The 70221-nt window shown below is 32.3% G+C and overlaps 3 protein-coding genes across 6 annotated transcripts; 2 read left to right on the top strand and 1 right to left on the bottom strand.

Annotated features, from left to right (window-relative positions):
- Positions 1 to 36002: 36002 nt before the first annotated feature.
- On the bottom strand, positions 36003 to 40227 carry LOC120074380. Of its 2 annotated transcripts, XM_039027484.1 has the most exons (5): positions 37645 to 40227; positions 37256 to 37420; positions 36863 to 36902; positions 36646 to 36766; positions 36003 to 36408 (listed from the first exon to the last, which is right to left on the bottom strand). In XM_039027484.1, the coding sequence occupies exons 2-5, from the start codon at positions 37365 to 37367 to the stop codon at positions 36148 to 36150; spliced, it is 534 nt and encodes a 177-aa protein (XP_038883412.1). In that variant the 5' UTR covers positions 37368 to 37420; positions 37645 to 40227; the 3' UTR covers positions 36003 to 36147. The 2 variants fall into 2 exon arrangements, with proteins under 2 accessions (XP_038883412.1, XP_038883410.1); XM_039027482.1 differs by having other exon boundaries at positions 36646 to 36902.
- A 2663-nt stretch (positions 40228 to 42890) lies between these two features.
- Positions 42891 to 46041, top strand: LOC120074240 (probable WRKY transcription factor 49). 2 transcript variants are annotated; one of them, XM_039027298.1, is made up of 3 exons: positions 42891 to 43267; positions 43360 to 43509; positions 45428 to 46041. In XM_039027298.1, exons 1-3 carry the CDS (start codon positions 42990 to 42992, stop codon positions 45804 to 45806), a joined length of 807 nt encoding a protein of 268 aa, XP_038883226.1. In that variant the 5' UTR covers positions 42891 to 42989; the 3' UTR covers positions 45807 to 46041. The 2 variants fall into 2 exon arrangements, with proteins under 2 accessions (XP_038883226.1, XP_038883224.1); XM_039027296.1 differs by having other exon boundaries at positions 45395 to 46041.
- Positions 46042 to 48195: 2154 nt separating this feature from the next.
- On the top strand, positions 48196 to 55587 carry LOC120073176 (ATP-dependent zinc metalloprotease FTSH 10, mitochondrial-like). Of its 2 annotated transcripts, XM_039025842.1 has the most exons (8): positions 48196 to 48517; positions 48614 to 48866; positions 48987 to 49055; positions 50053 to 50183; positions 51341 to 51826; positions 51979 to 52746; positions 54108 to 54335; positions 54774 to 55587. In XM_039025842.1, the coding sequence occupies exons 1-8, from the start codon at positions 48437 to 48439 to the stop codon at positions 55230 to 55232; spliced, it is 2475 nt and encodes an 824-aa protein (XP_038881770.1). In that variant the 5' UTR covers positions 48196 to 48436; the 3' UTR covers positions 55233 to 55587. The 2 variants fall into 2 exon arrangements, with proteins under 2 accessions (XP_038881770.1, XP_038881771.1); XM_039025843.1 differs by lacking the exon at positions 48987 to 49055.
- The last annotated feature ends 14634 nt before the right edge of the window (positions 55588 to 70221 follow it).

Raw genomic sequence — 70221 nt, 5'->3', positions numbered from 1 at the left:
TCTTGTGTTCTTCAAAAATTCCAACATTTGTAACGGTTTTGATCCTAAACCGGTGGAAAGGATCGGGTTTGCTCTTGAAACCCATAAAAGGACGGTGTGTTAACGGTTGGGCTCTAATCCGTGGAAAGAGTCGGAAAGATTTTATTCAAATTCCCAAGAGGCGTTTGGGGAGTGGAGTAAGTCGAGTTTGACCGAACCACTATAAAAATTACGGTGTTTCTTCTCTAACTCTTTCCTTTTATTTTTTGCAATTAATTTAAGCAATTTATTGTATGTTTTAGTTGTTCTTATTTATTTGCTAAAATTTGAATAGAATTAAATTATCACATTTTTTGTCATCTTATTTTTTGCATAATTTGAATTTTTCTTGTTATTTATAAAAAGTATATTAATTAGTTTAATTGGGTTAATTTAGAAAAAAAAAAAAAACCCCTATTCACCCCCTCTAGGGTTGCCATATCGATCAAACAATTGTACCAGAGCGGGTTGCTCTTCTTGAAATATTTATTTCTTGATAAACTTAATTGTTTTTTAGCTTATGGCAACTTTAGGTTTTTCTCTTTTACCGATAGTCAATCTATTACAAAGCCTCATTTCTTAAATGATACTAATTATAGTTATTGAAAAAATAGAATGAGATTTTTCTTGCTTTCTATTAATTATGATTTATGGGATATTGTTGAGGAAGGTTTTAAAATTCCAACAAAAGATGTTGATGGTGTTTAGCACTATAAAACCTAAGGAAGAATGGTCAATAAATGAAAAGAAAGTATGCTATTTAAATGCCAAAGCTATTAATTGCTTATTTTGCGCTTTGAATGAAGTTGAGTATAATAGAGTGTCTATTTGCAAAACCACTAAAGAGATATGGGATAGATTAGAAATTACTCATGAAGGAACTAGTCAAGTAAAAGAAACAAAGATTGACATGTTAGTTCATCAATATGAAATGTTTTAAAATTGATGAAAAATGAAGCTATTTCCGATATGCTTATTAGATTTACTAACATTGTCAATGCTTTAGAAGGACTTGGAAAAAAGTACTCAAATCTTAAGAAGATAAAGAAGCTATTGTGGTATTTGCCTAAACAATGGGAGCCTAAAGTCATCGCCATTCAAGAGGCAAAGGATCTCAAAATCTCTCTCCATTGATGAACTCATGGGCTCGTTGTTGACGCATGAGATAAAGATCAAGAAAAACATGGAGGACGAGGAAAAAAAAGAAAGAAATAGTATATCTTTAAAGACCATCTATTTAGAAGTTGACTCCCAAGATGAAGATGACTTTGATGAAGATGATATTGCCTGTCTTTCACGTAAGTATAAGAACTTCATCAAGAGAAAGAATTAATTCAAGAAGCATCTCTCCAACCAAAAAGAGTCAAAAGGTGAAAAGAGCAAAAAGGATGAGGTAATATGCTATTAATGCAAGAAGTCGGGTCATATTAGAATCAATTGTCCCTTTCTTCAAATCATCCAAGAAATCCAAGAAGAAAGCAATGAAAGCTACTTGGGATGATAGCGATGAAAGCGAAAGTGGGAGTGATAATGAAGAAGTGACCAATTTTTGCTTCATGGCTCATAGTGACAAAGAGGATGAACAAAATGATGAGGTAACTCTAGAACTCTTTCTTATTATAAATTGTTCGAAGCTTTTGAAAATATGCAAAATGATTTAGAAAAACTTAGTTCAAGTATGTTTTGCTTAAAAAGAAATACAATGTTTTATCTAGTAAAAATAAGTCTTTAGTTGAAGAAATTGCTTGCTTAAAAGAGAATGAGCATGATGCTATGCATATTGATGAAATGAATATCTCTTGTGACAAGCATGCTTTTGATTGTGATGAGAAAAATGCTTTGCTTGACAAAGTTAAATTTCTTGAGCATGATAGTTGTGAAAAAGATAATTTGATTAAATTACTCAAAGAAAAGGAATTTAGTGCTTTGCAAGAACTTGATAAGGCTAAAGAATCTATTAAAAAGTTGACAATAGGTGCTCAAAGATTAGACAAGATAATTGAAGTAGGCAAGCCTTGTGGTGATAAAAGAGGTTTAGGCTATATTGATGAATGTTCTACTCCTTCAAGTTTTAAAACTATCTTTGTTAAAATATCTCATAATATGCCTAAGCTTAATATGCCTAGGGTTGTGTCTAAGCATGTTAAATCTAACTTTGTGCCTATATGTCATTATTGTGGTGTTGAAGGCCATATTAGATCTAAGTGTTTTAAATTGAAATATGCTCATACTACTTCTCCAAGAAGAAAATTTTCTCAAAGGGCAAAGTTTCACAATGCTCCAAGGAATAATTTCTCTAAGAAAAGTAGAGTGCATAAATTTGTGTAAGAGATAAATCTTTGCATAATGTTGTTTTGTTTCTCATGTGGAAAGTTGGACATACAACTTATTCTTGTTACTTGTTCTAAATCCAATGCCTTAAATATCTATGCAAAAATGAAATGGATTCCCAAGTTTGTCAATGCTAACCATCTAGGACCCAAACAAGTGTGGGTACCAAAAGAATCAAACTTGAACATTTGTGTTTGTAGGTTTTTGGAAGCCTCTAAGAAAAACAAGTGGTACTTGGATAGTGGTTGCTCGAGGCACATGGAGGGAGACCCATCCAAGTTTGTCTCTCTCTCCAAAAAGGATGGAGGTCATGTAACCTTTGGTGACAACAAGAAGGTAAAATAATTGGTAAAGGTAGTATAGGTAATGAATCTTCTATTTTAATTGAAAATGTAATTTTGGTTGATGGTTTGAAGCATGACTTACTTAGTATTAGTCAATTGTGTTGATAAAGACTTTAGAGTCGTGTTTGTAAAAAGAATTGCATCATTGAAAATGCTAGTGATAGAAAAGTTATATTTATTGGAAATAGAGATGAAAATGTTTAACTATTGTTTTGAATGATTGTCCTATTAATGATAAATGTTTATCGACTGCATAATGATTCTTGGTTATGGCATAGAAGACTAGGACATGCTAGCATGCACTTAATTTCAAATATTTCTTAGAATTCTTTGGTTAGAGGTCTTTCCCAAATTTAAATTTGAAAAAGACAAAGTTTGTGATGCTTGTCAAATGGATAAGCAAAAACAAGTCCTCTTTCAAATCTAAAAATGTAATCTATACAACTAGACCTCTTCAACTATTACACATGGACTTATTTGGCCCTTCTAGAATTGCTAGTTTTGGAGGGAACTATTATGCCTTGGTGATAGTTGATGATTTTTCAAGATTTACTTGGGTTTTGATGCTAAAACATAAGGATGATGCTTTGAAAAGCTTTTCTAGTTTTGCAAAAGAGTTAAAAATGAAAAAGGTTTTTTTTTTTTTTTTTTAATTTCTAAAATTAGGAGTGATCATGGAGAAGAATTTGATAGCAATGCTTTTGAAACTTTTTGTGAAGAAAATGGGTTTTCTCATAATTCCTCCGCTCCAAGAAACTCAACAAAACGGTGTAGTTGAAAGGAAAAATCGTACTTTGCAAGAATTTGCTAGATCAATGTTGCATGAGTATGGTTTACCTACATACTTTTAGGCGGAAGTCGTTAACACCGCTTGTTTATGTTTTAAATTAGAGTTCTAATTAGACCTTCTTTTGATAAACTCCTTATGAACTTTGGCATAACAAAATTCCAAATATTTGGGTATTCAAAGTTTTTGGTTGCAAATATTTTATTTTGAATAACAAAGAAAAACTTGAAAAATTTGATTCTAAGACGGATGTTGGTATTTTCCTTGGCTATTCCTCTACTAGTAAAGCTTATAGAGTTTTCAATAAAAGAACTTAGTAATTGAGGAATTTATGCATGTAGTATTTGATGAATCTTGCAATGTATTTCTAATGAGCCTATTTATAGTGATGTTTTAGAAGGAATTTTGGAGATTTACTTGTTAGTGACAAAGACAAGGAAATTGTTTCAAGTAAGCAAGAGGTGAACTTAATCGAAAAGAACGAAGTTGGTTCTTCATCCATGCCTAAAAGTGGAGGTATGCTCCTTTCCATCCCAAAGAATTAATTCTTGGTGATCCCAAAACAAGATGTGAAAACTCGTTTTCTCTCTAATAGTTTTAATAATCTTGCTTTGTTTCTCAAATTGAACCAAAAAAGTTTTAAAGATGCCGAAAATGATGAATTTTGGATTTTAGCTATGCAAGAAGAATTAAATCAATGTGAAAGGAATAAAGTTTGGGAGTTAGTCCCTAGGCCCTCTCATGCTTCTATAATTGGAACTAAATGGGTCTTTAGAAATAAAATGGATGAAAATGAAAATATCATTAGAAATAAAGCTAGACTTGTAGCTCAAGGCTATTGTCAAAAGGAAGGAATAGATTATGAAGAAAATTTTGCATCCGTTGCTAGATTATAAGCTATTAGAATGTTTCTTGCTTTTGCTTCTTATAAGAATTTCATTTTGTATCAAATGGATGTGAAAAGTGCAATTTTAAAATGGTTATATCATGGAGGAAGTTTATGTAGAACAACCTCCGGGGTTTGAAAGTTTTGATTTTCCTAATCATGTCTATAAGTTGAAAAAGACTCTTTATGGCTTAAACAAAGCTCCAAAAGCTTGGTATGATAGACTTAGTAATTTCTTGCTTGAGAATGGATTTAAAATGGGTAAAATTGATACTACTCTTTTTTATTAAGACTAAAGAAAATGATATACTTTTAGTACAAAATATGTGGATGATATTATTTTTGGTTCTACTAATTCATCTTTGTGTGAAAAATTTTCTAAATGTATGCATATGAATTTGAGATGAGTATGATTGGAGAACTTAGCTCTTCCTTGGACTCCAAATCAAACAACTCATGGGGGTATTTTCATAAGTCAAGAAAAATACACAAGGATTTGCTCAAAAGGTTCAAATTCAATGAAGGTAAAATTTCAAAAACTCCTATGAGCACATCCACTAAGCTTGACAAGGATGAAAAAGGTAAGTGTGTGGATATAAAAACTTATAGAGGTATGATTGGATCTTTACTTTATTTAACCGCTAGTAGACCCGAATATATGTTTAGTGTATGTCATTGTGCTAGATTTCAATCTTATCCTAAGGAATCACATTTACATGCCGTTAAAAGAATTTTTAAATATTTGCTTGGTACTATTGATTTAGGCTTATGGTATCCTAGAAATGTTGAATTTAATTTGGTAGGATATTCCGATGCGGATTTTGCGGGTAGTTTACTTGACCGTAAGAGTACTAGTGGGACTTGTCAATTTCTTGATAGTTTCTTAGTTCCTTGGTTTAGTAAAAAGAAAAAATTCGGTTGCCTTATCCACTACCGAAGCGGAATATATTGCAGTTGCTAGTTATTGTGCTCCAAATTCTTTGGATGAAACAAACTCTTTGTGATTTTGGATTAAAGTTTGATAATGTGCTTATATTTTGTGATAATACTAGTGCTATTAATTTGACTAAAAATCCTATACATCATTCTAGGACTAAGCATATTGATATTAGGCATCACTTTATTAGAGAGCATGTGTAAAATGATAATATTACTCTTTGAATTTGTAGCTCTAATAATCAATTAGCGGATATTTTTATCAAGCCTTTGAATGAAGAAAACTTTTGCAAAAATAGGCTTGAGCTCGGTATTATTCATTGTGATGCCTCTTGATTTTATAATTTGAATTGTTAAATCTTTTAGAAGGCATTTTGATAGGGGAGTTGTGCTAAATTTGTTCATGTTTTGAAGGGAAACATTTATGTAGTTCTAAATTTTTCTTAATTATTCTTTTAAATGATTCCAAAGGGGGAGAAGTTTAAGAAAAATATGCTATAAATTTGTTATGATTTTGATTGTATTAATTAGGGGAGAATTTATTTTTTTTGAGTGAATTTCAAGAATGATCTTTATGGTGATATGTTGAATTTTATTATGTGCTACATATGGTTTACATGTATTTCAAGCTTTTTTTTTTTAATGGTTTGTTCATCATCAAAAAAGGGGAGATTGTTGGCTTTTTGGCCCTTAATCTCAAATTAATTAATTAATCAATGTTAACAAACTTAATTTTTAATTACTGAAAATCTTAGTGTTTTAATATGTCCATAGAGTAGAGCTTGGAACAACGATTCCAACACTTTCTGAATCACTCAAATCGGAGCTAAAACGAAGACGATATGACCGAAACAAATCTATAGAGAAAATACCGTGCTGGATGACGTAACATAACCAGACCAATTGCATGTAACATGTGGCAGCATATTAGTTGAATGGTAGATCATTAAGAGATTAACATATGATGGACTTTTGATTTTTTGATTGATTTAAAATATAAAAAAAATTGAAATTAAAAAGAAATTTAACAGAAAAAAAAAATTTAATATTATTTTATGTTTGTGTCTAACGGCTAGTTTTTTACACATAGTATGTTTTTTATTTTTGGATTGACTTTAAAAAGAATGAATTTAAAAAGAAAATGAATTAAAAGAAAAATGAATTTAATATTATTTTATGTTTTGTGTTTAACGGCTAGTTTTTGACACATGGTATGTTTTGGATTAATTTTAAAAAGAAAATGAATTTCAAAAGAAAAGGAATTTAATATTATATTTTGTTTGTATCTAACGACTAGTTTAGTTTAAAATCTCTTTACCATTGATTTTTCTTTTCCAAAATCCAATGGTCCAAATTAATTGTGGTTTCTAAAAATTTTCCATCTCTATATAAACCATCTTCCTCTCCAAATTTTAAACTAACAAATTTTACATTTCATAATTCTCTAAAACTCAAAAGTTCCGTTGTTGCTTTCTTTAAGTTCCCAATTTTTTTTTCTTTTCATCTTATTCTTGAGAGAGTTTTATTATATTGTGAGGATAAATTTGTTGAGTGCTTAAACTTGTAAATCCACTCTAATGAGAGTTGTATTGTGTTCTTAAAAAATTCCAACATTTGTAACGGTTTGATCCTAAGCTATGGAAAGGATCGGGTTTGCTCTTGAACCCGTAAAAGGAGCGGTGGTGTAATGGTTGGGCTATAATCCGTGGAAAGAGTCGGAAAGATTTTATTCAAATTCCCAAGAAGTGTTTGGGGAGTGGAGTAGGTCGAGTTTGACCGAACCACTATAAAAATTACGGTGTCTTTTTCTTTAACTCTTTCCTTTTTATTTTTGCAATTAATTTAAGCAATTTATTGTATGTTTTAGTTTGTTCTTATTTATTTGTTGAAATTTGATAGAATTAAATTATCACATTTTTTGTCATCTTATTTGTTGCATAGTTTGAATTTTTCTTATTATTTATAAAAAGTGTATTAATTAGTTTAATTGGGTTAATTTAGAAAAAAAAAGTTTAATTAAACCCTATTCACCTCCTCTCTAGGGTTGCCATATCGATCCAACAGGACCTACAAATCATGAGTTCCAACGATTTGAGATTAATTGGCTAAACTCTTTTAACGCAGATTAATCAATATTCGTTAACTACGGGATACTCCACTAAAGCCCAATAGTTGCACCTGCATCACTATAGATATATTTCTATCCACTTATATAACCATGATCAGTAAGTCAATCCTTCACCAGTTGTTTGTATTTATAGTTGGGTTGGGTCAAAATTACCGTTTTACTCCTATAATATTTCTTGCTGCTTAAGTCTCCACTAATTCACTAATGAACAATTGGTTTACGGTCCTATCAATAAACTGAGTCCCTCTCCGTCATAGAGAAGGCGAAGCCCCTTGTTCAAAACTAGATGTCAGTACTTAAGGGAACAACCTATCTGCTAACCCTAAGATTGGGTAAGAGTGAATTTCATCTTGCAAGACTATGCTCCCAGATATTTACCCGATCTTACCCCTAAAATGAGAGGTTTATTCAGCGGCGATGTTAAGCCTCTCACCTATGCAGAGTAAAGGATAATCCGAAATAAACAGAAGTTCACAGTTAGCTCAGGATTAAGATCGAATTACCTTAGGTTACTGAATTGAAATAGTCAGTTTTAACAGTAAATGGCGTTATAAAAAAAAAGTGACCATTTTGTGGTCCGGTCTTGTGAAAACATCTTTTGCACAGGAAGCCTCCACCCGTATGTCTCTACATAAACAGCTTTTGGGATCACATTGTTTTTATTAAATACAAAGTAGGCTGCATCCATAGTATTCTAAGGATAAGGTACCCAACTTTATCCTTATACTTATAGACCGTTTTGACTATATATTTAAATCTGATCCACTTTTATGTCTCTGCATAAAATTCAAGTATTCATGCTATAGCTAGGGGTTCGTTAGTTTATTGGATTTAGGCTATTACAAGTGCAATTTATATGTTCAATAACAACTTTTATTGAATAAACATCAATAACATCTTTATTGCAAATGGAATATGTTTAAAGTTTACAAACTGCGAGTTTTAGGACATACAACCCAACAAACTCCCACTTGGGCTAAAACTCTAGCGGGTTTATTTGTATACAATGCTGAGTAAGGGAGAAATAAATATAATGAACTAGAGCATCTAATACCCATGAATTCTTCCACTTGTCCCGTAGATTTATGAAGCTCGTAGTCCTAGTCCAACTAGGTGACCTCGAACACTTTAGCCGTGAGGGCATTTGTAAATGGATTAGCTAAATTTCCTTCTGAGGCTATCTGCGTGACGATCATGTCTCCTCGATGTACTATCTCCCTGATGATATGGTACTTGTGCTCGATGTGTTGGGAATGTTCTAGAACTCACAGTTCGTAAATTTTGTGTTAAACATTTTATTTATCAATAAAAGATTATTGAGTATTTTATTCAATAAAGTTGATGATATTGCATTCTATTATGAAAATCTAATAAACATATCCACGACTATAGTATGAATACTTTAACTTTGTGTAGTGACATAAATAGAATCAAGTTAATAGTATATAGCCTAAATGGTCTATAAGTATATTGATGAAATTGGGTATCTCATCCTAGTAATACTATTGGATGCGGTCCATTTTTTGTAAAGGCAATAGAAATGATGTGATCCAGCGATTATTTATGTAGAGACATGTGAGTGGGGGCATCCTATGCAATGAGTTTGCATAAAGGCTGGACCACAAAATAGTCACTTTTCTTTATAACGACCATTTACTGTTAAAATTGACTATTTCATACTAAAGTAACCTAGGATAACTCGATTTTAATCCTAAGCTAGCTATGAACTTCTGTTTATTCGGTATTGTCCTTTAATCTGCATGGGTGAGAGTAGTCCAATAGCACTGCTCAATAAGCCTTTTATTTTGGGGATAAGACCGGATAGATAGCTGGAGACATAACCCTGCAAGATGGAATCTACTCCTACCCATTTTAGGGTTAGCAGATAGGTTGTTCTCTTAAGTGTTGATTCCAGGTCTTGAATAATCGAGACCCTGTCTTCTCATAATAAAGAAGGACATGATTCATAAGTAGTATTATAAATCAATTATTCTTTAGAGGGTCAGCGAGGACTTAAGAAACACGATGTGTTTATAGGGGTAAAATAGTAATTTCGACCCAGCTATATTTACGAACAACATGTAAAGGATTGACTTACTGATTATGGTTTACATGGACAAAAACACATCTACAGTGAGGAGAGTGCAACTATCGAGCTATAATGGTGTGCCTTGATAGTTAACAAATAATAATTAATTCGGTTTAAAGAGTTTAACAAATTAATTACAAATCATTGGAGCTCATGATTTGTAGGTTTATTAGATCCCTCTACTAGCTCATAAATTGGAATAAAAAATTGAGTATTGATGTATGAAATTATGGTTATGAATTTGAAATGTTCAAATTCAATTTTAGGGTTTTCAATCGTTTGTATATGATACAATTAAAAATGTTTAATTTAGTTGAAATTAAACGAAATTTTTGAATCAACTAATATTGAAATTATGATTTAAATATGAAATTGAATCATATTGGTGGAATTGGTGTTTTATTAATTTGATATTAAGATATTAAATTAATTTTTCATTAATTAAAAGGTTTAATTAAAAATAAAATTAGTTTTATATAAATTAAATAAAATAGTTTTATTTAAAATAAAAATCAAAAATCAATTTTGGGAAAGTTGATTTTAAAACTAAAGTCAAAAGAGAAAGTGGATTTTTCCACATTTTGGAAAATCCACTATCTCCTTAAAGTGGTAAAGCACCAAAATCCATCTAAATTTTCATTAATTCTCCAAGTAGGAGCTGCCCACCATGCAGCCCTACTTTTTACATGATTTCTATCTATATATAGAATTTTCATGCAAAAAATTTAGATAGAATTCCGAGTTTACTTATTGAAGTGTTAAGAAAATTGAAAACCCTACTCCACCCTCACTAGTTCATCCTCAATTCAGCTTGATTTGAGTGTTTCCACTACACAGTCCTTCTTAAGCGTAGTGGAGAAGATCTTGGTGGTGGTCTTCTTGAAGATTCAAACTCAATCTTGGTGAAATTCTGCTGAATTCGTGGAAGAAATCATCAAAAGTAATATTTGTTTCAAATCCTCTTATGAATGTCATATGAATAGCATGTTTAAAACTCATATTAAATGTAGTTTAAGTGCTTATTGATTATGAATTCTTTTGTTGCATGTTATATTACTCCTTCACGATGTACATCCCGCGCTTATGGATTTTCGGTTCTTTTTAGTTTGTATTTGCTCCACTGTTATCATAATAGAGGGTGATAGGCATATGCATATTTGGAACCACTTCCAAATCTTTCAATAACTTCATAATCCATAATGCTTCTTTTCTTGCTTCACATGTAACTACATACTCCGCTTCCATGGTGGAGTCAGCAATACAACTTTGCTTTATACTCCTCTATACTGTAGCTCCTCCGTTTAGAGTAAATACTGATCCCAAAGTAGATTTCCTGGAATCTACATTGGTTCGAAAATCAAAATCAGTGTATCCAATAAGGACTAGATCCTTAGCACCATACACGGGCACATAGTCCCTCGTTTTCCGAAGATACTTGAAGAAGCTTTTAACGACAATCCAATGATTATATCCAGGATTGGGTTGAAACCTGCTGACTATCCAAATGTATAGTAAATATCTGGACATGTACAAAACATTGCATACATCAAACTCCCAACTGCTAATGCATAAGGAATTCGTTTCATGCCTTCAACTTCTTGAGCTGTCTTAGGACTTTGTTCCTTGGATAGATGAATGTCATATCCGAAAGGTAACAAACTTTTCTTGGAATTTTGCATCTTATATCTAGACAACATTTTGTCATATAAGATGCTTAAGATAATGCTAGCGTTTTGTTCTTACAATTTCGAACTATTTGGATTCCAAGAACATACTGCACATCTCTCAAATCTTTCATTTAAAATTGCGATGCTAGCCATCTCTTAACGTCAGCAAGAAATCCTACCTCATTCCCAATGAGTAGAATATCATCAACATACGGTACTAGAAAAGCTACAGTTTTGTTGATAACTTTCTTGTAAACACAAGGTTCGTCAACATTTTGTTCAAAGCCATAAGATTTGATTATAATGTCAAATCTTACATTCCAGGATCGAGATGCTTGTTTTAACCCATAAATGGATCTTTTAAGCTTGGAAACTTTTTGCTCTTGACTTTGTTTAATGAATCATTCTGGTTGAGACATATTGATACTCTCGTTAGGATAGTCATTTAGAAAGCTGTCTTGACATCCATTTTCCATATTTCATAATCATAAAAGGCGGCAATGGATAAAAGTATTCTAATTGACTTGATCATGGCAACTGGAGAGGAGGTTGCTTCATAGTCCACCCTCTTCTCTTAGGGTAAATCGTTTTGCCACGAGTCTTACTTTGTAGGTCTGTATCTTACCAGCTTGGTCTCATTTTCTCTTGTATATCCATTTGTAGCTAATAGGTAAATTTGTTGATCTATAAGTTCCTAGATTGAATTGAAGTATATAGACTCCATTTTAAAGTCCATGACTTTTAACCACTGGTCTTGATCCATATCTTCCATGCATGTTTAAAGGTCAATGGATCCTTCAAGCCATCATAAGGTATGATGAACTGAGTTTTTGTCAAACCCATGTAACGTACAGGCTGTTGAACAACCCTTCCACTATGTCAAGGCATTCTCAACTTTTGAGAAGGATGTGAAGGACTAGTTTCATAAACAACTCTTATTAAATGACCAACCTGATCAACAACTCTTGCTGATTTATCGTTAGTTTCTTTAGACATCTCATTCAATACTAGTTTACTGCGAGGTTGATGATTTCTTATATGGTTTTTCTCTAAGAATTTATTATTTGTCGATACAAACACTTTATCATCTTGAGGATCATAAAACAGACCATCTTTTATTTCTTTTGGGTATCCTACAAATAGGCATACTTTAGAACGGCGTTCCAATTTCTTTGGATTTTGCACCAATGCATATGGCGGGCATCCTCAAATCTTGAAGTGACGTAATCTACTTTTACGTCCTCTCCATAACTCGTATGGTGTTTCTATAATACTTTTTTAGGGAACCATGTTCAAAATATATGTTGCAGTCTGTACTGCATATCCTCAAAATGAATCGGGTAAATGAGTGTAACTCATCATTGAGCGAACCATGTCTAACAGGGTTCTATTTCTCATTTCCACTACACCATTTTGTTGTGGTGTATCGGCCGCTATGAGCTGAGACTGAATTCCATGTTCTATCAAATAGTCCTGGAATTTCAAGTCCATATACTTATCACCGTGATCTGGTCGAAGTGTTTTAATATTTTTATTTAACAGGTTCTCAACCTCTATCTTATACTCCTTGAACTTTTCAAGAGTTTCATCTGTGATGCATTAGGTAAACATGGTCATATCTAGAATAATCATCAATAAAACTGATGAAATATTCAGATCTTCCTCGTGCTTTAACATTCATCGGACCATAGAGGTTTGAATGTATAAGCTCTAGAGGTACTTTGGCTCTTGGACCCTTTCCAGAAAAAGATCTTTTTGTCATTTTACCCTCAAGGTATAATTCACATGGAGGTAAAGAGTTGTCTTCTAACTAATTTAAGAGTCCGCTTTTTATTAATCTTCCAATCCTATTGGGATTTATGCATCCAAGTCTTAAGTGCCAAAGATAGGCATTAGGAGAAATTTTTCGTTTTTTGTTTTGAATTTTTGTTGTTTTAAACATCTTTATATTTAAAAACAACTTTTGTCTCAATTGGTTTTAACACATACAAGTTTTCTGTAGTGCGAAGAGTACAACTATCAGTCTTTAATGGAGTACCCGACAATTAATGGATCTTGAATAATTTAATTAAATAGTTTAATTAATTATTCAAGTATCATTGGAGCTTCAATCAAAAGTCCATGTAGTCCCCTCTGTAGCTTAATAGGGATTAAATGAGAATTAATTTTAGATTAATTTGAATTATTCAACTTAATTGAGAGAATTAATTATATGTGATATAATTAATTTTACTTAATTATATATGATATAATTACTATAATGTATTTGAAACATTATTTGAGAGGAAATAAATATTTGAATTTGATTCAAATATTAATTATGTGAATTGAATTCATATAATTAAGTTTAATATAAATAGGATTTATATTAAATATCATGCATTGTTGAAAGAATGAAAATTATAGGTTATATTGTATTTGAAACAATATTAAACTATAGATTATGTGTTATATTAGATATAACATATAATTTAATATATATATTATATGATAGGGTAATTGCATATATTTATATATTAAATTATTTTAATATATTTTGAAAATGGTGTTCGGAGAGAGTTGCAACCCCCTCCCCCCTATTTCTCTCTATTTTAGTGCATGTGTGGATAGAGTGCTTACACAATTCCAAAAAGAGAAAGAAGTTTTTTATTTAGAAAAACAGTTTACCCTCTTAATCACTTCCTCTCTTCCAAAAACCTAAGAGCCCACAACTCCTTAGTGATTCTCATCCCGTTAGAGAATACAGTAGGCTCTTTTCGTGGTGGAGACCATTTGGATCGAGTTTGTTCGTGATAGATCCAGAGCAAGAAAATACGAAAAAGGGTTCTTCAAGGGTAAGTTTTCTCACCCTAATTCTCTCATTTTTTTTTTCTTTTTGTATGCTGTAAATTTATGATTATGTATAACAATGTACTCTGTAATTTTGATTTTGTGAAAATAACTTTTAGACTGATCTCCACGCTTCCGCTCAAGGACCTTCAAAGGTCTCTTCACCTCATTCAGTCAGGAATTGTAAACTATTTGAGAGTATCATGCCGAATAGATGTGGACGGTTGTCTAAACAACATCTGTAATGATTCCCTGATCTCCTCAGCGGTGACCATGCTCTCATGATTTTTAGTCAACACATCAGATATGTTGGTTAAAATATAGGCTCGAGCTTTCTCATTTACCTGAACCCATTTTTCATATGTATCCTGAACGTTTCAGTTTACAATTGAACTGGGAATTGAAGGACATTCCTCCATTAAAACGAACCTCGAATCATTTTCTACTAGTATCGTATTGATATTTGATTTCTAAGTTGAATAACCTTCACTTTAAATTTATCGGAAGCTAAAAGTTGGATAATTGAATTGGACATGCTAAAAATATAAACAAATTCTATTAGAAAACTGCATCTAAATCCAATTTTATTTTAGCAAAAGTAATAATGTACCCAAGTTTCATTATTAATTGCAACGATACTTTAGTGAGTCAGAATAGATGCTACCGAGGTGCAGTCAAATACTCCTTCACTAAAGCAAGTCATTCTTGACTAAATACTAATATCAGAATAACTCTTTATTCCTATAGTTTTTTTAGTTATCGTTTTCAGTCAAGAATTTACTAAAACTTAGTGACTTTTGTAAGTATGACCTTCCATTTTTAGATTTTAGAGAAGGTATCGACAAGCTTTCGAATTGGAAGACAATGTTGAAGACGGAATCAAAACACCCTATTCATTTATGAAGTTTGAGTTGTTCTAAATCTCATGTTACTACCCTCCGAGGGGATAGTCGCTGAAAAGACGACTAGCTAATGTCGCGTAAAAACAACAGCAGGTGCAACATAGGAATCTCACCGTTCAAACTAATGAAAGAGACTGCAGGATATATTGACACATTTCCTTCACCCAATTACTTTGAACTACTTCTCTTATTCACCTTGTTATTGACCCATGTAAATACTTTTCGAATGGAGTAGTCGCGGTAAAAGTGACCTGAAACCAAGTATGGATCTTACGATGTGAACTCTTAAGGACACAAGAGCTAATAATAATATATCATATACATTATTAATCTCCCATTGAAGTGTTCTACCTGTTTTGGGCAATTACTCAGGTATATTCCGACTAAAAACAACCTTAAGTCTAGGTAATTATCCAAGTATAACGTTTATATTTGGATTTAACCTACGATGTCTAAATGATAAACCATTTTATTACCTTACATTGCTCATGCATGCTCATAAAACCGCGTTAACAACACTCAATAATTGGTTAAAATCCCGAGGTAGCGGATGTTCTGTAAACCATTAACATAAGTACCTCCAACCTTAGATAGGATTATAGACCGGGTGAGTTTGTAACCATACTTTTACAAGATAACGACCTATTTAACTAATTAAAACAAGTTGTTATTTGTTAATGTTTGAGCATGCATCTTATCTTTGTTATAGATTTTAATGTCTAATTCATTTTATAACACTTTATAGAAAATAGACGTGTTATCAATCCATAACATACACAAAGCATTTCATTGTTTATAACACATGAAACCCTAAATTATGCATACTATATATTATAACAAATTATAATATACTTTCAATGCATGATATATACTTTTAATGGTAAAATTTTAAATCTACATGGCATACATTATGCACATACAAGATTCATTTAACTATAACATACATTCATAATGCATAAATAATCAAACATACACTGATATGAACTAGTTTTGGCATTATAAGCAAGCAAAAGCCTATATTATTACAATAATAATTTAAAACCAAGTATGGACTGTTTGAACCGACCCAAACCAGCTCCAAATCGCCCAAAAAGGACCTCCATGGCTTAAAAAAGATTGAATCGGACCAAATTTAGCTAAACCAGACCATTTGGAGTCGAACTGGACCAACCAAAACCACCCGAATCGGATACACTTCGTGCGTGCATTTTTGGGCTGTTGATGAACAACATTGCAACGCTTCAAGAATAGCGTTGCAACACCGCGAGGCAGAAGCCTTTCCTGTTGGGCTGCCTGAAGAATAGTGTTGCAACACTTCTGCGAGGCAGAAGCTTTTACTACTTCATTTTCAGCTACTGCATGATTCATTTCTCATCCAAATACAACCTAATTTTCCACTCTATTGACTCTAATAAATTTATGGACCCTTAATCACACATTAAACCCATAAACAAGGAGCCGCTTACAACAATTACCACATAAATTAAAGGGAAAGCTAATGCCAAAACTGTAGTACATCCATATCAACACCCATTTCATACACCTTATGAAACACACCCACCAAGCTAAAATTAATGTAAATTCAATGCTTAAAACATGATTTGATACCAATGGACGGTGTTGACATTCAACATGTGGAAGTAATTTGAATCCTAAGCACTCTAACTACACTAATTTTAGTGATTAAGCATGCATGTTCATAGTTTTCCAGAATTTAAGATTTATAGAAATAACTTTTGAAGAATTCTTGAATTGCTCCAAATTCCAGCTGAAAAATTCTCACTAGCATGTTATAGACTACCACAAAAATCTTTCCTACTATCCTCTGGCCTTAGATTGGATTGTGGAATCCAAAATGAGAAGGGATTGAAGATAATTTTGAACTAGTGAAAGTTTTTGTGCAGAAATCTTACAAGTGAAGGAACCCTAAGGTCCACTATGGAAGCAGGGATCGATCCCATATTAATTTTCACAGAATAAAAATTTTATAAAACCTAAATTATGCATCACAAGATAAATTAATTTATAACACGCATAAAGAAAAATAGAGAGAAGAGTTTCGAGAAAGCTTACCCTTAAAGAAAAATTTCTTCACGGATTCCCTTGAACTAGTCACAAACCTTCTTGAAAACATGATCTCCAAAAACCAGAACAATTACCAAATCAATATTTGGTTGGACACCACCATAAGAGAATCCTTTGTATTCTCTTAGGGTATGAGAAATACAGGAGGTGCGGGCTCTGTGTATTTTAGGAAGAGGAAGATAATTTAAGAGAGGAAGAGACTTTTAGAGAAAAATTATAGAAGCATTTTTCTACGATTGTTTCATCTCTGTGAAGAAGATCGAAAAAAACCAAAAAAAAAAAAAGAAAAGATTATGCGTTAATCACTCTCTCCACACCACACTCTCTACGTGGGATCAAGCGAGAAATTAGGGGAAGGAAGTTATTTCCCTCATTTTAAATTTAAATTAGTTATATATATATATATAATAACCAATACATGACCTATAGTTTTATATTGTATCAAATACAATATTATCTATAGTTTTAATTCTCTCATTAATTTGTGGTACTTAATATAAATCAAATTTATAGTAAATTTAATTATATGAATCCAATCCATATAATTAATATTTGAATCATATTCAAATATTTATTTTCTCTCAAACAAACTTTATATTATAATGTATCAAATACATTATATTAATTATATCACATATAATTAATTCCTTCAATTAATTTGAATAATTTAAATTAATCCAAAATTAATTCTCAATAATCCTTGTTGAGCTAGAGAGGGGACCTTATGTACCGATAGATTGAAGCTCCAATGGTACTTAGATAATTAATTAAAATCTTTAATTGAATTACCCAACATCTATTAACTGCTGGTCACTCCACTAAAGACCGACAGTTGCATTCTTCACACTACAAATATATTTTTTGTCCATTGGATGTAACCAATCAATGGCGCGATGACCCTTCACAAATTTCTCGTAGGTACAGCTCGACAAAAAGGACTGTTTTGCCCTTGTTGTTATATCTAACTCTTTAAGTACCACTGATCCCTCTATTGATCAATAAGTCATAGTCCAACTCTTACCAAACCCCTCTCAAAAGCAATTTATCTACTTACCCAAACATTAGGGAATGAGTGAATTCCGCCTTGTGTAATTGTGCTCCCAACTCCATAATAAGGCGAATCCCCAAAACTGGAGACTCATTGAGTTGGCGATCTGGTCACTCTCACCCATACAAGTCAAAAGACCGCCTTTATGGGCAGGAGTTCACAACTCGTTCAGGATTCATGTCATGTTACATATGATCATCATGGCGAAATGTAAGTCTCTATTATGAACGGTGTTATATAATGAGACTAGTCATTTCATGGTCTGGTCTTATACAAACTTCTTTATATAGAATATCCCTGCTCACATGTCTCTACATGAATGATCAGATTAAACCGTTTGTAGTACTTTACAACAATTGTAACATCTACAAAACAGTCCATATTCGTAGTGTCACCAGGATAAGGTACCCAACCTTATCCATCTACTACAGACCATTTGGATTATCACTTAAACATGATCCACCTGTATGTCTCTACATACATGTTTAAGCTACAGATAATAACCTTGGATGTTATTTTGTTGGTTTGTGGATTAATGCTTCTAAATATTGAATAAAACATCTCATATTTTATTAAATGAATAAAATGTTTGTATATTACAATTACATACTATAAGACTCACGGGATTTAGGACATCAACCCAAACAACAAGAACAAATTTTCCTACAAAATTTCATAATTGCATGAAGATTTAATCACAATAAATCTGTTTCTTTTATATATTGATCACATTCAAGTGGAATCAACCACAAAATGACACTAAATAATGCACTTAAAAGTTTGATTAGGTGTAATAAAATGAAAATTGTGGGAAAACCCCACTTTCCATTTTAATCTTATTTTACTCATTTAATTTAATTTTCAAAAATTAAATGAAATGAAATGAAAATTAATTTTAAATTTGAATTTCTCAAATTTAAGTTTTAATAAAATTAATTTAAATAATTAATTTAATATCAAATATTAACAAAATACCTATAATATTTAAATATTTTCAACTCTCTAATTTGTTTAATTTTATGATTAAACATCTTAATTATATTGCATATAATTAACAATTCTCTTAATCTGAACTTGAACGTTTCAATTTCTCTCATGACACTATTCTAAGGTTTAGTTCATTTATGAGCTAGTAGGGGGACCTAATGGACCTACAAATCATGAGCTCCAATGATTTGAGATTAGGTGTCCCGATAGTTGCACCCTCATCTTGTAGATATATTTCTACCCACTTATTCAACCATGATCAGTAAGTCAATCCTTCACTGGTTGTTCGTATCTACAACTGGCTCAAAATTATCATTTTACCTCAATAATACATCTTGCTATTTAAGTCTCCATTAATCCACTAAAGAACAATTGGTTTACGTCCTACCAATAAATTGAGTCCCTCTTCATCATAGAGAGGGCGAGGCCCCTTGTTCGAGAATTAGAAGTTAGTACTTAAGGGAACAACCTATCTGCTAACCTTGGGATCGGGTAGGAGCGAATTCCATCTTGCAAGACTATGTCCCCAATTATCTATCCGGTTTTACCCCTAAAGTGGGAGGTTTATTGAGCAGCGATTTTGAGACACTCTCACCTATGCAGATTAAAGGATAATCCCGAATAAACAGGAATTTATAGTTAGCTCAAGATAAAGATCGAGTTACCTTAGGTTATCGAATTGTAATAAGTTTTAATAGTAAACGTTGTTATAAAGAAAAATAATTATTTTGTGGTCCGGTCTTATGCAAACATCTTTTGTACAAGATGCCTCCACTTGCATGTCTCCATATGAATGATTTTTGGGATCACGTCATTTATATTAAATACAAAGTGGACCGCATCCATAGTGTCTCCAGGATAAGGTACCCAACCTTGCCCTTATACTTATAGACCGTTTTGGCTATATACTCAAACTTGATCCACTTTTATGTCTCTACATAAAGTTCAAGTATTCATTTTATATCTAGGGGTTCGTTAGTTTATTGGATATAGGCTATTACAACTACAATTTACATGTTCAATAACAACTTTTATTGAATAAACCTCAATAACAACTTTATTGCAAATAGAATATATTTAGAGTTTACAAACTACGAAGTTTAGGACATACAACCTAACACAATCTCCTTGAGCGAGAGTGTAATTGTGGCACCAATCATCCGAGCGGTAGCCCATGCATGAAGCAACGTGTATGGGAGATGTTGTCTGATGCCCATTCTGGTAGCCACGAGAGGGCAGCGCACTTAGTGCACATGTGAGCTTGAAGCGATAAGAGACTTCTCAAGTGCATGAAGACCATATGCCTAGCATGAGATGAAATTACACGTTGAAGAATGCTTCCAATGACAAGCATTCACTTAGTGGGATACTGGCTTCCTATAAAATAGGGTAGTGGTGTCCTAAATTTAGTAAGTGGAATCATCGGAGCTAAAATTGGGGAATTAGCGGGCATGTCCCCTCCCTAAAAGGAAGGAAACATAGGGCATGAGTAGTGTCCCTTAAGTTAAGGGAAGTGGGCGGTTAAACCCCACTTGGGCCACTCCTCCACTACTTCCAAGATTTTAGGCTCCTCCCACCCATATAATAGTGATAGTCTTGGGATTATCAAGGCATCGTATTCACTTTAGACATTTAGTGAATTACACTCTATTTGTAAGCTCTCTAAAGAGTTGGTCTTCTAATTAGTTCCCATTATTTTGCGGTTTCCTTAGCCTTTTAACAATAAAAAGTTATTTCCACAAGTGTTCTCTCTTTATGCCTTCTAAACATTGAGTTAGCCACACAACACACTCTAGGGTTCGTGAGACTTACTAGGTTCCTGTTTGGGAAAAAGCCGAGTCCAAAATCCAAGCTGGTTAAGATTGTCTTGGTGCAACACGGGAAAACTTTTAGACTATACGTATAGTTGTGCTTTAGCCCCGTGACAAGTGGTATCAGAGCCCGCTTTTTGTTACTATCCATAACCTACATTCTTACTCATACCAAGAGAGAGACAGAATCACTTCATCATATCAAAGCCAATAGAGGATCGAGTTAGCCGATTGGAGAAGCATGTCGGTGTTCTTTCTGAGGGATATCCAACGACGTTAGTTGAGATGGAAATTACCCATGAAGTTTGACTTCTAATGGTTGAGAGAATGTTAAGAGACTTCATGACTCAAAGTAGTAAGCATTTGGACGAGGTCATTGCGGAACTGGAAGACATACCCTTCAGACTGTCCTTTAACATCGAGAACCTGAAGAAGGAACTCGAGCTGACAAACAACGAAGTAAGTTTGGTGAAGAAGGCAGTGGTCGATCCTTCACCTAAGGCCGACATCAATTCGAAGATGAAGATATTCAAATCATCTACATTTAGTGGTTCAAGAGATGAAAATGAACTGGAGAACTTCCTTTTGGACATCGAGGAGTATTTCAAGGCTGCCAAGATCACTGAAGAGGCACAAGTTGGCATCGCATGTAACATGCCTTAGATGCCAAATTGTGGTGGCATACCTTAAGGCTCGATGATGAGAGTGTTGAGAGAGCCAAGATTGACACCTTGGTATCATTAAAAGAGGACCTTAGAAACCAATTCCTCCCTAACAACACGGGTTCGGTTGCTAGGGAGGCCCTTAAGAAGCTGAAGATACCGATTCTCTTCGAACATATGTCAAAGAGTTTGGTTTCCTAATCCTTGATGTCCAGCATAAGTTCAAAGAGGATAAATTGTTTAATCTTATCTCAGGACTCTGATCATGGGCTAAGACAGAGCTTAGGAGACAGGCAGTCACCATAGTAGCTACAGATGCCCTACTGGATTTCAAGGCATCAAATTTTTCTAATCCTTCTGAGAAGAAGACAAAGAAGGAAAGGAAGAAATCCAGCCATTAGAAGGGTGGGTCAAAGGGTGAAGGGGACTATAACGACAAGGGGAAGGAAAAACCGATGACCCCTGCTCCTACCTATAGTTGCTTTCTGTGCAAAGGTCCGCATAAAGCACCAGATTTCCTGAGACGATAAAAGTTGAACGCCGTGTTTGAGGAAAGGGAGGGCGAAGATGACACCTACCAGGTCAACACCGTTCAGTTGTTGAACGTCCTGGCATTTGTCTAGAAACCATGTCATTATAACCTGATGCACATGGTCATTAGGATAAACGACATCGAGGTGATGGTCATGCTAGACACCAGGACCATTATTAACTTCATTTCCACAAGGGTGATGGCCAAATTGGGTTTGACGGTGACCGAAAGTGACAGTTGCATCAAGACCATCAACACCGAGGCTCAACCGATATAGGACACTTCGACGACCCAATTGGAATTTGGTTTATGGAGGAACTAATGCAAGTTCTTTGTGATCCCCTTGGACAACTTTGATGTGGTGCTAGGAATAGAATTTCTAGTAGAGACAAAAATCTCCCTAATGACTCACTTAAATGGGGTGATAGTCCACGACGAGACCATCTTGTGTTTCGTTAAAGTAGCATCGATCAATTCGGGTTTGGTAGGGCCTCACTTTGCCCATGTTGGGCTAACCAAGCCATATGAGAGGCTTGAAGAAGCGCTCATGTATCTCTTCCATTATGAGTGAATAGCTTGGACCAAATCTCCAGAGTTCTCAAGAGTTTTACAGGAGAACAACTAAGGAGAAGACGCATACCACCAATCGTCTTGTAGAGTGCAAGCATAAGTAAGTTGGGAATGCCAGCGAGAGTCGACGGTGAGGTGACTAGAAGAGGTTGAACCCAACAAAGACGTTAGCTAGCTCAAATAGGGGAGGTTTATCAGACCGCCAAGACTTGAAGCACATGACATGACAGGTGGGTCGTGTTTGATAGGCAGTGAGCATACCCAAAGATATCGGGAGGTTAGTCGAGATAGACACGTCCAAGGTGTCGGGTGTGCAGGCTGGCACACAGGGCTGACCCAAGAAAGTTAACTAGACACTAGGGGTACAGCGTAGGCAGGTGGCCCATGCCCCGTGCAAGGAGGTTAGTACGGCACATGCGGCAGGCAAATGCAAGCGTGGCACACAGACATACACTTGTCCACAAGAACCATTGGGTGCATGCGCGTAAGGCTCAATGGTAGGGCATGCATGCACATGGCGCACAACATAGACAGACGTGGTGCTGCATATGACGAGGCAACGTTGGGCGCGCACACATGTCAGGCAGACGCATGGGAATCCCAGGCGCGCGGCAAGCATCCAAGCGGCGACACATGCGCGAGGAAACGCGTATGGAAGATGTTGTCCGACGCTCATCCTGGAAACCACAAGCGGGTATTCTATTTAGGGCACACGTGACCTTTCAAATGTTGGAAGACTTCTTAAGTGCGTGAAGTGTTGGGGTTGATATCCTAAATCTTATAGGGTCCTATAGTTTGTAATTGTATTGTATAAATATTTTGTTAATGTAATAAAATATAAGATGCTTTATTTCAAAATTAGTTGCACTAACCACAAACCAATAAACTAACATCCAAGGTTATCTTGTAACTTAAACATGTATGTAGAGACATACAGTGGATCATGTTTCAATGATAACCTAAATGGTCTGTAGTAGATGGATAAGGTTGGATACCTTATCTTGGTGACACTAAGAGTATGGTCCGCTTTGTAGATGTTACAATTGTTGTAAAGTGTTACAAATGATTTGATCCTGATCATTCATATGGAGACATGCGAATGGGAATATTCTATACAAAGGAGTTTGTATAAGACTGGACCACAAAATGTTTAGTCTCATTATATAACGTTGTTCATAATAGAGACTTACATTTCACTAGGATGACCATTGATTACATGACCTGAATTCTGAGTGAGTTGTGAGCTCCTACCTATAAAGGCGGTCTTTTGATTTGTATGGGTGAGAGTGACCAGATCGCCAACTCAACAAGCCTACCATTTTGGTGATTCGTCTGATCGGGGAGCTGGGAACACAGCTACACAAGAAAGAATTTACTCCTTCTCTAATGTTGGAGCAAGTAGATAAATTGCTCCCTTAAGGGCTGATTCTGGGGCTTAAACAATGTGGTGCCACACCCTCTCCTGGCCCGAAAGGGGTTTAATCATAGTTGGACTGTGATTTATTGTTCATTAGAATGATCAGTGGTACTTAAGAAGTTAGATGTAACTACAGGGACAAAACGGTAATTTTGACCAAACTGTACTTACGAGCAATTTGTGAAGGGTTGTTGTATTGTTGATTGGTTATATCCAATGGACATATAAATATATTTATAGTACGAAGAGTGCAGCTGCCCATCTTTAGTGGAGTGTCTGATAGTTAACAGATAGTGAATAATTTAATTAAAGAGTTTAATTAGTTATTCACATAACGTTGGAGCTTCAAGCTACATGTCCATGAGGTCCCTTCTATAGCTCAAAGGGATTTAATGAGAATCAGTTTTTGGATTAATTTGAATTGTTCAAATTAATTGAGAAAATTAATTATATATGATATAATTATTATAATGTATTTGATACATATAATATTAAGTGAGGTCCCATCGATAGCTCAATTTATGATTTAGCCAACAAGAGCGTAGCTCAACTGGCATAGTGCTTGTACTATCGATCTCGAGATTTGAGGTTCGATTCCCCTACCCCACACTTTAATTACAATACCTTTAAAAAGTATATATATATATATTAAGTGATTTAATTAAGAAAAATTAAATATTTGAATATGATTCAATTATTAATTATGTGAATTAGATTCATATAATTAAATTTAATATAAATGTGATTTATATTAAATATCGTTGTTGAGAGAATTAAACCATAAGTTATATTGTATTGGATATAGTATTGAACTATAGATTATATGTTATATTTGATATTACATATAGTTTAATATATATTACATGATAAAGTGTTTATTATATATATATATATTAAAGTTTATTATTAAAATTAATTTTAGTATGCTTTTTAATTAAAAAAAAAAATCTAATTATGGGAGGGAATTGTAACTCTCTCCCCACCTTTTCCTCTCTCCGACGTGAGAATGAGATGGACCCCCTCATTCTGTGCAGTTGTTGCAAAAAGGCTTTCACAGATTCTTTTAATACACAGAAAGGGTTCTATGAAAAACTTCATTCCTCCTCCTCCTCATCTCTCAATCTCCTTTCCCTCTTGAAAATGCAAAATAGTCAGAGCCCCACACCTTCCTGGATTCTCACCTAGAGAATACCGTGGATTCCATCGTGGTAGTGCCCATTTGGAGATCAAGGGGTTTTCTAATTGTAGAAACGTTCTTCAAAGGTAAGGGTTTTTTAACCCATTTTATTTTTTTGTATTTTTATTAATTGCATGCTGTATTTTTTCATGGAATGCATAATTTTCTTTTTTTTGCTGTAAATTTTTGGTTCTGTAAAGTTATGGAAAATTGGGACAATCCATCTCTTCCGTTCAAGGTCCCTTCATAAAATTCCTTCAATTGGTATCAAAGCGACGTTTTAATGGCCCAATTTTTCCAAAATTTTTCAGAATTAATTTTATAGTTTTGGTGGGTTATTGCATTCAAAATATTCATATGATGTACTGTGTTGAATGTGTTTTGTAATTAATGGATTTTTACGAGATTTGGATGTTTAGATTAAGGGAAGTGAGCGGTTAAACCCCACTTAGGTCACTCCCTCACTACTTCCACGATTTTAGGCTCCTCCTACCTGTATAAATAGCGAAAGTCTTGGGATTGTCAAGATATCACATTCAAATTAGGAATTTAGTGAATTACTCTCCATTTGTAAACTCTCTAAAGAGTTGGTATTGTAATTAATGCCCCTTATGTTGTGATTTTCATAGCCCTTTGAGAATAAAAGGTTATTTCCACAAACGTACTCTTTCCATCCATTCTAAATGCAAGTTAGCAACACAACCCACTTAGGGTTCGTGAGAGTTAGTAGTTTCCTATTTAGGGAAAAGTCGGGTCGAAACTCTCGGCTGGTCAAAGTTGCCTTGATGCCGCACGGGAAAAATTTTAAACTATACGCATAGTCGCGCTTCCGCCCCATGACACCTGGCCATATGGGGCATTTTTTTCAGGGCAGTTGCTACCCCTTATGTGATTCTTTTCAATCCTCCCGTGATAGGTATTTTTACGCTATTTACAATAGTATCGATTTGATTTTTCTTTTTTAAAGGAAAATTCTCATAAACAATAAGTGGCTCAAATTTGAAGGTAGATCTCTATGAATAAGAAGATAAAAATAAAAGAAATAAAAAAATATTTCATAAAAGAAGGAACTAAAACAATCTTTATTGTATTATTTATTGAAATTTCTAATACTTTCCATATTCTTAGATATTCTTTTTCAGATTATGCATTCAACAATCAATTTTTTTAAAACAATATGAGGACCTAATACCTTCTTCAATTAAATGTTAATATAAATATAATAACAAGGACAAGATTAAAATTTAAAAAACCTATTTAATAACCAAAATATAATTGTTAAAGATTGAAAAATTATAGTTCACTTGATAAAAATTCTTTTTCTATATGAAAAAAATTAAAAATAATGTTTATTAAATCTTTGACAAATTGTTTTTATAATTTTGACCTTATATTATTTATTTTTATGGTGTTTTTAACCATTTGATTTTTGGTTTTTTGTTTTTGAAAACTAAGCCTACTTTTTTCCAATTTCTTACAATTGTTGTCATGTTTCTTAAGTGAAAAAATAGAATTCTTAACCAAATTTCGAAAAACAAAAACAAGTCTTTAAGAACAATTTTTTAGTTTCAAATTTGACTTGGTTCTTAAAAATATTGATAAAAAATAAATAACAAAGCAAAAAATTTAAAGATGAAAATGAATGTTTCTAGGCTTAGATTTTCAAAACTAGAAAAAAAACCAAATGATTAACAAATGAGATCTAAACAACGAAATAATTAATAAACTAATGAAGTTTTTACATCAAAAAACAATTCAAAAAAATTATTATCCAATAAAATCTTATAAATCAGACGTAATTCAAACATAAAATAATATACATTCATTTGATTTTTTTTAGGAATACTTTATTTTGATTTGGTAATCTTCTTTATAATGTATTGTTATATTATGTTAAAGGTTGAATCTTAGCCAAAATTTAAAGATTTTTTTTTAATTATTCAAAACTTGGCTTGCTTTTTAAAAATATTGGTAAAAAATAGATAATACAACAATAAATTTAGAGGTGAAATGAGTGTTAATAGACCTAATTTTCAAACACAAAAAACAAAAATGGTTACCAAATGCCCTAAACATTTCGCACTGTAGACTGACAGCTACACTCTTCGCACTGTAGACATATTCCTATGTCCATGGATATAACTAATCAACTATAAGTTTGAAGGAAATTTTCAGAAAAGATCTTTTGAGCGTAAGCAAAGATCGTCCCAAATTCTACTTTTATTGAATATAAACTTTTATAGTAGAACAACAACAAAATATGCATTTACTTAAAATTATAGCATGTTTTAAAACATTTATATAGGGTTTCATAAACTCTTACCTTTGAAGAACTCTTTGTTCAAGAACTCCCACGCACAAGCCACGAACATAACTCCTTCTCCATTCGAATCTCGTTCTTCAAGAACAGACACCACTACTCGAGAACCCTATGTATTCTCTTGGGATAAAGAATTCGAGCAAGAGTTGTGGGCTTTGCTTGAATCCTTGGAAGAGGGAAGGAGATTGAGAGGAAGAGAGGAAGAGAGGGATTTTTTCTACAGATAACTTTTCTTTAGGAGAGAACTCTTCTCTCTTGAACCAATTAGGAAGTAGAATTCTCTACAACCAACTTAAATCCCACATAGAATAATTAAGAGAATGAGCGGAGGGAGTTTTAACTCATTCCCTTTAATTAATTTCAATTAAATTAATAATATATTTATTAAAATATATATAAATATATTATATATCAAATAAACATATAGTCTATAATTTATATTGCATCAAATACAACATAAACTATAGATTTTATTTTCTCTCAACCATACATGGCATTTAATATAAATCAAATTTATATTAAATCCACTTATATGAATCTCATTTATATAAATAATATTTAGATCTAAATCATATTTATATTAAATTTAATTACATGAATTTTATTTATATAGTTAGTATTTGAATCATATTCAAATTCCTCTCATATTATAATATATCAAATACATTATATTAATTATATCATATATATAAATAATTCCCTTAATTAATTTGAACACTTCAAATTAATCCAAAGATTAAATCCATGTTGAGCTACAAAGGGGACCTTATGCCTGTAGATTGAAGCTCCAACGGTACTCGGATAATTAATTAAACTCTTTAATTAAATTATCCAACATCCGTTAACTGCCGATCACTTCACTAAAGATCGAAAACTGCACTCTTCGCACTACAGATAAATTTCTGTGTCCATTGATAACCAACGAACAATGCAATGGCCCTTCACAAATTGCTCGTAAGTACAATTGGACAAAAAAAAAACCGTTTTGCCCCTTTAGTTACATATAACTCCTTAAGTACCACTAATTACTTTAATGAACAATAAATCATAGTCCAACTATTACTAAGTCCCTCTCAGGCCAGGAGAGGGTGTGACCACTATGTTCAAGACCCGGAATCAACCCTTAAGGGAGCAATTTATCTACTTGCCCTTGCATCGGGGAATGAGTGAATTCTGTCTTGTGTAGTTATGTTCCCAACTCCCCAGTCAGACGAATCCCTAAAATGGTAGGCTTGTTGAGTTGGCAATCTGGCCACTTCTACCCCATACAAATCAAAGGACCGCCTTCATGAGCAGAAGTTCACAATTCACTCAGGATTCAAGTCATGTCACCTATGGTCATCCTAGTGAAATGTAAGTCTCCATTATCAACGACGTTATATAAAGAGACTAATTATTTTGTGGTCCGATCTTATACAAACTCTTTGTATAGGATACCTTCGCTCACAAGTCTCCTCATGAATGAACAAGATCAGATTATTTATAGCACTTTACAATACTTGTAACACCTACAAAGCGAGTCGTATCCGCAGTATCACCAGGATAAGGTACCTAGCCTTATCCATCTACTATAGACCGTTTAGGTTATTATTTAAACAAGATCAACTTGTATGTCTCTACATACTTGTTTAAATTACATAAAATAACCTCGGATCTTAGTTTATTTGATTGAGGTTAACACTTATTTTATCAACAACAATATGTTTATACAAAGTTTACAAACTACAAAATTACAAGGAGATTTAGGACACCATTACCAACAAAGTTGACCCTTAAAAAATTGTTCATATCTACAGCTGGGTCAAATTATCGTTTACCTCTGTAGTTACATCTAAATCCTTAAATATCATTGATTCCTCTAATGAACAACTAGTTTATAGTTCAACTATAAACTAACCCCTCTCAGGCCAATGAAAGGGTGAGACTTCATTGTTCAAGACCCGAAATCAGCTATTATAGAAGAAATTTATCTACTTTCTCTGTCTACGAGAAGGAGTTATTCCATCTTGTGTAGTTATATTCCCAACTTTCTACTGAGACAAATCATCAAAATGGTAGGCATATTTATTCGGTGTAACTGGCCACTCTCAACCATACAGATCAAAAGATTGCCCTCATAGACATTATAATGTAATTTATCAACGGCTAGTAAACTTAGAGTAACGGTAGCTATTATAATGATATTACTGAAAAAGAACAAACTATTTTAGTTTACTTGCATTAAACCACTTTAAGAAAACCAATCAATTTTTAGCAAAATAGTCTAGTGTACCCTAAGTGACATCTATTTTACAATGATGTTTCAGTGAGGCAGGACAAAATTCACCGTAGGGTGATCGAGTGCCTCTTCATTGAAATGAGAAATTCTCAACCATTAGACAAAAACAACTCCTTGTCACTGTAATTAATAGTCACCATTGTTCGGTCCATAATTTGTTAACATCATTAACAATTATGTGTAAGTGTAACCCCTCATTTTTGGTTCATGAAACTAAAGCAACCCTATCCATTTCTGGAGATCAAATAAAGCGTCATGCAATACAACCATCCTTTAAGGGGATACCCACGATGCCTTGAGGTGATGCATGAAACTTTATTCAACCTAATGAGAAAGATCGAGGGATGTGTTGTCACACATCCCGCTCCCACTTACTATAAACACTCTCTCCATTCACCTTGATATTGACCTACCCAAATGCCACCCGTAGGGGGACACCCTTGGTGCCTCGAGGCCGAGAGTAGATCTCACGGTGTGAACTTTTAGGGAGAAACGTGTAGAGGTAAAATGAAGTATCATATACCCTATTTTCCTCCCACTGAGTGTTTTACCTAGGGTTAATTAACTTAGGAAAAATCTGACTATTGATTTTATCTAAGTGTTTGTTTAATTTGCTAAAAAACAACTCTTGTTTTTTTATCATTAGACAATTTTGATTGAAGTCTCATTAAACTTTTTAATAGACTTTAATCAAATTTGCATGCATGTAACAAATATATCTAATTCACCTTTCTAGGTAGGTTCCCAGGTAGGGGTGCGACGTTCACATCGACTTAAGTACCCCTGCCTAGCTAGAACCCGCCTTAGACAAAAGGTCCCTTATAGATACATTTGTTACATATTTAATCTTTTATTAAGAATCAATTTAATCCTATTAAATCGATTTAAAAGATTCAACTTAGATTTCTAATCTCATTAGAAATGTGATCTTAGGTCTATCTCAATCATATTTTAAAACAATTTTAAAAAATGATTATAGCCTAAGGTTTGCATGTAACTCTTTATTATTGATTTTAATTCTAATTTCATTTAATTATAACAATTATAAATAAATGAAACAATTAAAAATCAACCATTGCATGTTGGACATACTTTAGTTAATTATAACATTTATAAATTAACCGAAGGTAATGTCATGCTTCATGCAATATTCATTCATTACTAATATATAACAATTATATAACTAAGTAATGAATCATGTTATAGTATACATTCCATACATCCAATCAACCATATATTATAGCACTTATAATATAAATGATGCATGGATATGCTATAATGCATGCATACATATATTATAACATTTATACTTATGATGCATGTTTTGTGTAATTTAAATCATGCATATTCATATATTATAACACTTATAATATAAATGATGCATGAACATAAATGCATAACCTATGGTGGGTTTTAAAAAACTATATGACATACATTATGACATATAATATAAAACATACATTGCATGTATATTTATTCTAATAGTTGATGGACCGAGATAGAACCTCTCAAAAGAAAAAAAAATAAAAGACTAACTATTACAAAAAACGAGTCAACCAATTCGAAACAGATGAACCAGATCTTGAACCGCTCGAACCAAATCGCCCTTCAAAGAACCACCTTGCAGCTGATTGTGTAGCCAAAGAACCATACGTCAAGCAGCTATACGATGAGCGTGAAAGACTATGCGATCGGGTAACTAATAACTATGTGATGAGCATGAAAAACTACATGATAGCATAGCTAGCAACCATGTGTTGAGCATCGAAAGACCGTGTAATCGTGAAGCAAGCCTCCATGCAATCTTGTAACAAATGCAACATGATCTTGTAGCAAACTCTACATGATCGCGTAGCATTAGCTATGCTATCGTTTAGCAAATGTTACACGATCATGTAACAAAAGCTGCCCGATCGCATAACAAGAGCTACCCGATCGTTTAGCTGTAGCTATACGATCTGGAACCTCTGTTTCATCTTCTCCATCGAAACAACACATTGCAACCCTTCTTTGAAGTAACCCGGAACATCACGAGCGACTCAAACTAACAAATTACACACTTGATTGCAATAATAATGCCAAAAAACGCAGGAGCTTTTACAAACCAAATTTGTAAATTACAGAAAGCATTAAACAGAGAGTTCTATCTCGAAACATCCATCAACAAATTCATCCACAACCATTCATCACATAAATATAATGCAGATTATAAATCCCGTCATTACTGTACAACGATTTAATACAAGAATGAAATTTGGTATCAGAAACCAACAACCTGGCTCTAATACCAATGGAAGAAACTCTAATGAGAACCTTGAGCGGAAGTGGATCGATCAAATTCCATAATTTATTGAATATAAAGTTTGACAGTAAACAAGCAAATAAGATATGTACTTACAATTAAATTACAACATGCTTTAGAAAGTAAGGGTTTCAAGAAACCTCACCTTTGCTTCACGATTTTCCCTCGAACAGATCACCGTTACTACAGGGGCATAACGGTTATTGGTCGAGCTATACTTACGAGCGATTTATGAAGAGTTGTCGCACTGTTGATTGGTTAAGATGGACACATAATATATCTGTAGTAAGGAGAGTTCAACTGTCGGTCTTTAGTGGAGTGTCTAGCAGTTAACGGATGGTGGATCCCGTGACTAAAGAGTTTAGTCAGTTATTCACGTACCGTTGGAGCTTCGAGTTATAGGTCCATAAGGTCCCCTCGGTAGCTCAATGGATTCAAGTTGAGGATCGATTCTTGGTGTTGATTTGAAATGTTCAAATTGACAAAAAGTAATTCGATTATATATGATATGATCGGTATGGTGTATGAGATACATCAAGTGGAGGATTGATGTACATGAGATTTATTAAGTGCCATGAAATAGAAAAAGAGTTATGGTTTATATGTTTCATGAGATGAAATATTAAAACTATAGGTTATAAATATAGTATGATAAGTTGGTTATCATTTATATTTATAACAATATTAATTATTGGATAATTATCTCTTTTTCTCTATTGAGTGGAATGTTATTGGTGGTTTCATGGTAACTGTGAGATAAAAGGAAAAATATTTTCCTAATTTTAGTAATATTGATTTGAGATTTTCACTCTCGGAAAGTTCTCACGGAAAAGTTGTCAAGTAAATATGATTTACTAAACGATAGCTTGGAGAGACTAGACGATCGTGGAGTGTTTCTATATGATAGACACTTAGCCGACCGATTAGCTAAAAGATCACTAGCTTTAGCTAGACGATCACATAGCTTTAGCTAGATGATCGCATAGCTTTTGTTAAAAGATTGGGCATCGTCCTATACGATAGGCTTTGATATCTTCCACTTGTTCAATCGTTTACATGATTGTTCTCCTCCGTTCTCTGCCTCTAACCAAGTCCACATAGAGCCCACACTTCTGGATTCTCACACCGAGAATACCAAGGTAACCTTTTTGGTGGTGTCATAGTCAACTCGACACAGTCGAGGTTCTGTAGAGGTCATTCGTTGCGATCGAAGTGTTCGAGTGTTCGTGTTGCCGTCTTGCTGTGAATGAGCGTTCGTGATCAAGGGAGGTTGAAGATGAATCTTCAAAGGGATATTATTTTTTTCCCTTGATTTGTAGAAAAACATGTTGCTATTTCATTGTATGCATAGCTTGTTGTTTCCGTTTGTGACTGTAATTGTGCATGTTCATATACGATTGAAATTATGAACGATCCTTCCACTGTTCATGGAAATCCTCATGTTCCGATTTCCTTCATTCCTGATAGAAGTCAATGAGGTCAATTAATGAACTGATGGAATTCTATCAATGTATGGTATACTTCTATAACTTCCTTAATTATCATGTTTGTGGGAAAAAGAATTTGAAGCTAATGAACATATGGAAAAAATTGCTCATGTTCAGCAAAAGGATAAGGTAAATATATAGACGCTATGAAAGAAAATAAAGCGATATGTTGTCTTCTTAATTATTATAGAATTTTGAATCTATTGCAGGAAGTTGAGCTTGAAGAAGAAGAAGAATTTGATCTATCTGACGAAGAAGGAAAAAAAAAAAGGAGAGAAGATCAAAACAAAAAGAAAAAAAGAAAAAGGTAAATATAATTAATTAAGGTTAATGATATCTATAAAATATTATCAATGTCTAACACTATATTATTACTTTATTTATTACAGTCTGTTGATAAAGGAAAAAAATGTTGTTGAACAAGAAGAGCATGCTGAAGAACAAGTTGTTGAGGAAGAAACTGAAGAAGAAAATAAGAATGAAAAGAAAAAAAGACTTGAAAATAAAAGAAAACAATCAACATAAAAGAAGGTAACCAAGAGTTGTTGTTGTCAGTCATATCTAACTAGAAATTTGTACATATTAGTTGATATAATGACGAATAAAGTGATAGTGGTCTATCACTATCTATCAATCACAGTCTATCAATAGTATATAGTGAGAGATTTTATGATAATTTAACTTTCTTTCTTGTTACTATTATTTTAGTTTGCTGAAGCTATAGGAAAAGGAAAACGTACAAAGTTTAGACCAAAAGTATTAGATGCTGACAAGAAAATTGTCAATGAGAGGCCCAAGAGAGAAAAGAAACAAACAGCAAAGGCAAAGGAAATGAACAAAGCATCTCCTAAAAAGAAGAAAAAGACCAAAACGACTTCATTGATGGACAGTGCTCCAAGCTTCAGCTTAAACATCTCTTAACTAAACTCTCAAACTCAATCTCAACCTTCTCGATTTGAATCTCAATCTTCTCAAACTTAATGTTAAAACTTGATTTTAGAATGTTATTGAAAAAGACTACAATACTACTAACAATGAACTATGATATTTTGTGAATATTACAATACTAGTGACAATGAACATTGATGATAGAACTATATCTATAAGAATTCTAGTTTATACTAACGATGTTATCTGCAGTGATTGTATCAGTTTTATAAAGTTTTGTATATGTGTTGATGAATAAACCACTATCAAATATATGTCTAATGTAATTCTATTAGGTACATCATGAATTCTATCATTGATAGACAATGATAGAGATTTATAAATGTCTATTTGTGATGGTCTATTAAAAAAGAACATGATTGTAAGCTCCATCTCACTTGGGGAAGGAATTGCTTGTTGGAAATTATTTCTAATTGTGAGTTCAATCCAAGAAAATATGCAATGTTATTATGTGTCATGGTAGGCCCTTCCTTTCCTTGAGTCCTCTCGACTTCACAAGACATCCCGATATTTATACAATATCTAATACTTTTTGCATTATCTGTTGGACCTATTTATGGAGCTTTGTTCTGGTATACTCTGTGTACAAAGAATGAGGAAGTTGAACCACCATTTTTTGCTTGAGCTATTTATAAGAGTTTAAGCAGTCCTCTGTAGCATTTTTGCAAAAGTTTAGATGTTGATATTGTCAATTTGCTTATCTCAAACTATTTTTTTGGTTTGACATAAATATATTTGAACTACTATCAGTGTCTATTTATGTTAAAATATACATTATATACTTTTGAAGTCTATCAATTTCATAGTTTACTGATTGACATTGATAGACTTCTATTAGTATCTATCAACTCTTAACTCAATTAGTATAATGCTATAATGCTTCTAGTTTTGATGCCATAACCGAATCAACCACGCATAACCCTAATATTGCAACAAGTTTTACATGAAAAAATGAAATCAATATATAAATTTTAATAATTAAAACTTATATACTGTATCATACGGTAAAGAAGAAACACTGACTTTCAAATTGACCATTAGACAAGTTCAATATCAATATCCATGATCAGTTCATCAAGTATCTTTATTTTCAGAATAGCAGAAAAATAAATTACTCCCTATTGGTGATATACACTGATTGAAAGATATCAGTGGATATCAACACAGTGGTATATCAGTGTGTATAAATGATAGACAATGATAGAAATCTATTAGTGTTTATCAATGTATATCAGTGTTTGTATAAATGGGTATATCACATGTTTCAATTTAGAAAAGGAATATAAACAAAGAAATCAAGAATTTTATTCATATAAAGATAACGTTCCATTCACTTACAAACTCAATAATAGAACCAACCAAAGGCAAAAATAACATTCATCAGTTCTAATATCAATCTATTTGGCAATACAAGGGAAACAATGAACTATAATAATTACATCATCGACTAATTAGGCGAAGTTTGCAAATCCTAGAATTGTGACCTTTAGAATGACAACGACTACATCTTAATGAACTATTTTTAGCTTCACCTATAGATATAATCCTTTGTTTTCTAGGTCTTCCTACTGAACGTTCAAAAATAGGAGGTAATGCTCTAATACCATCATCTAAAACCCTCCAATTTGAATGACTCCAAAAGGTCGAACACAACCCATATATGTCCATGACAACGCGCTTGAGTAATACTAATTAGATACATAGGAATAAATATCCATGTTAAGAAGCCGAAGAACAGCAAGCCCATGAGAGCATGGAATTTCTTCAAAATCCCATACTCGACGGCTACAGATCTCAAATTAAGCTTTACTAGGAATTGTTTATCACCATCCATTATTGAGTATTCAACGTTGTCAATAGGATGAACCTAATAAATAAAAATGGTAAAAGAAATCAACACATTACAAACATACCAAATATACAAATAAATAAAAAGTTGTAGAAATCTATCGATATTAGGGTGATAGAATTCTATCACGGTCAATCAGTGATAGATAGTGATAGACTTCTATCATAGTCTATCACTAATAAACAGTGATACAAATCTATCACTGTCTATCACACTGAATACCATTCTCCTATCAATTTTATAAAGAATACTTACCATGAAACTTTTTGATTGTTCATGTTGGTTGTGTAATATATTATCTACCCAAGGAGTCAAAATTGTTGTCATTGACAAACTAGCTTTCCTTCGATCATGAAACCATTTTTGCAGTAAACCTCTAATTGCATCGAGTAAACTTGCAACCGATAAGTTCCTATTCTCTTTCAAAACAGAATTTACACACTCTAAAGGGTTTGTTGTCATCATTTCATACCTTATTCTTCGAGAATATGCACGAGACCACTTCTCAAATCCTACATTAATAAGGTAAGTTCAAATATTTAGAGAAATTGACTCCATAGATCTCATATTAAACTCGAAGTCATCAACAGTATAAGATTTAGCACAACTAAAGTAAAACTGGTCAATCAAAGGATCCTTGAACAACTTCTTCAAATTTCGCAGAACATGTTGATTGCACACACAGTACTCAACATTGTTAAACACACTTAAGACATCTTTTGGAATGCTCAAATGTCGATCAGAGACAATGACTAAGTGTTCTCTATCCCCTAAACTAGTTTGTATATGTTCGAAAAACCATTTTCATGATACATCATGCTCAGAATCTACAATAGCAAACGCAAGGGGGGAATATTATTGTTACCATCTAGTGTGGAAGCTGATAGTAGAGTACCACCAAACTTATACTTCAAAAACGTGTCATCAATGGTAGGTCTACAGTACCTCCACCCCTCAATAGGTGCACCGATAGCCATGAAACATAATTTAAAATGTCAATTTTCATCAATCTTTAAAGCAATGTACGTTCCTGAAAAAATAAATGAAAACAATTATATTAGTCACAATGGTAACAAATCAATCATTGTCTATCATTGGTAGATAGACAGTGATAGATGGCCATCACAGTCAATCAGTGATAGACAATGATGCACAACTATCATTGATAGACGGTGATAGATGACTATCACAGTCCATCTACAATATACAGTGATATAAAATTTATAAAGAATAATACTTCATTTGAAATAATACCTGGATTCGTTTCTTTCAACCTTTCAAAAAACGGTGGAATCAAGCTATATGATTCAACTGCATTACCATTTAATGATCTTAATATGTGTTCTTTTGCCCTCCAAGCTTTTTGATGACTAATATTAACACCATGCTTAGTACGAGCCTTATGAACAATATCTCTAGGAAGGGAATGATCAGTAGAGATAAATCTAAAATCCTCTTTCAAGCAGTCCCCAATTACAGATGAAGAAGCTTGCCTATGGCAACTTTGAGTTGTAATCATTGAACAATTATGGTCGAAAATATACTTTCTAAGCATCCACAACTCACTCTTCTTGTACTGAGATGCCCGAACACATGATTGACAGTCTTCTTGCAAACATTTCAACTCAAGTGACTTTGAATTTGACCGTGTAGTCCTGAATTGAAAATTCTAATTCACTGCTATTACATAAAAACACTTAGACAGTATTTATTTACTTCCAAATACATATTTTCCCTTCAAATCACCATTAAAACCAACATTTTGTATAACTTGATCATTTGAAAAACTAGAAGAAGAACCTAAACATAGCAACCTATCACCACCTCCACCACTAATACCACTGCAAGATCCTTCTACAGAATGATGACTAACATGAGCAACTAAAGGATGCCTAGTCCCTGAATCTTTAGCCAAAGAAAAATACCAATTGACATCCTTATCTTGCTTTATTTGAAATACAGATTGAATATTAGTTTGATCAAAATCCAATAATACTGATAAACCTATTGAAACATCCAACTAAATTTCACCCAATATCAAACTAACTAAACCATTGAAGTCTATCATATCATTAACAAAAACTCCAACAACACTATAATTCTCATAAAAGTTGTAATGAGTCCGCTATCCACCATAAAAAATGACTACAAGAATATTAACCATAGTATCAATTTACTGCAATAAAAGGAAAAGAATATTGTATAAGAAAGATGTTAATATGTATATAGCTCTATCACTGATAGATAGTGATAAAGTGGTATCACTGTCTATCAGTAATAGATAATGATAAAGCTCAACCACAGTATAAATCATAGTATATCACTAGAGATAGAGCTTAATCACTGTTATAAAGAGTGATAGAGCTCTATAACTGTCTATCACTGATACAAAGTGATAGAACTCTATCACTATCAGTGATAGAATTCTATCACTTTGTATCACTGATAGATAGTGATAGATGTCTATCACTGTCTATAAGTGCAAAGCTCAATTATTGTGTGTCATTGATAGACAGTGCTATCAATAGTGATATAACTCTATCTCTGTATATCAGTGGTAGAGCTTTATCATTTTGTATAACTCATAGACAGTGATAGATGTATATTATTGTCTATCAGTGGTAGAGAAATGTTCACATCCATACATAGTCACACCAAAAACTATCTATCTGCACAACAATAATTCAAAAATAAAGAATAATAAAGTGATTGAGTGGTAGAGTTCTATCACTTTTTATCTATTAGTGATAGAGCTCGATCACTTTATATAACTGATAGACAATGATAGAGATCTATCAGTGTCTATCAGTGGTAGAGAAATGTTAATATCCGTACATATTCAAAGATCCATAAATGATAGAGTGCTATCACTCTCTATCATTGTGTATCACTTATAGACTGTGATAGAGTGCTATCACTATCTATCAGTGATAAACAATGATAAAGCTCAATCACAGAATATCACTGATAGAGAATGATAGAGCTCTAGAGCTCAATCACTCTTATAGAGAGTGATAGAACTCTATAGCTATCTATCACTGATAGAAAGTGATAGAACTCTATCATTATCTATCAATGGTAGAAAAATGTTCACATCCTTACATATTCATAAAAATATATATATATATACATAACAAAAAATAAAAAATAAAGAATAATAAAAATTAACGAAAGATTGAAAAGAACATAAATACAACAACCAAATTGATGGGATTCTAGCATACTGAAAATCTAAAAAAAAATACATGAAGAAGAACAAGGAAGGCTACAAATGATCTAAAACCTAGAAAAGAAGAGAATAATAAGAAGAAAGAGTGCAGGACAAAAGAAAAGAAATTGGGGACAAAGAAGAATCTATTATCGAAGGATAGAAGAAGCCATTATCAACGGGGAAGAAGCCATAGATGGATGGTGTATAAAATCAAAAAAGAAAATCAAGAAAGAAATGTACACTTACAAACACGGAAAATAGAAGAAAAAATTGTACCGTGGTCGAGGAAGAATTTCTATGAAGAAGATCGACGAGGAAGAAGATCATGGTGTCGAGAAAGAGAATGGGCGAGGAAGAAGATCACGACGTTCAACGAGGAAGAAGGAAGAATAGTATTCAGCGAGGAAGATGGAAAATAACGCACGACAAATCAAATTTGAAGAAAAGGAAAATCACAGTGTCGAGAAGGAGAATGAACGAGGAAGAAGATCAATGTGTTCAACAAGGAAGAAAGAAGAATAGAGTTCAGCGAACGCGGCAAATCAAATTTGAAGAAAAGGAAAATCGACAAGGAGGAAAATCACAGTGTCGAGACGGAGAATGAGCGAGGAAGAACATCAATGCGTTCGACGAGGAAGCAGAGTTCAATGAGCGCGACAAATCAAATTTGATGAAAAGAAAAATCGGCAAGGAAGAAGGGTATTTTTGGTAATTTGAAAAAAAGGAAAACTGGACTTTTTTGTTTTGCTATAAATTGTAGATATTTTTGTTTTTTTCCTATTTATAAGAATTGCCCTTTTTTATATTCTTAAATGTTCTTTTTCAAATTATGGATTCAATAATCAAATTTTCTTAAACAATATGAGGACCTAATACATTCTTCAATTAAACGTTAGTACTAATAATAATAACAAGGGAAAAATTAAAACTTACGAAAAGTTATTTAATAACCAAAATATAATTGTTAAATATTGGAAATTTATAGTTCACTTGGTAAAAATTCTTTTTTAAAAAATTTAAAAATAATGATGATTAACCTTGGACAACTTTTGACCTTACAATATTTATTTTTACGGGTTTTTTTACCATTTGATTTTTGGTTTTTTTGTTTTTAAAATTAAGCATACCTTTTTCCAATTTCTTACAACATCGTCATATTTCTTAAGTGAAAATTTGAATTCTTAGCCAAATTTTAAAAAACAAAAAGAAATCTTTAAGAACTATTTTTTATTTTTCAAATTTGGCTTGATATTTTGAAATATTGATTAAAAAAAAGAGAGAGAAAAAGCAAAAAAATTAAATACACTTAATTTTTCAAAACTAAAAAGAAAAATTAAATGATCAACAAATGAGATCTAAACAATGAAATAATTAGTAAACTAATGAAATGTTTACATCTAACAATAATTCAAAATCAAGTAATTATCCAACGAAGTATTATAAATCAGACATAATTTAAACATGAAAGAATATATACATTCATTTGATTTATTGTTATATTATGTTTAGTGGTTGACTCTTGCATTAGTTGAAGTTAGGGAAGGAGTTCATGGGTCAGGTAAGGTTTGGTCCACTTTAATTCATCCATCACATCAAAACAAAATAACCAGACAATGCCAACACTAAATGAAAATTTCAGAGACAATTCAAGAAAGCTATGAAGGAAAAAGTACCATAATATATATATAAATTATATATATGTGACACCCTTTTTCTATGGTTGTATGGCTTCTTCCCATTAAATGCATCCATTAATTTTATTATAATCCAAGGTCACAAAAATAATATTATCATATAATAAAAACAAGTAAAAGTGGAGAAGGTCAACTGTGACTACCTATTGCTACCCTTGGGACCTAAACTTCTTTTGATATCATTTTTGTACCAAACTTCTTATTTCTTTATGCAAGGATATAATTGTCATTTCATATTTATGTCGGGACTTAAAGATGATTTTGAACACTCAATCTGATATATACATAATTAAAACTTTATGTAGTACACATTTCATACATTACTCCTATTACAATTGACTTGATCCATCATATTTATGATTTAATTTTTTTTCTTTACTTTTATTACTTTTGAATATAGTATGTTAATTTTTTATACTATATGTTTCTTCTTTACTAAGAATAAATTTAAAATACAAGAAGTAAGTGAAGTCCAAATGTTTGACCAATTTAACCATAATCAAATCATATATATGTATTATATCTTCTGAATTTGACTTTTCTTTTGAAAAAATTTAACCAAAAAAAAATATCGATTGATACTTATAGACTTCTATCAGCATCTATTATATAATATCAATGATAGACTTCTATTAGCCTCTATTAGTCTTTATCAAATAAGATTAAATTTTTTTATTTTGTGTAAATAATTTCCCTTATTTTTCTACTTTTGAAAATCCCTTTTTTTTCTATTAATTCATTTTGTAATGAACATTTTAAATTCATTTTATGAAGGCATCAATCTCATGTATGGTTGTTAAATAGAATTAAGAGACAATTGATTTATTAGATACAAAACAAAAAATTAACTATGTGTCTAACAAGTCTTTGACAATTTTAAATTTTAAAAATGATTTATCTTACAATATAGTTTGTACTTTTTGTCCATCTTTCAAATAAACTTATGTCTAATTGAATCTTAAACTTTCAATTTCTTTTTTATTTTTGATTTTTATAGTATATCTATGTCTTATAAAATATCAAGATTTAAGAATTAAATTTGTAGTTTTTTTTAAAGTTTAATGATTTTTTTTAAAGAAATTTCATCCAATAACTAGCTAGGGCCACAGGCGTCGCCTATAAGAGGAGAGGAAAACCAATTAGGGATATTAAGAAAATCCACAACAACTTTTTTAGAGCCATAAGAATAAATAGTAACAAAACAACCCTCAATCACCATAGAAGACCGTTGCACGAGCAAACGGTGGGCCAATCCATTCACAGAATGCAAACACCAAACGAAAGACGACACTTAAGCAGGTCAAGTCAAGACAACAAAATCCGATAACTCCAACAAATCCTAATTCTTATGAGGAATAAATATTCATGTTCAGTAATTAATTTGTTTTCCGTCAAAATTAATGATTAAATGGATACAAATTTCAAAATTCAAAAAATAAATTATACATTTTTACCATTAAAGAAAATACAAAAACTAACCTTTTCAAAAGTCAAATGTAGAAAACAAATATACAGGGAAAAAACAAAAACCCAATCATGGTGATATTACTATAAGAAGTCAAGATGCTAACAACGCACGTAAAATAAGCCTCTCCCCATATCCTCCATTCCCATCTACTCCACTTTATCCTCTCTTCTTCTTCTTCCAAAATTTCAATCTCTTTCTTCATTCTTCTTCTTTTTCTTCTTCATCCATGGAGCCTCTAGCAGCCATTCCTTGGCTAGATACTTACACCACCATCTCCGACGAGCACCTCCTCACCCTCACCGACCTTCTCCACGACGACAACGCCACCGCCTCCTCCCCACTCTTCCACCCCTCCCAAGACATCGACGACAATCGAGCCACCAAGCTCTCCGTTCCCGGTGGTGCGGCCTACTTCGGGCCGACAATTGAGGACATTGAGAATGCACTCTCCATTACTCCTAGATCGAAAGACCTGCAGTCCCACACTCACATTCCTCATACTGGGTAAATGCAGAATTGGCTATTGTTTGATGGGTTCTAATAAATTTAATTATTAATTAAAATTCTAAAAATTTGTGATTTTTTTTTAATTGCAGATTTTCAATTCTGGAGAGAGGGAGCATGAATAAGGTTGAGCATAAGTATAGCCTCAGAATCAAAAGCTGTGGAGGGAATATGGTGGCTGATGATGGATATAAATGGCGCAAATATGGTCAGAAGTCTATCAAAAATAGCCCCAATCCTAGGTAGTTTTTCTTAACCTTTTTTTCTCTTTCTAAATTTCCCTACGTTTTAAAAATAATTCAATTTTCCTTCTCAACGCTACTTTTATCTATAATTCTTTTTTTACTTATCCAATTTCAATCAACAATATATTAAAAAACCAAACCAAATTTTAGAAAAGAAAAAAAAAATTGTTTTCAGAAACTTAATTTTATATTCAAAATTTGACAATAAATTTAGGTGTCGTTTCTTGTAAAAATATGAAGATAATATTATGTTTTTTTTTTAAAAAAAAAAAAAAGGCAAGCATAAATTAAAAAAATATAAAATACAAAATGCAATTCTTACTAAACACGACGTTAAAAAATATTGTATTAAAACGAAAAATTAGATGAAAGTAATTAATATCTCTGAAGAATCACTTTGCCTCAATAAGTTTTTCGACCTTTTTATTATAACAATTGTGGAGTCTGGGTTTGATTTTTATGACCTTTTAAATAAGTGAAAAGGCTTTAATCAATGAGTTGTCTTTTGAGTTAAGCGTTTAAGTGTTGTTAAAACGTATTTTTAGATAACATTAGAAAATTTTAAAATATGAATAAAATAATATCTAAATTCCTCTTAGAAAACACTTAATTGGTACTGCTTTTATAAGAGCTTTACATTGTTAAAATTCTTAGTTAATTAATTGTGTGTGGTTGCTTATATATATATATTGACATGATTTATATACTTAGTTGAGTTTTTTTGGGGAAATTTCCACCCTCAAATTAGCTCACTTTTTCCCCTAAAAGTTCAATAGAAACAATCAAACTTGCTTCCAAAAAAAAAAAAAAAAAAAAATCAAGTTTTTTAAATTGTTATATATTGGCACGGTCAAGTGGGAGTGGACAAGATGAAGAAAATGTCAGAAATAAAAAATCAATAAACAATTTTGGGTCCTAAAATTAATATATTCTTTTTCTACTTAACACACCCACTTTAATCAATGATGCAACTAAATCAATGTTATTAACTTCCTAAACCACTCTCTTATCTACCATGATTTTGCTTTAATTAACCATAAAATTACCCCTCTTAATCCATTAATTAGTACAAATCAAGCCTCTTTTTCTGGTGCTATTTATCAAACAACTCCAAAATTATTCTCTTAATTTAATCTTTAAACTTTCAATTAAGTTCGTGTCTAAAAAGTCTCTTAACTTTAAAGTGTTCAAATAATTCTTGAAATGCTTTTAATTTTGTGTCTATAAGATATCTCTAATTTAAAAATATTGAATGTCTAATTTAAAGGTACTCTTGGAACTTTTTGTTATGAATTGTAATTTTTTTTAGATATTTCTGTTAATAAGAATTTCTCAATTTTTTTTTTAATTTTATGTCAAATAGATTATTACTATATTCAATTTTTTAAAAAGATAAATTGATTTATTATATATAAAATTTAATTTTATAACTTTCAATTTAGTGTTTACTAGGTCAATGAATTTTTCAAAAGTATCAAACATATCAAAAAAGTCTATTTGATACAAAATTAAAAGGTTGGAGGCGAGTTGCGAGAGTATGAGATATCCTGATTAATTAATTTTATTTAACTTAAAAGGGAGAATTTCAAAAATAGAAAAAATAAGAGAAACTATTTACACAAAATAACAAAATATAATTATTTTAGACTTGTATCAGTTTATATTACTGATAGACACTATAAGCTTCTATCAACCTCTATTAATGATAGATTTATGTTAGTTCTATTACTAATAGATGTTGATAGAAGTCTATCAGTGTCTATCAATGTTTTTTTTTTTTTTTTACTATTTTTGTAAATAGTTTGACATTTTTTTCTATCGATAAAAATTTCTCATAAAATTAATTATTATTATTATTATTTTTAATTTTTGGCAAAAATAGGAGCTATTATAGATGTTCAAACCCAATATGCAGTGCAAAGAAGCAAGTAGAACGGTCCATGGAAGATCCAGATACCTACATCATCACCTACGAAGGCCTCCACCTCCACTTTGCTTACCCATTCTTCTTAATGGGCCAAAGCTCACAAGCCCAATCTCCAACCAAGAAGCCCAAAACTGTCGACCCACAGCCCGAAGCCCATAAAAGCCCAACTTTCCTCGCTCCAGATGACCCAAAAGAATCAACCGGCCCACAAGGGTTGCTCGAGGATATGGTCCCATGGATGATCCGAAATCCATCAACCAATCGCAACGGTCTATCAAATTCTTCCTCTTGCGTATCCCACCGTTCGCCTCCAACGTCCCCTCCATCACCGTCCACGTGTCCCACCTTTGTTGCTTCCTGCTTTTGAGAATTTTGGGAAATATAAAATATATATAACATAAATATATAATTATATAATATTAAATATGTACTCGACGGGTTATTGAAACCCAGTTAAACGTAGTCCTAATTTTTTTCTTCTTCTTATATTTATAAATTATATTTGTATTTACGTGTATTAAACTATGGTTGTATTTGGGATTAATTATTAGAGCTTTCAAAGTGGTTATTGAACCATAAAATAAAAGATTATGAAAAATCTTAGCCGTTTTTTTTCCCCAAGTAAAATTGATTGTGAAATTTTTTAATAAAATCATTTTAAAATATAATACATTTTCTTATTTTATATAGAGAAAATAAAATACAAATTTAAGAGAGAGCCTGTATCTCTTTAAACAATTATTTTAAATTTTTAATAGCATGTTAGTTTAGTCATTATATTGAACCACAGCAAATTTAGTATTTACTTACCAAACTATGCAACATAATTTTTCAAGTTTATAGTTTAAGTTTGCCAAATACTAATTAACTCAATATTAATTATCTTAAGGAAAAAACATCTTTTTGATCAATAGGTTTTAGGTCTAATTTTTATTTAATCTCTAAATTTCAAAATGTTACATGTTTAATCTTTAAATTTTGAGTTTGATTCAATTTAGTCATTAAGTTTCAAAATGCCATAATTTTATCCTTGACATTTCAGTTTTGCTTTAATTTGGTTATTATGTTTCAAGATTTACACTTTTAATCTCAATTTTTCACTAAATATTCACTTTCTATTTAATTTAGGTTAATAAATTTGAAATTGTTAAAAGTATTATAATTGATCAAGTTTCATTGTTTCTAACACTTTTTAAATTAATTAAAAAAATTTCACCTCATAATCTTAATAGAAATTGCGTCGATAATTGAAAGTGAGTATTTAATTAAAAAAATATGATAAAAATGTAAAATCTTAAAAACTAGTAGTAAATTGAAACAAAATTCAAATCTCAATAGTAAAATTGTAAGATTATGAAACTTAGGGACTAGATTTAAACAAAACTCACAACTTAAGAACTAAGACCCTGTTTGATAAACATTTGATTTTTTGTTTTTATTTTTTAAAAGTAAACCTATTTCATCCACATTTCTTACAATGATTTGTATATTTCTTAACTACGATGGTCGAACTCTTAACTAAATTTTAAAAATAAAAGCAACCTTTTTAGTTCTCAAATTTTGGCTCGTTTTTTAAACTATTGGCGATAAGTAGATAACAAATGAATAAATTTGGAGGTGAAAGTAGTGCCATGAGCTTAATTTCCAAAAACAAAAATAGTTATCAAATATATTTAAGAACCAAATAGAAATTAGAACCAAACATAATAAAGCAATTCCAATAATTATTTCGTAATAATATATTTTGTCATAATTTATTGAGAAATTGGGCTTAAATATTGGGCCCAAGCGTCTTATGGTATTCATGAGGATCTTGTGGTTTATCTTCTCAGCACACATCATCTAACGATAATATTACGGAAGACAAGAAAAATAGTAAATTTTAAATCCAAATATAAATCTGATAAAAAAACCACGAAGTTTTTATTTATTATAATTAATTTGATAAATGGTTAGATAAAATCTATTTTGATAATAAAATATAAATTCAAATATAATTTAGAGAGAAAAAAGCAAGAAGAGAGCTCGTTTATTTATTATTATACTGTATTCATAATTTCATTTTCATTTACACTTCAATAATTACATTGTATTTATAATTCCATCAACCATAAAACATACGAAAGAAGCATAACTCGTTGTACAGGCATATCAAAAACAGTAAGATCACGAAAATAAATAATGATTTGTTTGTTAAAAAGACAAATTAATAGTATAATAATATAATAAGATGATAACGAATAAAAGCTGATTAAATAATACAAGAAAATGATAAAATTTAAATGAAATATATAGTTTTTTAGATGATCGTATGTATAAAATATTAAGTAAAATCTTAATTAGGATACAAAATTTAATTCAAATTTAAAATGAAAAAGTAAAATAATGTAAAATTTAAATATATATTATAAATTAAAATCAAAATTGTGATAAAGAAACTAAAAATGGATTAATTTTGAATATTTTTGAAAAATGGTTAAATTAAATCAAAATAGTTATAAAACTGCACATTCGAATTTTAAAATAGTAGAAAAATCTAACACATTACTCGAAAAAAACCGTTAACCGACCATACCAGGAACAATTTGAAGATTAAAAAAACATGTCATGTGCATAGCACACTTTTGCCAAAATTTTATTGTTTATGTTTGTTTTTTTGACAAAAATCATTTGCCATTTCCTCCAATTTTCCTATTACAAAAATAAGGAAAATACCCAATGAAACAATTAGTTTAATCTGGTTAAAGTTAAGGGTGGAAATGTCAAAAAGCCCATAAACAAGGCGATAACCCAATTTTTGGGAGAAAGCCAGATTCCGTCTGCTGCAGTTTTTCACAAGCTCTTCGAGTGCTCCCAAAATCCATTTTGTCACTGCCACTGCCACTGCGAATTGCAATATGGAAGCATTTCTCGATCCTTTCATTTTCCTATTCTTCATTTCTTGCACAACCCATAAAGTCTCTGCTCTCTGAGTATTAGTTAGAGGGAATCAGGTTCATGTTACGGTTGCCAAAGTCGATGATCTTTTCGAGGATCGGAGCTTCTCTATCTCGCTCTACACTTTCCAAACTACATTCTGTAATAATATCTAAACTGGGTATTTAGTTTCTTTTGATTCTGTTCTGTTTTTTCTGTTTTGAGTTGGTAATGATGAAGGAAGTCTCTGTTTTGCAGAATGGGCATTTGGGTTGTTGCAATGTGAGGATTTTTTCGGTAAGGGAATCTTGTTTGGAGGCTAACCCTCTTAGTAGTCCATGTATTTCCCACCTGTATGGTTGCTTAGGACTTGCGAAGGCTTATTCAATATCAACTGGGGTTGGAGCTGGTAAGCAGCTCGTTTCTAGAAAGTACTTGGAGAATGTCAGTTATTTTCTAGCAAACCCTAGGGTTCGTCGCCTGTTCTCCAGCAGATCGCCGAAGAAAAGAAGTGAGTGAAGTGATCATTTTTATGTTTTTTCCGTCTAGGTTGCATAGTTTAACTGTTCTTCACTTACTAAACATTTTTTTGCATTTGAGTGTCTTTATCATGTATGATGAATTAATTTAGACTATGAGAATTACCCTAAGGATAAGAAGGAGATTCCAAAAGCCAAAGAGCAGAAGACAGAATCTAAAGGTACTGGACTTTGTCATTTGGCCCAGTGTCTTTACTTTTCCCCCATTTGTAAGGTCAAGTAATTCTCTTCTTCACTTGTGTAATTTATCATCTATAAATTAAAAATGGCGTAGACAAGTAAAATTAGGGGGTGGAATGTGGAAGGATTATTAGTTGTAATATTGATTGAACCACACAATCTTCTTTGTTCTTGTCTCTCTTAGAGAGGGACAAAGAATTCATCTGATCATTTTGTTACTGGTGTTCTATATTGTTGTTTTCATTCATGCATCTGGCCATGTGCATATAGGGAGAGAGAGTGGTACAGTTATGGGTTTTGTTTTTCTCTGACCATTTTGATTTTAAATGTGGTGATTTTAGGATTTTGTAATTGTTCTTCTCAGTATGAAATCTAGTAGAAAAGCATATTACATAAGAACCAGGATTATAGTCTGTGGGGAACCTCGTCAACTTAGCTTGAAACTTGAAAATAGGGTGCCATTTTCACGTTTTTATATCTGAGTAGTTCTACTATAACATCACCCTCTCTCTTTTTATTAGCGTGTGCTATGGGTTTTTTTTTTTTTTTTTTTTTTTTTCTTGATGTCTCTACCTCAATTTGCCAAACTGTCTTCAATAAATTTTCTGCCGAATGATTTCTTCTTTTGTTGGGCTCCAACTTTTGTCTTTAGGTTTGGTAGCAGGGTATCAGATTTTATGTTCATTCACTAGATTCCTTCTGGAAATTTCTACTTTTGAGTATTATGTTCTATGTTCTTTTCTCCAAGTGCTCTTCTTATTCTCTCTCTATTTTTTCTATAAAAAATGTTAAAAGACGCTTACACCTTCAAGTGCGTATCATTTGGACTGTTACCCCCTTTTTTCATATTTGGAATTATTGTACACTTTTTCTTTTAGTCATTCCTAATCACTTCCTTTACTGTTTTATTATGCCATTGCTAAATAATTTTAGTTGCTATTACTGAGACGTATATTTTCTTTATGCTTCATTTGCCAGGAGACTCTAATACTGGTCACACAGATTCACAAGAGGACTTTACTCGGCAGTTTGAGAATTTGATTGCCCCTTTATTATTTGTTGGCTTCATTTTTTCATCACTTTTTATGGATCCTCATGAACAGAAGCAGGTAACTTTCTGAGCCCTGTATAATAACCAAGGCACATACAAATGCTTTTTTGGTATGTATTTCGCTACCATTTTATTCCGCTTATCCGTATAACACTCAAGTTGTCATTACATTGAATAATTTTCTCGTGTCTATAATAATATCCTCTTCATTTCAACCCGATATCCTGGTTTTTTAAACACGGATCACCTTTGTTTTGGTATTTGTTATTTGTATACCATCATAGGTTGGTTTAGTGGTCAAAATGAAAAATTGTATATCTAAATTTCTTTGAGGTTATAGTCATTGGTTCAAACGATGATAACCTATTTGTGTTATTAAATAAACTCCAGATGTTTTGTGATATTAAATATTTTGGAAGGAGGTCTTGGAAAATGACATTGTATAACAATTTAATAATGTGTAATTTTATTTTCTTCCTTAGGATTAAAAAGCAATAGTCCAAATTTATTAATCCCTTACATTTACTTTTTTATTGCAGCATTTTTCTAGCTAGAAACATAATTTGTGGTGATTAAATCAAGATGAATAGGCTGTAATAGAATTTACATGGAGTTAATGGGGCAGGAAGATCAGAGTTTCTCCTTTAGTCCCCATTTATATATAGTAATATATATAGCAGACTTCATGGTACTAAATCTGAGATCCTAAAAGAACTGACTCTGCTGTTTAAATTTACTTCCTGGGGGGTTTTTGAACTTCAATTCATTGTATTTTTACTGAAGTTTTAATTAGGTTATGGAATAGCCTATAGGGTCAACCCATGTTTGGTTTGGCTTGGATCTTCCCTCCCCCTTCTTATAAATCTGTAAGACCCTAGTTATAGAAATAATAAGAGTATTAGTAGAATATTAGTATAGTTATTAGTTGGGGCATATTAGTAAATAGTTAGCAAGTTTGTTAGGTCTTTTTGCTATAAATAGAAGGAGAGGGGTCGGAGGAAGGTGCGAAGAATTTAGTGGGATTTCCTAATTAGGAATTTAGGAGAGTATTTCTCATCCCTCTAGAATGTGCTGAGTATTATCTTGTTACCATTTCTTTTAATATTTCAATATATTTCCGTGCATGATTGTTCTTGAGTCAATTCCTTGTTATTGAGTTTGTTCTTGTTAGGAAGGATCCTAACAAAATCTTCTACATTGATTGATATTCTGTAGATTAGTTTCCAAGAGTTTAGAAATAAACTTCTCGAACCTGGTTTAGTGGATCGGATTGAAGTTGCAGACAGATCTGTTGCAAAAGTGTACGTAAGGAGCTTTCCACATAAGACAGGGCAAAGAGAAGATGATGTTCCACAGATTCCTGATTATGGGAAGCCAGCTATGGGTAACGTAAGCCAATATAAATACTATTTCAATGTTGGAAGTGTTGAATTGTTCGAGGAGAAGTTGGAGAAGGCCCAAACTTCTTTGGGGATTGATCCTCATGATTTTGTTCCAGTGATTTATGTCTCCCAAGTTAGTTGGTACCAGGAATTGATGAAGTTTGCACTTGCATCCTTGCCTTTGGGAACCCTTTATTTCATGGGGAAAAGGTTGCAGGGTGGGTTAGGTGTTGGTGGTCCAGGTGGAAGACGTGGGCGTGGGATATTCAACATGGGAAAGGCACATATAACTAAAATGGATAAGAATGCCAAAAATAAGGTCAATTTCAAAATATTATTTATTTATTTACTTTTTTGCATCTTATCATGAATGCATTATGGTAGTACTTTCGTTCATCACTTTTACATGGTGAAAATGTTTTGGTTATTTAGGTGGCTTACTATGCTTGTATATTCCTCCTGATGATTCAGGTTTATTTTAAAGATGTAGCTGGTTGCGATGAGGCAAAGCAAGAAATTGTGGAGTTTGTGCACTTCCTTAAGAATCCAAAGAAATATGAGGAGTTAGGAGCAAAAATTCCCAAAGGTGCTCTACTCGTTGGTCCCCCTGGTACTGGGAAAACGCTCCTAGCAAAAGCAACTGCAGGTGAATCTGATGTGCCTTTCCTCTCCATCTCTGGATCAGATTTTCTGGAAATGTTTGTGGGGGTTGGGCCATCAAGGGTTAGAAACCTATTTCAAGAAGCTAGAAAATGTGCTCCAAGTATTGTATTTATTGATGAGATAGATGCGATTGGACGAGCAAGGAGCCGAGGGGGCTTTGGTGGAGGGAATGATGAGCGTGAAAGTACTCTTAATCAGTTGCTGGTAGAAATGGATGGGTTTGGAACTACTTCTGGCGTTGTGATACTTGCTGGTACCAACAGACCTGATATTTTGGATAAAGCTCTATTGAGGCCTGGTCGATTTGATCGGCAGATAACAATCGATAAACCTGACATTAAAGGACGTGACCAAATTTTCCTAATTTATCTAAAGAAGTTAAAGCTTGATCATGAGCCGTCATACTATTCGCAGAGACTTGCCGCTCTGACTCCTGGATTTGCTGGAGCAGACATCGCAAATGTTTGCAATGAAGCTGCTTTAATTGCTGCCAGAAACGAAAGTAGAGTGATTACTATGGAACATTTTGAGGGAGCTATAGACAGAGTTATAGGTGGTCTGGAGAAAAGGAATAAGGTATTTTATTATTGCCCACTACTTGAATGGACAGCTCTATATTTTCTTCTTCTTATTTCCTTTTCTGAAAAGAAACATCGAAATGTCTTTCTTCTGAGTAAAACATTAATCCAATCAAAGTATCACTCTCTTATGCATTTCTTTCCTGCCATATTTTTGATATCATCTTTTCCTTTTATTTTATCATCCATTTTGCCTCCATTATTATTGACTATATAATCTAAGATTTAATTTTTCTGTGCTCTGATAGGAATGGTATTAGAGTGTTATTAGAGTATTAAGGGTATATTAATAATTAGCTAGGGAGTTTGTTATACTTGTTGGGTATAAATAAAGAGGGAGGAGAATGGAGAAGATGGACAATATTTTGGTGAGTGATCTAGGACTTGAGTGTAATCCCTAGAGGGGAGGATCCAAATACATCCAATAACTTGGTTTGTCTTGTAGTTTGGTTACCAATCATATTTCAATATATTTGGGTTCTGTCATCATCCTTGGAGAGAAATCATAAAGCTTACGAATTGCTTTGAGAAGTTCAAATAAGTCTGTCTTTGAACATTTTAAAACTGGGAATCACGAAACCTTTTGATTTGTTATGCATTTCCAATCAAGCTGTTAATTGTGTGCTGGTAGTAGATTGACTTGTCTACATGTTGTAGAGGGCTATTTCAGTTAGCAGTGGGTTGCGAATGAATCCATATTTGCTTACAAAGAATGAAGCATAGTTTTAATTAATCTCATTTAATCCCACACACTAAAACTAGGAAATTAGATCATGGTGATCCCATTCGCCTGAGAGTAGGTTAACTTATTCCTGTCTACCTATACTCTCACCTAGAGAACGCATTGTGCTGGCCCCATCTACTAATTTTTCATCTAGCTGATCCATCAAGGTGTCGATGTTAAAAGAGATGATGGCTTAAAAGTGATCTCTGGATATCTAATCTTGCAAATACACCACAAACACAAATTGTTTTGGTTTGGACTCTCGTATGAGTTAAGGTGAGTTAAATGGGTTGAAGTCACTGCACTGACAAATGATAAATTGGAATGATGCAGGGGATATAAAAGGGTTGAAGCATGCAGACAGTTTGATCATTTTAAACTTCCTTTTTTTTTTTTTTTTTTTTTTTTTTTGTGTGTGTGTGTGTGTGGTGTGGGGGTGGGGGTGTGGAATCTAACATAACTGCTGACTATTGAATCTTTAGTTGTCTGTTTAGGCTACTTTAGGGTGATTGAATTGTTAATAAAAACCCATATTCTTTGAAGATTTACTGGCCTTACCTGTTGTGAAATATAGAGGATGCCATCTCATTGAAGTTCCGAAATGTGCTAACCTCAATCTACTTCTCGTAATATAGTTGATAAGCAAGCTGGAACGAAGGACTGTTGCATACCATGAATCTGGTCATGCTGTTGCTGGTTGGTTTTTGGAACACGGAGAGCCCCTGCTCAAAGTAACAATTGTCCCTCGTGGTACTGCTGCTCTTGGGTTTGCTCAATATGTTCCCAATGAGAATCTTCTTATGACAAAAGAACAACTCTTTGACGTGACATGCATGACCCTTGGTGGTCGAGCTGCCGAGCAGGTAAGCAATCCAGAGTTTTCTCCTGAATGATTTTTTGATACATATAGAACTTGTCGTACAGTTGTATGATCAAATAGTGAAAGTGTTCATCTATTATCCCTGATTATTAAGATTCCAAATTATATGTTTCTCGACAAAGTTTGTGTTCAGCCTTGTGCTAGGACCTCAAAGCTTAAACAATTTGTTTAGTTCACAAGGTTGTTATTTGCCATTGTTGTGGTTGTAAGTATTGTTGCACTTGGTGGTCACCTGCTTATGAACAAACTATCAATTTTCCCAGAATGTTGATTATATGTCTTTTGCTTGCTTAAGTATGAGTTTCATTCAGCAACACCAACACAACCACAACCTTCCTATGAACTCTCTTTTCCTTTCAACTGATGATTGTTTTTTGGCTTGCTATGCTAGTGATAGACCTGACTTTCTCTGTGCTAATAGGTTCTGTTGGGGAAAATATCAACTGGAGCTCAGAATGATCTTGAGAAAGTGACCAAGATGACTTATGCGCAAGTTGCTGTTTATGGTTTCAGTGACAAGGTAGGTCTTCTTTCTTTCCCCCAAAGGGACAAGATGTTCGAGATGTCCAAGCCCTACAGCAGCAAGACGGGTGCAATTATAGACAATGAAGTTAGAGAGTGGGTGACTAAGGCATATGAACGCACAGTTCAGTTGATAGAGGAGCACAAAGAACACGTAGCTAAGATTGCTGAGCTATTGCTTGAAAAGGAGGTCTTACATCAAGATGACTTGGTCCGTGTGTTGGGGGAGCGCCCATTTAAGTCAATCGAGCCCACAAATTATGATAGATTCAAGCAAGGTTTCAGAGATGAAGTTAGTGGAGCTAAAGAGAAAACAAAGGGTGGAAATGCAGGGAACAGTGCATCACCACCCTTCTGACCAGATATAGTACTTGGTTTCTGATCCAAACATCTGTGATCTCATCACTTCAAACATTGTTATTTTTCTTTTTTATCAGTTCGTACATAAAGAAAGAGAAAAGTAATTAAAGTTTTTGAAGCTGAGGAGTAAAGATCACAGCTGTTTGAGCTCATGAGGAGGTAAACCTTGAGGTTTCATCTTTTGATTAGAAGTTATTGTTTTTCTTTAGGCTGCTTTTGGTGAAATTGTGAAGATACTATAAAATGCCAGTAAGTATCATCTCTATGAAGCAAGCTTGTATATAAATGCACCTTCTGTTTGCCTTCTACCAAATGTTCTCAATCAAATGGGTTTCTTCTTTTCTTTTCTTCAAGTCTTCTGGTGAAGAATATGATATGATCATGTTCGTGTGTTTGGAATGACATTTAAGTGTAAGAATCGTGTTTTTAAACACTTAAAAAGTCATTCTAAATAGATATGATGAAGACCTGTAGTATATATTAAAAGATACAAATTATCAGTAAAACTAATCACTATGTAAATAGTGACATTGTATTTGAACTCATCATGAGGGTTGAATTATCAAGCAGGGAGACCAAAATTTGCTTCCTTCTTTTAATAGGTTTGTGGAAAATGTGATAGATTTATTATGATGTGGGAATTGGAAAAGTCACTCTAGACAAAGTCTGATGCCTTTTAACTTTTCATAATGTAAAAGCTTGTCAATAATTCTACACCCTTTGTTGAAAAGCAAGGAGAATTTGTTTGGATGGTATAAGAAATTGATCACACACGTTGTTCATGTTAATTTTCTTGTTGATTACAAATGAGATAGAATACACTATTGGTTTCAAAGTTTTTTTTAGTCTTCGAAGTATGAAAAATGTAGATCTATGACCTCATTTGGCCATCAGTTCTGTTTGGAATATGATATAGCGATCAACAAGTTGATTAAACTTTCATGATGTGACGATATTGTCGATTCATCCCCAAAACTATTGTCGTCGCTTGCTGCAATGCCTTCATCCAACCCCTATTGCTACCATGTCGGTGTTACAGAACAAGTTGCTTGTTATCTTTTAGATTGCTAGGTTTGGTTTGCTCAATTGGGAAGAAATGAACTAGATATGAATCCACTTTTAGAGGTAACAACGACAACAAAATCTTCAAGAAACAAAAATGATAATGAGTGAGAAGGAACGAGGAGGGAGAAAGGAAGTAATCAAATTAGTAAAATTTTCACGTCGTCAAAGTTTAATCAACACATTAACCATTATGTCAAGTAATGATTGAATAAGATCATAGACTACTTAAAATCATGTATTAACTTGACCTGTCATTATAAGAGAATAATTCGTCAAAAAGTCTCTCCCATTGAAAATTTTAAAACATTTAACGTTACATTTTGATCGAAATGTTATAGATTTACTATTTTGATTATTACAAACGTTGTTTTTTTTGTTGTTTTTGACAAATGTTACAGATCTAAAATGTATTGAATTTTTCCCTATATAAATGTTTAATAATTGAATACACATAGATTTCTTCTTTCTATTCTTCCATCTCTTTGTTTCTCTTTCAGCTAATGTTTACTTAATTCTAACTCTTTTCTGACGAGTGCTTTTCTATCAAGAGTATTGTATTAACTGTGGGGACCAACCAATGTGAGACGATTAACGAGGTTGTGCCGCAATTGCTTTCAAGGTAATGATCATTATACGATACGACAATCGATTTGTTTGACATTCCGTTTTTACAAATTGTATGTTTTGAAACCTTATAAACAAAATAAACACCAAACACAAACTATAAGGACCAAGAGGATATTTTATGCTATATTAATAAAAATTCAGTTCAATCATTTATAAACCTTGAATCATGTTTATCTTCAATCATGCTATAAATCTTAATGAAAGGAAAATAATCGTGATACTATTTTTTAAAATGGACAAACTTACCTAACAAATATCTAGATGCAACACATAAATTTCTAAATTAGGCGATTTAATTATAGAGCTAAACATCTCCCAGAAAAAATAATGGCTTTAACCCTAGCCATGTCGACCTAATTTCAACAACTATATGAAAGATAACAAATCTTCTTAATTCTCATTGTTATTATTTTTTCAACACAACAATTATGAAAGTAGGAATCAAAGCTCCAAACTTAAAAGAGGAATAATATGTCAATTATCTATAAGTTAAGTTCATTTTGATATAAAAACAAAACCTCTAGCCAGTAAAAGAAGAGTATGGCATGAGTTAAGTACCATAAATCACCTTCCACATGCACATTTTTGTATAGCCTAATTATCAACTATTTGCACCAATCCCCACCATTATTTGCTTTCATTTTTGTGCTTTCCAGCAGGCTCTCACTTTTAAGTAATCATATACTTCTTAAAAGTAAGAAAACAAAATTTAGTTAAATTTTTTTTTATATGCAACATTGATGTTCAGAAATATAGTAGCTATGTATTTAATAATGGCAAAATCGAAAAAAAATGACTATAACTTTGCGACTTTAATATCCTTTCAAGATTTTTCTTTGATTTGGAAAGATGTCTTTTAAATAGTATTCTCTCCATTGTTCTTGATGAAGAATTTGATTGTAGTTGTTTGTTTCTTTTGTTGTTCCGATTTGTCTAAAAAAGAAAATAATTACTCATGTTTGTGAGTAGAATAGTATGAATTTCCTTAAAAATGTATAAATCAATTGTCACTATCTTTTAAGTAAAAGGAAAAAAAATGAAGACTATATGCAAAAGGTTTTATATTAATTTTGTTGTTTTTGGAATTGGTCTCTTTACATGTAGGAAAATTGATTCATCAAGTTGGATTAAGACCTTGTTGACTATGTTTTCTCAATTTTGGATGTTGGTTTTGCTTTCAATGATCAAATAAAAAGTTACCAATCATACACTTTTTGGGCCAAAAGTTCCTAATGTGTGTAACCTTTATGATTATGCAAGATGACTTAAGAAAAGAACACTATTATCTAATATAAAACATAAAAATATTTTTTTAGATCTCAAATTTTGAAGAATATGTGTGTTTGGTCCTAAAGTTTTAGAACATATATTTTTAGTCCTCAAATATTTTAGAATACGTTTGTTATCCTAAGTTTTCAAAATATATCGTTTTAGTTCATGAACTTTTAAAAATAGGCTTAAATTATGAAGCACAGATACTTCATGTGAGGCAAAAAATCAGTATCAGACACGTATCGGATACCGATACTTCCAGATACTTTCTAGATACGTATCTGATACGCGATTTGACGTATCTATACTTTCAGATACTTTCCAGATATGTATCTGACGCACGATTTGGCGTATCTATTTCTATGCATCCTTTTTTTTTTTTTTAAGAAAAAAGACAAGTAACTCATCTAATCTTTCCCAATCTAAAATTAGGCAACTTATTTAAAAAGTTTACTACTCGAGTCCAAAACTAAAAGAAAAAAAAAAATAACGGACCAAACCCTAGACTAGAATCATCTAATCTCCATCTTCACATTTGAGTCCCCACAAAGTCCACCAAAATATAAACCATTTAGATATCTTCAATAATAAGTTCTTCGTTTAATTTCATACTTCTCTCTCTAATCTTCTTCTTCATCTTTGCAATATGAATCACTTTTCTATTGCATTTTATTAACTATTATACTTCAATATCTAAGATGTTGTTTTTTTTTTGTATTGTATTTCAGTATTTGTATTCTATTTTATGCCATTGTTACTAACTTCTATGCTAAATTTATCTATATCCTAGATTTTTTTTTTTTAAAAAAATGTATCTTCAACGTATCAGTATCCTCGTTTTTTAGAAATATATATACATTTAAAAAATATATAAAAAGATGACGCATCCTTAGACGTATCCGTATCTTAGTTTTGTAGAAATTGACGAATCGCTATATCCGGTCGTATCTGTATTATATAGTCGTATCTGTGTTTGTGCTTCATAGGGCTTAAAAGTTCAGTGTAATAATTTATTATTATTACTTAAATTAGAAAATTATTTTTTTAAAAAAATATCCTCTTCTCTCTAAAATTATTTTAAACATATTTTTGTAATTCAAAAATTTATATAATTATATAAAATGAAAAAAAAAGGTTAAAGACCTTTTAAACATATTCTTACGAACTTGGGAATTAAAAAGAAATATTTTGAAAATTTAGGGACTAAATGCACTATTTCTAAAAAACTTAAGGACAAAAAAGCATGTTTTGAAAATTAAGGGATGAAACACATTTATTTTATAGAATTCATGGACTGAAATGGTAGTTTGTCCTTTATTCATCGTCATAGTAGTTATATTACTAAATGTGCGTTTGAAAATAAAAAAATATTTACTTTTTTTTTATCATACTTAATTATTAACTTTTACGAAAATATCATTTTATATTCATTGACTTTGAATTGTATCAGTTAAAACTTTCAACTAGTATTTATATTAATTTAAAATTTGAACATTCGTTAATTTATACACTCATTATGTTTTATTTAGATAAATATGATGTGAGATTAATAATTTTGTCAATTAAACATGGAAAAAATGGTCAAAAACAGGACACATTTTAGGGTGTTAAGAATTTTTTGGATCGCATTTTAAAAAAAGAAGACTTTTGGGACAAATAAGTGGTGAAATGTCCATTTTACCCTTAAATTGAGAGAACCTAACTTTTTATTCTCTTTTCCTTCAAATTTCGTGACTTCCTCTTCTTCTCTCATCTTTTCCTTCATTTTTCTCTTTCTGTCTAACTTCTCTTCCCTTAAGCTCCCTTGCCATGCCTTCAGATTATTAGCAACTTCAACATTCTCTCAACTTCAATCTCTCTGTGGTAAGTTTTTATGATTTCTTTTTATTGTTATAATTTTTTTTGTCCCTCTACTCTTATTCTTACGTTGATGTTCAGTTTAGTTAGATTATTTTTTTTCCTTTTGGTGCAACTTCCAAACTTGAATGTATAATCCCAAATCTATTTATACTTATTTTAAGTGATTTAGGGTGGTTTTATACACATGTTTTAGCAAGTTTTTAGCTACTTTTTTTTTTTTTTTAATCTTGCAAACATCTCGCAATATCTCGCAACAATAACTTTTCAACTTTCAAATTAGAAATGTCCAACCACAAATCATTTTTATATGTGTTTTAGGTGATTTAGGGTGATTTAGAAATATTTTAGATAGCATTTTAGGTAATGCTTTTTATCTTGCAACATTTCGCAATAAATTTCTAACTTCCAAATTTGAAATGTCCAACTCCAAATCATTTTATAAGTATTTTAGGAGATTCAGGGTGGGTTATATATGTTTTAGATAGTTTTGTAGGTGTTTTTTTTTAAAAAAAAAATCTCGCAACATCTTGTAATATCTTGCAATATTTCGCAATATCTTGCAATAACTTTTCAACTTCCAAACTTGAAACACCAAACTCTAAATCATTTTTATATGTGTTTTAAGTGATTTAGGGTGAGTTTAGACATATTTAGATAGTTTACTAGGTATTATATCTTATCTCGTAGCATCTTGTAACATCTCGCAATGAATTTTCAACTTCCAAAATCCTGAAACACCCAACTCCAAATCTTTTTTATATGTGTTTTAAGTGATTTAGGGTAGGCTTAGGCATGTTTTAGATAGTTTTTTAGCTATTGTTTTTTTTATCTCCCAACATCTTGCAATATCTCACTTAACTTTCTAACTTTTGAACTTGAAATGTCCAACTCCAAATCATTTTTATATGTGTTTTAGGTAATTTAGGATGGGTTTGGACATGTTTTAGATACTTTTTTAGCTACTACTTTTTATCTCGTAAAATCTCGCAATATCTCACAATAACTTTTCAACTTTCAAACTTAAAACATCTAACTTCAAATCATTTTTACGTTAGCATAATTCCTTTAAATCTATATTGAATAAATTAAATCTAGGACTATTCATGCCAAATTGTCAAGAATATTAATATACCGGATTCCATTGAGAGATAAATGATAACTTCAAGATGATGATAGCTTTAAGATGACTATTGTCTTCCTCAACCAAAACTCCGAATGCTCCTAGTAGATCTTTCTCTAGATGAGATTCAAGAAAGACCAAGTGTGTGTTGTTTTGGTTTATAGGAGACCCTAGCTCTAAGGTCTCTATATATATACCAGTTCAATTAGGGTTCCTACTAAACTCTAATTAACAATGAATGAGCTTCTACCATTAAGTCCATATTCAATTAGGAATCTAGGGCCTTAATTAATTAGATCATATAATTGGGTCCAATATAATAAAATAACCTATTTGATAAAATATTAATCCACATACATAGCCTACACTTTAATTATACGTATTATTATTTAAAATATGTCTAAGAATCTCCCACTTAGGCTATGTCGTATATCTGATGTAATTAAATTATATAAACCTTAATCGTGCATAAACAAGTTATTTCAATAATAGAATTCCCTTTTAGTTCAATCTGGTCCATCTTCTGTATCAGCACGAAATCAAGACGACTTTTGTCATTACCCTTGTAACTAAACCTTCCTTAGCTCCAATACATTTAATGACATAGATCAGGTATGAATGGATAGCATGGAAACTACATGCAAAGTGATCGAGATCATGCCTATTTCCAACTGGTCCAAATTCCTTAGTGAGATCATTCTTAAAAAAAAAACTTTATGTAAAATCGCATGCATGATAAACAAGTTCAGATAATAAAGCATAAACCATCAACTTTAGTCTATATAGAAAATAAATAAATAAAGATAAAAAAACATCCTCAATAACAAACTTCCACTAAACCATGGAATCAGAAAAGTGACTAACACCCATGTGAGCAATATGCCCATGAAATACTTTAAGTGGTAAACCTTTAGTCAATAGATCTGCCACCATAGAGTTTCTTCCTAAATATTCTATCGAAATTTGACCATTCTGAATTCTTTCTTTTATAAACCGAAACTTCATCCACATGTTTTGACTTCATATTACTTATTTTGTTGTTGGAATACATCACTGCCGACTTATTGTCACAAAATAATTTCAGTGGCCTTTTTATGCCAACCAGTATCCGTAACCCTCTGGCAAAATTTCGCAACCATATTTCATGATTGGACACCTTATAACATGCTATAAATTATACAACCATGATAGAAGAAGCCATAAATATTTGTTTAACACTTTTTTGGGATACAACTTCTCTAGCTAACATGAAGATATAGCCTGAAGTGGATCATTAGGTGTCTTGACATCCAACATAATCAGAATCAGAATACCCAATGATCTCTAAAGTTTCTGCTCCGATAAGTGAGCGTATAATCGCTTGTTCTCTGTAAATACATATTAACCCTTTTGGCTACTTTCCAATGATCCATCCCCAGGTTATTCAAATATTTGTTTAACATTCCAAATATGAACGCAACATCTAGATGCGTACATACTTAAGCGTACATTAGACTTCTAACAGTCGATGTATAGGGAACCTTTTGCATCTCCTTAGTCTCAGTACTATCTTGGGACATTGACCTAAATAAAATTTATCATCTTTAGTGACAGTGATATCTCCTGATGCATAATCTTTCATGCCAAATCTACTCAAAACTTTTTCAATATAGTTCTTTTGTGACAATCTTAAAATACCTTGAGAATGACCTTGCAGTATTTCAATTTCTAATACAAAAGAAGTATCACTAACATCCTTCATCTCAAAATTATTTTTGAGAAACCTCTTAGTATCATGCAATAAACCTACATCATTACTTGCTATGAGTATGTCATCGAGATATAACACCAGAAAGATTGATTTATTCTTATTGAAATTGTAATACACATATCTTTCACTATATTCACCACAAAATCAAAAGATGTTATTACTTCATGGAATTTGTGATACCATTGGCGAGAGACTTGTTTGAGACCATAGATGGATTTCTTCAATTTGTACACCATATATTTTGAATTACCAGATACAAAGTTTTTTGGCTGCACCATATAAATCGTCTCATCAATTTTTCCATTGAGAAATGCAATTTTTACATCCATTTGGTATAGCTCTAAATCAATGTGGGCTATCAGTGCCATGATTACCCTAAAAGAGTCTTTCAACGAAATCGAAGAGAAAGTATTTTTGTAATCAACACCTTTCTTTTGAGTAAAACCCTTTGCAACAAGACGAACCTTTTATCTTTTGATATTGTTGTGTAAATCCCTTTTGGTTTTTAAATATCCATTTACAACATATGGGTTTTCACTCCTGATGGCAATTCGATAAGTTCCCAAACATCATTGTCTTTCATGGATTTTATTGCCTCTTCCATAGTATTTATCCACTTTTGAGAGTTAGAACTCTGTAGAGCTTGTTGGAAATCGATTGGATCATCTTCTATTACACCCGTATCATCTTGATGTTCTTGAAGAAATACAACATAATCATCTAGAATTGCACTTCTTATTTCTCTAGTGGATCTCTTTAGTGACACTTCTTCAAGTTGTTGAGTTTGAACTTCAGGTCCAACAATGGGGACTATAGTGTTGTCTTGTTCTATAATTGTTTCAATAGTGAAGTCAGGAATTGGAGCCTGAACATCATCTATAACCACATTAGGAAAAGAAATTAATTCCTCTTCAAAGACAACTTTCCTTATATTATCTTCCCCCCAAACTTAACATTCTCAAGAAATATAACATTTCATGTCTCAATCAATGATTTAGAAGTGGCATCGTAAAACTTGAAACCCCGAGATCGCTCATAATACCCAACAAAATAGCAGCTAATAGTTCTTGAGTCCAATTTTCTTTCATTAGGCCTATAAGGCCTACCCTCAGCTGAACAACCTCAGATGTGAAGATGCCTAAAACTAGGCTTCTTTCCTGTCCACGACTCATAAGAGGTTTTAGTTACCGCTTTATTAGATACCTTATTGAGGATATATGTTGCAGCCTTTAGTGCCTCATTCCAGAAAGATTCTGGTAAAGAAGAATGACTAATCATACTTCTTACCTTATCCTTAAGTGTTCTATTTCGCCTTTCCACCACACCATTCATGTTGGGCTTCTTTGGCATAGTGTATTGTGGGACGATACCATATTTCTTTAGATATTTAGCAAAGGGCCTGGACGTTATTCATTTGATTCATCATATCTGCCATAGTATTCACCATAAGGATTAGACTTGACAACCTTAATTTTATTTCCAAGTTGAAGTTCAATTTTAGCTTTGAAAGATGTGAAAGCGTCCAAAGTTTGAGACCTCCCATGTATTAAATGTATGTACCTATATCTTGAATAGTTTTCTATGAACGTAATAAAATACTGTTGTCCATTCCAAGAAGTCATATGGAATGAACCACAAATATCTGTATGTATCAATTCTAAGATGTCTGACCATCTGTTGGCACCTAATTTTCTTATGTTTGTTTGTTTTCCCTTAATACATTCCACACAAAATTTAAAGTCACTTAAATCAAGGGAATCAAGAATTCCATCAGCAGAAGTCTCTGAATTATCTGTTTAGAGTTGTGACCTAAACGCTTGTGCCATAACATAGCATAATTCTCATTTCATTTATGTTTTGTACCACATGAATTAGATAACATGATCTTGTTAAATGAAGCATATATAGATTATCAATTAAAGAACCGGTACCAATAAGCTTGGAATTTTGAAAGAGACTAACTTTATTATTTCCAAAAGAATAAGAAAAACCAAATTAGTCCAAACAAGAAATTGAAACTAAATTTTGTCTAAATGATGGTACAACAAAATCTCATTCAAATCCAAATAACAACTAGTTTTTCAATGTAATCTAAAATTCCCAATAGCTTCAACTTGAATTGCTTTGTCACATAGATAAATCTTTCAACATCACTTGGCGGCCGACTCTACAGGCAATCCTACATAGATATACTTATGTGGAAGTAGCACAGAATCTATCCACCAAGTTACGGTAGGTATATAAGCTAAATTAATTTCAGAACAAACCAAAAAAAGAAGTTTACCCTTCTTTACACACTGCTTGGTGTACTTGAGACAATCTTTCTTGAAGTGACATTGTTTTCTGCAGAAAAAACAAGGATTTTCAGTAACCTGTTTCTTGCTGTTATTTTGCTGAGATGTCCCTTCTACAACACTCATAGATTTCTTTTTTTTCTTATCACGAGAGTCAGTTGCCAAGTGAGCACTTTTTGTCATCTCTCTTAATCCTATCTTTTTCTTCCATACATCGTGAGATAAGCTCATTAATAGTCTATTTATCCTTCTGAATGTAGTCTATCTAAAACTGAGTGAATTGTGTATGAAGAGAGATAAGTACCAGATGTTCGAGTAAATTTTCATTTATCAAGTACCTTTAGTTTACCTGTGAGATTGGACATTTCCGTAATGTATTCTCTTATGTTCCTATTGTCCTTATACCTCATGAAAGTTAAAGAAATCAAAAGACTATTTGCTTTACCTTTTTTATTTTTAGCAAAATATTTCTCAATTTGAGCAAGAAACTTATTGGAATTTTCATTCTCCATAATAAACCCCAAAGGACTCAGGAATGGAATGCCTAATGATCATCAGATACATGTGATTTGAACGTTCTCACTTCTCAATATTAATCGTATTTGGTTGTTCCTCAATAGAAGTAGGTTTATCGGTCCTTAAAGCAAGGTTCAAATCCATACGCCCGAGAAGTATTTTTAGACTTTCCTTCTAAATCTTGAAGTTCGATCCACTCAACTTAGGAATTGAACAAAGATTTCTAGATATTTGAGTAAGACCAACTGAAACAGAAAAAAGTAAATAAAGTATATACTCAAAATTAATATAATATATCATAAAATAAAATATGACAAAATAATTTTACATATATGGTGGGCCCCTTTTACATGATACCTAGCACAACATTGGTGCCTAGTTTTGAGATAAACACACCAACTGTAAATAGTACTGTTAACGTAGTAATCAAAGTACTGACAATAAACTCCGTGCAAAATTAGACTTTGTTTGGATCGACTATTTTTCAAATAAGCAATCCTTATAATTGTCATATACTCATTACCTCACACATACTCATAATTTGGCCAAATAACTATATTCCTTTGGACCAACAATTATCCCCATAAATCCATGAATATGCACCTCTTATATTTTAGAATTAAACTAATCTAGTAGAGGCTATTTTGATAACATATTATTTTGACTAATTCAGTCCAAAATATAAGACACAATAATATAATAATCTTAAAATATTATTGTACATAAATAATATGAGAAGAACACCAAATAGTCTTGACTAAAATTCACCCAATAATTGCATATATAGAATACAATTAAAGCAACATAATCACGTAAATATCACTAAAAAAAGTAATCTATCAAATTCAAGCTTAAACCCACGACATGATCGATTAAACTTGAATCCACAATATGATTAATGAAATTTAAACCTAAATTCACAATATGATTAATATAATTTAAACTTAAATCATCAATCAAACTTTAGATTTAAATTTATCTTTAAATTCAAATGGTCATATAAAACTAACCATAATACATAATTTAGTGATAAATTTAATTATTTAATTAAAATTTTCTCACATTGATGATTTAAATTAATTGACTTTTTACAAAAAAAAAAAAAAAGGAACGGGAAAAAATTTCCTGTGCGGAACCCGATCCCCGCGAATTCCCCATGGGGAATCCCCGCCTCGATCCACGTGAAAAATTTCACAGGAATGTGGAATGAAATGGGGAACAGGGACGGGGATGGGGAATGGCATCCCGGCCCCGCCCCGCCCCATGGACATCTCTATGTCCAGCCTCATCTTTGTGGGTTTCACTTTTAGGCGGTGTTCATGCCGCAAAGAAGTTTCTTTCTCCTTTTTTTATTTTCTTTAATTATTTAATCATCTTTACCAAACCCAAAATTGAACCACAATACCAATGAAAAACAAATAAAACCCAACAATTCAACATGAAATTCAAGCTTTGATACCACTTGTTAGCATAATTACTTTAAATTTATATTGAATAGATTAACCCTACGACCATTCATGCCAAATTTTCAAGAAATTATTAACATACTGGATTCCATTGAGAGATGGATGATAGCTTCAAGGTGATGATAGCTTTAAAATGATTATTGTCTTCCTCAATCAAAACTCTGAATGCCCTTAGTGGATCTCTATTTAGATGAGACTCGAGAAAGACTGAGTGCAAATTATTTTGATATATAGGGGACCATAGCCTTAAGGTCTCTATGTATATACTAGTTTAATTAGGGTTCCCATTAAATCCTAATTAACTAGGAATGAGCTTCTACCCTTAAGTCCATACTCAATTAGAATCTAAGGCCTTAATTAATTAGATCACATACTAAGTTCCAATCTAATAAAATAACCCAATGTGATAAAATGATGAGGAAATTCAATTAAAAAAAAAAATACAGAGCAACAATAGAAACAATAAGCAAAAGAATAAATGATGGTGGAGATTCAATTATTGAAGAAATGTGGTGACATTCCATTGGTTGTTAAAATGATGGGGGAGATTCAATTTAAAAAAATCACGACGGAGTAAAAATACAGAGTAACAACAAAAAAAAAAAAAATGATGATGGCGATAAAATTCATGGAGGAAAATTAGAAATAAAAAAATTTAATTTCAATTTCTCTTTGGTTTCTCATTTTATTCATATTTCTGCAAAAGAAAAAATATAGTGGGCTAATTATTGTTCATTACCAAAGAAAAAAGAAAGAAAGAAAGAAAAACTTTAAAAATTAAAAGAAAAAAAAATTGCAATCTATATTTTATTTAAACAAAAGTGGATAGGATTATTGAATAAAAAAGTTTCAAAATAAAATAGTAATCATAAAAGTAGATTATTTAGCCCCCGTTTGAAAACCATTTGATTTTTTGTTTTTTGTTTTTGAAAATTAAGTCTATAGACACTAGTTCTACTTCCAAATTTCTTCCTTTGTTATCTACTTTTACCAATGGTTTAAAAAATCGAGTCAAATTTTGAAAACTAAAAAAAAGTAGATTTTACAGTTTTGTTTTTGGAATTTGGCTATGAATTTGACCATTGTATTTAAGAAAGATGCAAATCGTTGTACGAAATATGGCAGAAAGAGGCTTAGTTTTCAAAAACCAAAACAAAAAAATGAAATAGTTGTCAAACGGGACCTTAGAGTTCAAAAAACTACACCAGATACCCCAGACATATGAAATCAACTCTTGCACCCCAAACACATGAACTCAGATCAAATAACTTTGTACCCCAAACACATAATCTTAGACCAAATAACTCTGTACCCAAACACAGACATATAAACTTCATAGATATATGAACTCCTAAGACATATGAACTTCATACATCCTATCTCAACACAACGCTCCAAACAACCCCATCATATAGGAATTGGTGGAAGCTTGGAAGCCCATCGTGAAAGGTGTTCGTGAGAAAGAAAGGCATCTTCTCTTGTTAGCTCTGGAATGCTTGAAGGGTCTAATATTCAACTGAACCTCCATTGTTCTTGGTGATTGCAAGCACATAAAAAGGTGGCCTACCAACAAATAAATTTACAAATCAGAAAACTAAAAAAAATAAAGAAAATAAAAAACCTAAAAAAATCAACAAAGAATTCATCGATGATGCGTCGCTACTATCCGAGCCTCCGCAGTCACTAGATGGTCCAATTGTGGTGTCACTATCCGGTGGAAGCAACTTTTCAATGTTGATGCAACAATAGTCGCATACAAGGGGAGGATTCAATTGTGGAAGGCCAAATTGATTTTTAGGGATTTTTTTCACTAGGGGACAATAGGGGTATTCAAAAAACCCGACAACCCAAAAAAAAGATCAACCCAATCAAACCCGATTTGGGTTGGGTTATCAATTCATTTGGGTTGGGATGGGTTCAAATAAATGAAAACTTTATGGGTTGGGTTGGTTCATGGGTTCACCTAAATAACTCGAACCAACCAGAACTTATCATTAACTTTAATGTATATTTTTTTATACTTACGATATAATTATATATACATATATTTATTTTAGTTTCTGTCACACCCCGCCCCAAGCCTGCACTCCTGAGCCCGAGGAGAGGCATGATATTAACTAATGCTACTTTTTATTATCTTACTAGTTTCCTTTTATAACCTTATTTACAACAGCAACGGAAAAAAATCTTACATGTTTCATTTAGAAACTAGTTTACAAATTCAAGTTACATTTACATGAAGGACACTACCCCGACTACCAATCTCATTTAGTACTACTTCTAAATTTGTGGCAGACCTTGACCAATTTCGCAACCTAGGCTCTTCTGCTACCTGCGAGAGAAACACATAAAACAAACCATGAGCTTTACAAAGCTCAGTGAGTGGAATCACAAATATTATACCACGAGATTCCAATGCAAACCTCTATCATACCATGAAGCTTTTCACAAACCTATCCACACACACGGTAGATAGTTAACATTTCACATATAAAAATATCAACCTATGTGCACCTAGTTCCCCCTTTCATGGGCTCAGAAGCTAGGCCCGTCGGCCCTCTGACCATTCCATTCAAAATTTTTCCTTCCCACAGGCTCAGGAACTAAACTCCTTGGTCCTCTAACCATCCTGTAAAGATTTATTTTGAGCCCAGGTTCTAGGTCCACAAACCCCCTGACCATCCCAATGTCATATTCACCTCATAATATAAACTACAGCATATTAATTCTAAATATGCTTAAAAGAGTAGAAGAAGAAACCACTCACAGTGACCCACTGAGATCTTTCTTCTCAGTTCACCCGGTTTCCCTTATTCTTTCGCTAGATCCTATTTCAAATTTAAATTTAAGCTTAGATTACTCACTCTTTCGGGCCTTATCTCAAGACATTTCTTTCTTCGAAAATGTGTGAAAATGTATTAGCCAACTTACCTTAAAGTTTCGCCTTGAAACTCCTTGGAGAAAGTTCAGAGTCTCAAGTTTACTCCCCCTGGCCCGACTGCTTCTCCATTGGTGAG

Source organism: Benincasa hispida, chromosome 3 (assembly GCF_009727055.1).
Source record: "Benincasa hispida cultivar B227 chromosome 3, ASM972705v1, whole genome shotgun sequence".
In the NCBI taxonomy this organism is placed as follows: Eukaryota; Viridiplantae; Streptophyta; class Magnoliopsida; order Cucurbitales; family Cucurbitaceae; genus Benincasa; species Benincasa hispida.
The sequence above is the reverse complement of the archived record's forward strand: the minus strand, read 5'-3'. Positions and strand labels throughout refer to the sequence as shown.

Bases quoted from the DNA above. Each gene is read 5' to 3' on its own strand.
- LOC120074380 (XM_039027482.1), bottom strand. From the start codon at position 37,367: ATGGCTATCGGTGCACCTATTGAGGGGTGGAGGTACTGTAGACCTACC. The intron at 36,903-37,255 runs GTAACAATAATA...TTATTAATGTAG, and splicing joins ATCAGCTTCCACACTAGATG to GATTTGAGAAGTGGTCTCGT. The intron at 36,409-36,645 runs GTAAGTATTCTT...TTTATTTATTAG, and splicing joins AACAATCAAAAAGTTTCATG to GTTCATCCTATTGACAACGT.
- LOC120074240 (XM_039027296.1), top strand. From the start codon at position 42,990: ATGGAGCCTCTAGCAGCCATTCCTTGGCTAGATACTTACACCACCATC. The intron at 43,268-43,359 runs GTAAATGCAGAA...TTTTAATTGCAG, and splicing joins ACTCACATTCCTCATACTGG to ATTTTCAATTCTGGAGAGAG. The intron at 43,510-45,394 runs GTAGTTTTTCTT...TGGCAAAAATAG, and splicing joins AAAAATAGCCCCAATCCTAG to GAGCTATTATAGATGTTCAA.
- LOC120073176 (XM_039025842.1), top strand. From the start codon at position 48,437: ATGTTACGGTTGCCAAAGTCGATGATCTTTTCGAGGATCGGAGCTTCT. The intron at 51,827-51,978 runs GTCAATTTCAAA...CTGATGATTCAG, and splicing joins ATAAGAATGCCAAAAATAAG to GTTTATTTTAAAGATGTAGC. The intron at 54,336-54,773 runs GTAAGCAATCCA...CTGTGCTAATAG, and splicing joins GTGGTCGAGCTGCCGAGCAG to GTTCTGTTGGGGAAAATATC.